The 69,835-nt window shown below is 31.6% G+C and overlaps 6 protein-coding genes across 12 annotated transcripts; 3 read left to right on the top strand and 3 right to left on the bottom strand.

Annotated features, from left to right (window-relative positions):
* Positions 1-878: 878 nt before the first annotated feature.
* On the bottom strand, positions 879-10,591 carry LOC101262895 (protein PIN-LIKES 7). The gene is given in 11 exon segments (XM_010319374.4): positions 879-1,134; positions 1,558-1,743; positions 2,228-2,280; positions 2,433-2,533; positions 2,654-2,746; positions 3,542-3,709; positions 4,093-4,214; positions 9,459-9,583; positions 10,056-10,135; positions 10,351-10,437; positions 10,439-10,591. Coding segments are annotated over 11 exon segments (1,188 nt in total). The 5' UTR covers positions 10,487-10,591; the 3' UTR covers positions 879-1,009.
* Positions 10,592-18,067: 7,476 nt separating this feature from the next.
* LOC101262595 (uncharacterized) lies at positions 18,068-21,078 on the top strand. Its single transcript, XM_004234458.5, has 2 exons — positions 18,068-18,978; positions 20,220-21,078. The coding sequence occupies exons 1-2, from the start codon at positions 18,224-18,226 to the stop codon at positions 20,872-20,874; spliced, it is 1,410 nt and encodes a 469-aa protein (XP_004234506.1). The 5' UTR covers positions 18,068-18,223; the 3' UTR covers positions 20,875-21,078.
* An 11,503-nt stretch (positions 21,079-32,581) lies between these two features.
* On the bottom strand, positions 32,582-43,664 carry LOC101261690 (uncharacterized). 5 transcript variants are annotated; one of them, XR_740308.4, is made up of 7 exons: positions 43,410-43,641; positions 37,829-37,889; positions 37,578-37,713; positions 37,132-37,456; positions 36,209-36,337; positions 35,457-36,117; positions 32,582-35,297 (listed from the first exon to the last, which is right to left on the bottom strand). XR_740308.4 is itself a non-coding variant. In XM_004234456.5 (6 exons), exons 1-6 carry the CDS (start codon positions 43,522-43,524, stop codon positions 35,666-35,668), a joined length of 1,218 nt encoding a protein of 405 aa, XP_004234504.1. In that variant the 5' UTR covers positions 43,525-43,664; the 3' UTR covers positions 35,323-35,665. The 5 variants fall into 5 exon arrangements, 2 of the variants coding, with proteins under 2 accessions (XP_004234504.1, XP_010317675.1); XR_740309.4 differs by having other exon boundaries at positions 32,582-35,288; XR_011220347.1 differs by having other exon boundaries at positions 37,816-37,889; positions 43,410-43,623.
* Positions 32,630-33,510, top strand: LOC101262287 (RING-H2 finger protein ATL8). The gene has a single exon (XM_004234457.5). It carries the CDS (start codon positions 32,630-32,632, stop codon positions 33,164-33,166), a length of 537 nt encoding a protein of 178 aa, XP_004234505.1. The 3' UTR covers positions 33,167-33,510.
* Positions 43,665-44,334: 670 nt separating the features above from the next.
* On the bottom strand, positions 44,335-50,778 carry TMT1 (monosaccharide-sensing protein 2-like). Of its 2 annotated transcripts, none has more exons than NM_001293761.2 (6): positions 50,296-50,778; positions 48,688-48,826; positions 47,926-48,492; positions 46,397-47,304; positions 45,736-45,923; positions 44,335-45,203 (listed from the first exon to the last, which is right to left on the bottom strand). In NM_001293761.2, the coding sequence occupies exons 2-6, from the start codon at positions 48,764-48,766 to the stop codon at positions 44,768-44,770; spliced, it is 2,178 nt and encodes a 725-aa protein (NP_001280690.1). In that variant the 5' UTR covers positions 48,767-48,826; positions 50,296-50,778; the 3' UTR covers positions 44,335-44,767. The 2 variants fall into 2 exon arrangements, with proteins under 2 accessions (NP_001280690.1, XP_025885576.1); XM_026029791.2 differs by lacking the exon at positions 50,296-50,778 and adding an exon at positions 49,256-49,452 and having other exon boundaries at positions 44,342-45,203.
* A 12,014-nt stretch (positions 50,779-62,792) lies between these two features.
* LOC101261098 (mitochondrial phosphate carrier protein 1, mitochondrial) lies at positions 62,793-69,058 on the top strand. Of its 2 annotated transcripts, XM_026029806.2 has the most exons (7): positions 62,827-63,127; positions 64,695-64,785; positions 64,963-65,044; positions 65,134-65,177; positions 65,996-66,210; positions 66,369-66,493; positions 68,431-69,058. In XM_026029806.2, the coding sequence occupies exons 1-7, from the start codon at positions 62,954-62,956 to the stop codon at positions 68,495-68,497; spliced, it is 798 nt and encodes a 265-aa protein (XP_025885591.1). In that variant the 5' UTR covers positions 62,827-62,953; the 3' UTR covers positions 68,498-69,058. The 2 variants fall into 2 exon arrangements, with proteins under 2 accessions (XP_004234502.1, XP_025885591.1); XM_004234454.5 differs by having other exon boundaries at positions 62,793-63,127; positions 64,695-65,044.
* Positions 69,059-69,835: the final 777 nt, after the last annotated feature.

The raw sequence follows: 69,835 nt of genomic DNA, 5'->3' as shown, positions 1-69,835 counted from the left end.
AGTATATTTGGACCAAAAGTTGGACGGCGAGGGCATGAGTGAACGAAACTTTAAACGGAGGGTATATCTAAACCTTTTTGAATAATTTAGGGGCATATTTGACCATTTTTCCTTATAACATACAACTATGATTTTTATATTTGTTATATGTGATAATAAATTACAACCATCCAAACAAAGTGTTAAGTATGGGTTGGGCTTTGTGTTGTGTTGTTTAAGCCCAGGCCTGTTGTGCTCATGGAGTGGGTTCTTACACTAATGGGACTTGGCAATTTGGACCATTTGTTAATATTTTGTCAACATTTAAAAAGGGAAAAAATACATAAATTGGACTTGTTAGACAAAGTATTTACTTAAATTAGATTCAATTCAATATATTTATCTTGATTGGATCACTTCTCAAATTATTTACTCGAGGGTATCCTTGTTCCATTCACTAGACCACTGTGTCTTCATCGTTGCTACTATCAGAGTATATATACACTCTAACGGTATCTACATATTCTGATGGTATCAAATAGCGATTGAGGAGTCTTTTTCACGGAAACATTGTCTTCTTCTTTGACATCATCAAAGTGTGTGTGTATGTATATATATCAAGGAGTTACTGAGTAGTGTTTTCACTGAAGTACTACTTCTATCTTTTTGATACTATCAGATTATATATATACTTTGATGGTACCGAACAGTAAACATGAATTAATAGTTAAAACAGGGGAATATGAAAGCAAGAAAATCGTCCGCTTAGTAGTTAAAAACAAGATTTGGGCTATTTTATTCATTCAATTTACTTCATGTTGTGATGTAATTTTGAAACTTTTAAACTTCAATGCTTGAGTTAATAATAATATCGAAAAAATAAAAAAAGAAAAAAGATGTAAAAAATTATAATTGCACATTAATATTTAATATCCAGATGTCTTATCTCGTCTTTAATACATTAATCATATATCTAATCCGTTTAGTACGATATATCGACTATCGAATAATATATCATACAATATATTTGTTAGAACAAAAGCCACATGAATATAGTGGACCAAATTGTAAGTGCAAATACTGCAGCCAAATAAGTCCACAAAAAAAGGACTGAACACTCTTCTTGTGCCACATCAAATAATTGTGTCATCGTTCCTGCAATCATTTTAATCATAATTATAATCAATCACTTTACCTTTTTCAATCGTTATGTAAAAAATAAAATTGATAAACTATAATAACATGCGAAATTATTTATTCAGAATTTAAAATGTATAAATTTTAATAATCAATAGTGGAATAAATAATCATGTCATTGTTTCTACAATTATTTTAATCATAATTATAATGAGTTCATCATTCTCAACCTACAATAACATGTTAAATTATATAGAACTAAAAATTAATTTAGAATATAAATTTTACAATTTTAACGATCAGTAGTGATATAAATAACTGTGTCATTGTTCTTACAACAATATATTATACATGACTAAGGTAAATTACTAAGGCAGGTTTATATATATATATAATATATATATATATATATATTGTCAGTGTATATAAGTTGAAACGTACCGATATTCATGGCAGGTGGCAATGTATATTGAATCATGAGCACAAATTTGTAAAGGGGATCTGATGTAAGGAATCCAAATTTGGAAGCAGATTTAAGAAGAAGAATTCCTATGAGAGGACTAAAAATATATCTCACACACACCACTGCTATAATAATCATTGGTTTCACTTTTGCCTTCCTCAATCCTGTCAAGTTAATTGGCAAAAAATATAATTATTAGGTTACGTAGGACGGAAGTTGTTATATCGAACTTTAAAACAAAGGTAAATATTTATTTGTTTAATTTTATACAAATTTTAGTGTCTGTTTATATACCTTCAAAGTTAAAAGCCATAAATGTCAGCTGAAGTCAAGTTAAAGGACATGCACATTTATTTATTATGCCTTTACAATAGGTAAAATGTTATGCATGTGTGTCCTTAACTTATCCTAAGCTGACATTTATATGTCCTTCAATTATTGGTAAGCACAAGACATACGTGACATAATACATGTAGTAGGACGTCACTTAGGATATCACGATGTGAATTGCCTCGTAGAATTCGTGTGTCTATTTTCAACTTCATACAAGTTTGATTGGCGTAGTTGAGTAAGCCCACAATTGAAGGACATATACGCTAAGTAAATCTAAGTTAAAAGACGCATGTATATATATTGTGTTTTTATTACCTTGGGTGAGGTTACCCCCTAATATAAGAGTGATACATGGAATTGTCCCATCCCTGCATTGAGAGGAAGGTAAAAAGGACTATTAATTTGGAACAATCACATTATTGCCAAAAAAATTAAAAAATAAATTTATTTTTTCTTTGATTTTATCAATTTAAATAAAAGGAAGAAGATATTTATCATATAAATATATTATAATACATACCCAAGTAATTTGACAGTGTCTTGAATAACTCTAAGGGGAGCATTGTTACCAATAATAAGGTTTTTCAACCATGTTATTGAACCAAATATAAGTCCTAAAATCTGAATTTATCAATCAAGGTCATAAATTAAAAAGGGTAAATTTCTTTGTTAAAAAAATTAAAAAATAAAAATGTAGTAATAATATATCAATTTTTTTTTATTTTTTTTAAAAAAACTTACTGCTGCAATTGTTGGAGGTGCTAATAATTCCTCCACAATTTTGTTCAAAGTCCTTGCTATTTTGCTCCATGATGATACTTCACATACTTTTATCTAACAAGTTAAAAATATGATGGGATAAATCAGAAAATTGTGAATTTATTTATTAACGATTTCTCTAACGAAAATGAAATATATCATAACAAAATTAACATGCTATATATAATAGCGTTTATTTACCCGCTCACTTCCTATTTTTTCTTTCTAATATTTTGATTATGATTATTTTTTAGAATTATATTTTTACTTGCGCTAAAGTTACTAAACTTTACCTAGTATGAATTATGATAATAAATTAATAATGATATAAAATTATCCCGTGTAACAGTAAAATTATAATTAATAAAATAGTGAGTAAAGTTCAAATACTTTACTATGACATAAAAATATTACTCTATTTTATTCCCAAAAAAATTCTCATAAGTATTTAGAAGTAAAAAAACATTATATTTTTCATTGTACTCCGTGATTTATGATCGCACAAATATTTACTATTTATTTTATGTTAGAAATTTTAAAAGCCTTTTTTAAACCTATGTTATCGAATTAAACATCACAACATAAATCAAAACGATGGTAAAATTTAATAATGAGTGAAACTCAATTATTTTTAATAAAATAATACTAGTTTTGTCAGTTTAATTATTGTTATATTGCAAATATATAAAGTTGGATGATATTAAGTGGAATTAGTATAATATGATGGTTGGATCATTCAAGCTATTAAAAATGTAAAAAAGAAAAAAAATTCATAAATAAGTCATGTAATGTGTAAATTTGAACTTAATCAGACTTTAATACTGACATTAGACATCGAACGAAAAAGTAAAAAAATAACCACCAACTTACCATTTGATTTTCAGTATCATTATGTTGAAGAAGGTGAGACTTCTCATTTGCATCTAACAAATCCATATTTGGTTTCTTCAATGCATTTTCTGCTTTTATTGCTTTAAATTTCACAGAGGAACTTCTTATTAAGTGGTATGTGTATGTCCATATGTAGAATCCACCTACCTGTTAATTAAATCAATAAAATTAGTACTAGTAAATCACAAAATTAAATAATTTATGATATATCATGACTAGTTAGATCGATTCGAGCTGAGAGTCCTTCAAATATAATATTTTTATATTTATAAGATGTCAACGTCTGTATACACTTTATCTTTCTTAGATCCTATTTATAAAATTCCAGTAGCTAGACGGGAAAGGTGAATATATTTTGTGATTTTTTTTTAATATCAAAATCTATAAATGTTATTTTTTTTAGCGTACACAGAATAAATGTTGCTTCAGTATAGTGATTTATAAGTTACATCGAAAAAATAAATTGCACTAGACAAATCCTTACAATGATGAAAAAGTTAATTAATTAAGCTTTTATTATAAGAACTTACTGCCATAGAGAAAGAGACATAAGAAAGACCAAGAGAAGCACAATTTTTTTGATCTCCAAATGGGCTGCCATCCTCTTTGCAAATTGCTGGAATTACTATCAATGGAAGGTTTCCCAAATTACCTGTTTTAATTTAACATAATTAGAGGTGATTTAACATAATTAGAGGTCACGTGTTTCGGGATACGAGAGTTAAAATGACTAATATTTCGTGTGAATTTGAATTTTAAACATGTCGTCTCTGAGATCTTTTAAAAATTATTTGAAATGAAATATTTTTTCTGTTTTAATTTGTTTGATTTAATTGGACTATATATGAGGGTCACATGCACTTATTGTTCATCTTGTGTTTCTAAGATATTTAGAACAAAAACTTTGAAGAACGTGATAAGAAACAAAAGAATTTATTGAGCATTTTCAAAATCAGAAAATTAAAACCAATAAAGAAAATAGAATAAAAAACAGATTAAAAACAATATATACAAAATATTTTTCTTAAAGAAGAAAATGGAATCCAATAAATATACTATTAGGTAGTGGAGCCTGATTAATTTTAGGTTTTCCTATTTATTCTCTATTTTAGATTTTTATATTTATTCTCTATTTTAGGTTTTCCTATTTATTCTCTGTAACAAAAAATATTCTGATTTATTAATATAAATTTACCTTACCGGCGTGGAAGTTTACTCACGGGGTTTTACCACGAAATATTGGATTTTCTCTCTCTCTCTCTCTCTAGATTTCTCATCTCTTTCTCTTGAAAGTTCTTGTGTTCTTCATTAATCTAGTGTGTGCGCGTGAAATCGATCCTAACAACTGGTATCAGAGCTAAGGAGATTCAACACGATCATAGAAGATGGATAGTTCGAAGCTTGGAATCGAGAAGTTTGATGGATCCGATTTCAGTTTCTGGAAGATGCAGTTCGAAGATTATCTGTACCAGAAAGATCTTTACGAACCGTTGACCGGGGTGAAGCCGGAATCCATGACGGAGGAGAAGTGGAAACTCAAGGATCGTCAGGCTCTAAGGTTAATCCGGTTGACTTTGTCAAGAAACGTGGCGTTCAACATCGTGAAGGAGAAGACTACGTCCGGTCTATTGAAGGCACTGTCAAACATATATGAAAAATCATCGGCTATGAACAAGGTATATTTAATGCGTAGATTGTTCAATTTACAGATGTCTGAGAATGTATCCGTTTCTGATCATATAAACGAGTCCAATATGATTGTGAGTCAACTCAATTCTGTGGATATTAATTCCGAAGATGAAATTAAGGCGTTGATTTTGATGTCATCTCTGCCCGAGTCTTGGGATACTGTTGTTGCTGCGATTAGCAGTTCCCGTGGATCTGAGAAACTGAAGTTTGATGAAATCCGTGATGTTGTTCTTAGAGAAAGTATTCGCAAAAGAGAAGTGGGAGATTCATCGGGCAGTGCTCTCAGCGTTGATCGAAGGGGGAGAAGTAAGATGAAAGGCCAAAATCAACATGGTCGATCAAAATCAATGAATCGAGAAAAATCACCGAACAGATCAAACGTGACTTGTTGGAACTGTGGAGAAAAAAGGATACTTTCGGACGAACTGTACAAAGCCAAAGAAGAAACAGAATCAGAAATTTGGAGATGACAATGATTCTGTAAATTCAGCAGAGGACATTGGGGATGCTCTAATCCTTAGCGTGAACAGCCCGGTTGGATCATGGATCTTGGATTCTGGTGCATCTTTCCATTCGTCTCCAAGCAAGGAGTTGTTCCAAAATTTTAAATTTGGAAATTTTGGAAAAGTATATCTTGCTGACAATAAAGCCTTAGAGATTGAAGGAAAGGGGAATGTTTGCATAAAGATCACCTCGGGAAACCAGTGGACATTGGAGGATGTCAGATATATTTCTGGGATCAAGAAAAATCTTATCTCTGTTGGTCAGTTGGATAGCATGGGATATGCAACAGAGTTTGAGAAAGGTTCATGGAAGATCGTGAAAGGTGCTATGGTAGTAGCTCGTGGCTCCAAATCTGGAACCTTGTACACCACTGCGGGTGTATAAACATGGCCGCTGTTGCTGAAGGTGCTTCCGATTCATGTCTGTGGCATAACAGACTTGGACACAAGAGTTACTAAAGGAATGAAGATGCTGGTTGCAAAAGGAGCATTAGAGGGTCTGAAGTCTGTTGATATGGGTCTTTGCGAGAGCTGTGTTATGGGCAAACAGAAAAGAGTAAGCTTCACAAAGACTCCTAGAGATCCAAAGAAAGTGCGGTTGGAAATGGTCCATACAGATGTTTGGGGACCATCTCCAGTATCATCACTTGGAGGATCCAGATTCTATGTTACCTTTATTGATGATTTCAGCAGGAAGGTATGGGTTTACTTCTTGAAGCATAAGTCAGATGTGTTTGAAACTTTCAAGAAGTGGAAAGCTGAAGTTGAGAATCAGACCGGTTTGAAAGTCAAATGCCTAAGGTTTGACAATGGAGGAGAGTATGACAAATCAGAGTTCAAGGCATTCTGTGCAGCTGAGGGAATCAGATTGATGAGAACAGTTCCTGGTAAGGCAAGGCAGAATGGAATTGCTGAGAGGATAAACAGAACATTGAATGAGCGTGCAAGGAGTATGAGGATACACTGTGGGCTGCCCAAAACACTTTGGATGGATGCTGTGAGCACAGCTGCATACTTGATCAACAGGGGACCATCAGTTTCTTTAGGGTTCAAGATTCCAGAAGAGGTGTGGACAGGAAAAGAACTCAAGTACTCACACTTGAGGACTTTTGGTTGCACTGCTTATGTTCATGTTGATCCAGAAAAGAGAGACAAGCTTGATGCCAAGGCTGTGAAGTGTTACTTCATAGGATATGGTTCTGATTTGTTTGGCTACAGGTTTTGGGATGACAAGAACAGAAAGATCCTGAGACATTGTGACGTGAAATTTGATGAGTCTGTCCTGTACAAGGACAGAGAGCAGAATGTTTTAGAGATTACAAAGCAAGTGGGAGTTGAGGTTGAGTTGGAGAAGAGTAACCCCAGAGATGTCGAAGCAGATACTCAACCAACTCCTACTGAAGAATCTGAAGTGGAGCAAGTTACACCTGAGCAGGTGTTAAGGAGATCATCCAGATCCATCAGGGCACCAGATAGATATTCACCTTCATTACACTATCTATTGCTGACTGATGAGGGGGAACCAGAGTCTTTTGATGAGGCCCTACAGGTGGAGGATTCAATCAAGTGGGAGCAAGCCATGGATGATGAGATGAGGTCACTTGAGAAGAATGACACATGGGTGTTGACTGAGTTACCTGCAGGGAAGAGAGCTTTGCTGAACAAGTGGGTGTTCAGAATCAAGACTGAACCAGATGACAAAAGAAGGTTCAAGGCTCGTTTAGTTGTTAAAGGATATTCACAAAGGAAAGGTATTGATTATGCTGAAATATTGTCTCCTGTTGTGAAGTTAACCTCTATTCGAATTCTGTTGAGTATTGCTGCATCGGAAAATTTACTTCTAGAGCAAATGGATGTAAAAACAGCGTTTTTACATGGAGATCTGGACAAAGAGATCTATATGCAGCAACCGGAAGGATTTGTGGTTCCAGGAAAGGAACACATGGTGTGCAAGCTCACCAGGAGCTTGTATGGACTAAAGCAAGCACCAAGGCAGTGGTACAAGAAGTTTTGACTCCTTCATGACCAAGAGTGGATTCTGCAAAGCTGAAAAGGATCCTTGTTGTTACTTCAAGAAATACACTGATTTATATGTCTTTCTACTCTTGTATGTGGATGATATGTTGATTGCAGGATTTAGTATGAGGGAAATTAACAATCTGAAGACAAGGTTATCTGCAGCATTTGAGATGAAAGATTTGGGTCCAGCAAAGCAGATTTTGGGGATAAAGATTTCTCGGGATAGATCTGCTGGCACTTTAAGTCTATCTCAAGAGTTGTATATTGAGAAGGTGCTGAGCAGATTCAGGGTTAATGATGCTAAACCCAGGACTACTCCATTGGCAAATCACTTTAAATTGTCAAAGGAGCAGTCACCCAAGACTGCCGAGGAGCGTGATCACATGACACTTGTTCCATATGCTTCAGCAGTTGGTAGTTTGATGTATGCTATGGTCTGCACTAGACCTGATATAGCACATGCAGTGGGAGTTGTTAGCAGGTACATGGCGAACCCTGGGAAAGAGCATTGGGAAGCTGTGAAGTGGCTTCTGAGATATCTGAGAGGTACATCTAGTACTTCACTTTGTTTTGGCAAAGGCAAGGTGACTCTACAGGGTTTTGTGGATGCTGATCTTGGTGGGGATGTTGACTCGAGCAAGAGTACATTCGGGTACATTTACACCATAGGTGGAACAGCAGTGAGTTGGATGTCCAGGCTTCAGAAGTGTGTTTCTCTTTCATCTACTGGAGCTGAGTATGTGGAAATTGCTGAAGTTGGGAAAGAGATGATATGGCTGGCAGATTATCTTGAGGAATTGGGCAAGAAGCAGAGCGAGAAGATTCTCTACTCAGATAGCCAAAGTGCCATACAGTTGGTGAAAAATCCAGTCTATCATTCGAAGACAAAGCACATCAGAAGGCAATACCATTTCACTCGCAGGGCAGTGGAGGATGGTGATATGTGCTTGGAGAAGATAGAGGGTGCAAAGAACCCGGCAGACATGTTGACGAAATGTGTTGATGTTGGGAAACTGAGGTTATGTAAAACCTCGGTTGGTCTTCTGTAGTTGTTGCTACAGATGTTGCGGTGCGGTAAAGATGTTGATGATGAAGAAATTTTTTTTTTGAGAATGTATTTTTTGGATGACTGAGTCAGTCTCCAAGTGGGAGAATTGTTAGGTAGTGGAGTCTGATTAATTTTAGGTTTTCCTATTTATTCTCTATTTTAGTTTTTCCTATTTATTCTCTATTTTAGATTTTCCTATTTATTCTCTGTAACCAAAAATACTCTGATTTATTAATATAAATATACCTCACCGCCGTGGAAGTTTACTCACAGGGTTTTACCACGAAATATTGGGTTTTCTCTCTCTCTCTAGATTTCTCATCTCTTTCTCTTGAAAGTTCTTGTGTTCTTCATTCATCTAGTGTGTGTGCGTGAATTTGATCCTAACATATACAGTGTCCCCTTAAGAAAATATTCTTCGATCATTTTGCAATAGAACTTGCATCTAAAAATTAATTACATAAAGAATAAAGAATAAAGTAAAATACTCTAAATTAGTATTATATAACTAACAATTCAAAATATAACAATGTACTCAAAAAATGAACATAATCTCAAAGAAAATTTTATTTGATTATTTGAATAATCGCAATAGTACCACGTAAAATGAAACGGAAGATCGTAGGAAGATATATACCTGTTGAGCATGTAGCAATAATAAGTCCCTCTAAATGTAGCTCTGGCTTAAGTATTTTTACAACTAGCCATCCAAGAATTCCTCCAATTAAAAAAGTTATCCCTATATTAATGGGCATAAACCACCTGATAGATCATAATTAACAAGTTTAGATATAGCCTAAATCGATTGGAGTCGACTATATAAATTTTTATTGTTTATGATATATATTTCAACTTATTTAAGTAAAATCACCTGATAGATCATAATCACGTATTCCTCATATTAAACGAGCTAAAAGGGTTGGTATTCCCTCGATTTCAATATTATGTATCAGAGTTTGATCAAACTCAAAGTTTTTTTAAAAAAAAAAATGAGGCTTTTTTAATCCTATAACTTTAAATGAATATATATATATATATATATATATATATATATATATATATATATATATATATATATAATATTATAATATTTTTAAATTTTGTAATCATAAATATAATATGAATTAATCATGATATTTAAGTTAAACGAGTTAATTAATAAATATAAAAAGTATCATGATTTTTTTTTTAAAAAAAAAGATTATATTACATGATTAGAAGTATTTGATAGTACCATGAGATGATGTCGTTCAAGGTGACTGTCCTAGTCAAACTTGCAAACGTTATGGAGGGTGTAAATACCACAAACACAATCTACATAAACAAAAATTATTGAAAAATTTAATTAGCTAAAAATATTTTAGCGATAAATTAATTAGCTGAGGATTACTAATAAATTTCATAACTAATTATATAGATTCTAGTGGTGCATGAACTATTTTACAAGTAATATTAACATATATTTTATAATATACTTGGAAAAAAATTTATAGTATACTTGGAAAAATAATGAAAAAAATATATCTTACTTTGTTAAGGGACTTTCGAGTATCAGAGTGAAGAATATTGAAATAATTAGTTGCCATTAAAGCACCTAAAACACTTATAAGAAGCATTTTGTAATATTGGCATAGATGCCACCTCAAATAATGTCCAAAACTCCATCTTTCTTCTTAATTTGTTAGAAAATTCTAACAATATAATTATGTTTATAGAAAGATAAAAGTGTGATATCCTGAAAACATAAATAAAAATTAATTAATTAAACTAATAAAAAGAAAATTAATAGAATGGACAAGTTCCTAAACTAAGGCTATACAAAAGAATAAGTGTGAGTTCAGAATTTAGAATAAATTAATTCAGAATAATTAAGTATAATTTTATTGAAAGGGACAAAAGATAATGTAGCATTTATGCTCTTTCTTTTCTTTTTAACTATATGCTTTTATATATATATATATATATATAAATGGAAATAGATCAATTATAAAATAATATGCTTCTCTCCACTAACAAACTCCATATAAGGTGTAAAGTAATATAAATTAAAGTTAGAAAATATAATTTCAATAAAAAGTATCATATAATTAGTTAAGAGTTGAAATGATTTTTTTTTTAGTAAAAGTATAACAATTAGTGAAATAAATCAACTTCGAACAAAAATAATGAATTTAATTAAAATCGCAAGATACATTCTTCATTTATGATTCAATTAGAAATTATAATCACTAGCTCACGTGAAATCTATAGTTTTTTTTTAAATATATATGAAAAAAATGTTTGGCTAAGAGTTTAATTATCATTAATATAATAATTACTTGATATTAGTATTGTAGGAACTCATAATATAGTTCAAATCTTACATATGCTATCCTAAAATCTAGAAAAATAAAAACTTAAAATCTTGAATCCATTAAAGAAATTCAAAATCAAGAAAATAGTCGAACGCAACAAAATTTTCCTAAATTCTAAATTTTATTTTTAATTATTTATAGTATTAACTATTAACCAATCAAAAAAGAAAGAAAGAAGAAGAAGATGGAGAAGAAATAAACCTGGAACATAAATGAGAATAATAATGAATAGAGTCCTTTTATAGAAGAAAAGAAACTCTTAGAAGAAATAAATAATGTAAAAACTCTTTAAGTCAGTTGTAGCGCTTAATAATATTAATGTACTTTCAATTTATTTTAAAAAAAATATGTTTAAATACATAATTTTAATTTTGAAATGTTATTTTTTTAACTTGATTTTAAATATTATTTATTATTTTTAATAGCATCATATTTTTTAAATGCTCAAACCCTCTAATATTTACAATGTGAACGTGTTCTTTTAAAAAAATAAATAAATTTATACCTCTTAATATTTAGAAGTCGCCAAAATCACTCAACTTAATTAACTTATCTGAAATATTCAATCAGTTTTTCTCTTAAAAGTAATATTTCAAAATTAATAACTACGTAATGTATTTAATTTTTTTTAACTTTGAGCAAATTAAAGATGAAGATAAACCATATTTAATTGTTTAAATGTATTTTTAAAAAAATAAATGTGTGATTTAAATATGAAATCAAATATAAGTGGGATTATTTTTGTATAAAAAATGAAAAATAAAGATTTTTTTTAAGAATATTTATATAGTAAAAGTGAAAATAGAATTTCCGATATTTTTCAAATTATATTTAAAAATTTACATATTCAAACACTTGATTTTCAAATAAAATGATCAAAATTTTTGAAAGAAAATAAATATAAATATCATGGCCTATGGATTCCATGTGAAATGACTTGTCTCATGAACACCACGAATAATGATGAAATATGAATCATAGAATTCCATAGCTAATGCATTTTTTTTTATTCATCACTGATTATTGTAAGTTTTAAAACTTTAATGTCCTATGAATTTATACTTTTCAATTATATTTTAAAACATTTTTTTATATACCTCACTCTGAAGCTCATCCCAAAAAATCTTTTTATTTTTATAATGCATAAATTTTATATTTGTTAGTACTACAACTATTCTGAAAAGTTACTGTAAATATCTTGAATTAATTAAGAAAAGAAAAGCTTGTGCACCATACTGGAGTCTAGAATAAAAAGTTACTTTTTATTTAAAAATTGGACCAAAAATTAATTATTAAAGCAAAAGTTAAATCATACTACTTAAAAAAATAATTTATTATATTAATGTTAGATCACTTATAATGTGTTTGGAGAATTAAGCACTACAAATTCTTTATTCATACGAAAAGTTACTTTTCACTTTTCTTTTCAAAAGTTAGATCCATCGATTCAGATTTCTCGATTGTTAATATTTATATAACTTATACGATATTTGATAGATATATATAGTATTTGATTGATAATTTAAAATTTTTTGTATAATATATATATATGTATAAGTGATGAAGGAATCTATGTCTTATAATATACATGATATAAGATAGAAATAAATACGTAAATAATAATTTCTACGTAACTAATACTTGTATAAAACAATATAGAAGAGTTTAGATCCATCGATTGATCAAATCTCAAGACCTTTTGGTAGCTGTTATTCATATTTATATAACTTATACAACGTTTGGTAGGCATATATAATAGAAAATTAACATTATGTTTGATTGAAAACTTAGAAATCTACATAATTAATATATGTATAAGTTATGAAGGAATCTATGCATTATATTATACATGATATAAGATGAAATAACAAATACGTGAATAGCTGAATCTTACGTAATTAATACTTGTATAATATAATATAGACATTCACGCATTTGTGATTAGCTACCAAACAACCTTTTACAAATGACTTTTTTTTTAAAGGTGACTAGCTTATTTCCATTAACCACCCGTGAAACAATACATAGCGGTCAACATCTGTAACGACCTGTTTAGTCGTTTTGAGCAACAGATTTTATTTCTGGAAAAACTGGCTGAGACGACGGATCCCACGACGGACCGTTATGGGCACGACGGACCGTCAAGGGGGTCTCGTTCCAAAACACTTAGAATTCTGAAATTTGGGTACTGAAATCGATTCTCTGAACTTCGTGACGGAATGGCAGGACGGACCGTCACAGATCCTTTAGTGAAATTTAGTCTCTGAACTTTGTGACGGAAGCAGCAGGACGGACCGTCGCAGGCACAACTGGCCGTCACAGACTGCGTAATCCCAGGCTGGGTCGGATTTCTGTTAAATGTTTTAAGGGGCATTTTGGACTATCCCTGCTATAATAATAAATTTAGTGGGTTAATGTTAATAATTTAATTACTTGGGGGTTAAAGGAGATAACCTTGAATTAATTAATGGGTTAATTCATCATCTTTTATACTTAATTATAATTAGGGTAAAAGAAAGAGGGTTTGAATAAGAAAAATAGAAAGAACAGAGAGAGGGAGAAGAACGATCAAGAGAGAGGAGAAACGAAGAGGAAAACAAAGCTTGGAGAATTTGCTTGCTTGATTACTAATCTTCAGTGAAGGTAGGTTATGGTTTTTATGCTATTCGTAGTAAACTCTTAATAGCGAATGATATGTATTGGATAGTGTTGTAAACCCTTCTATATGCTTAATTGTGTGTTTGCATGATGTGATGATATAATTGTGATGAAATAAGCATGATGAAGCTATTGAATCCTAAATCTTGAAAACCTCTTGTTAATGATGATGCCTTGGTATAAGAGAAGACTTGATGAACTAAAAGAATGAGGTTAGGGGATCGGGTGTCACGAACCGACACGTAGTAATAGGGGGATAAGGTGTCACGAACCGACACGTAGAAATAGGGGGATCGGGTGTCACGAACCGACACGTAGTATTAGGGGAATCGGGTGTCACGAACCGACACGTAGTATTAGGGGGATCGGGTGTCACGAACCGACACGTAGTATTGGGGGATCGGAGTGTCACGTTCCGACACAAGAGGAATAAAGAGAGTGAATCTTGAACTATGGTAATATACTCAGATTTAATGAACCTATTTTCCCAAATGAGTATGATGGGGAGGCGTGAGTCCTCATTGATGTGCTTGGTGTTGTGACCAAGGGTTATGGTAATTGTAAATGCCGCATGTTGAGTATTGTAGTTGATTTTATGATATTATCTGATATATACTGTTTTCTATTTTGAGTTGGCCGATGATATCTACTCAGTACTCGTGTTTTGTACTGACCCCTACTTGTATGTTTTCTTTTTGTTCATTGTGGAGTACAGCAAACGTACCGTCGTCTCAACCCAACCGCAACTCTAGCCAATCTTCATCACACCAGATTTCAGGGTGAGCTAAAGCTTCTAGCTTGGACTGGATCTTCTTCTTCATGTCTTGATGCCTTGAAGTTCTGGCATAGACTAGTTATTATTTATGTTTAGTTTCTTAGATACTCTTAGCTTTAGTAATTTGAGGACAGATGTTCTTGTGATGATGACTTCCAGATTTTGGGGATAATGATGAGTTTTGAGTTTTAGAAGTTATTATTGAGTTTTAAGTCTTCCGCATTGTTTATTCTGTTTACTATGTTTGAAAATGTTGGGGTTTAGATTGGTTGGTTCGCTCACATAGGAGGATAAATGTGGGTGCCACTCACGACTCGATTTGGATCGTGATAGTTAGCTAGATCCTGAATAGACACTACTCTCACTCTCCTCTACACGCTATACATATAAAACCTCGCCTTCACTCTTATACCAATCAAGACTGGACTAAAGGCCTAGTCATGGAAGAAGCTCTAACATTACAAATAAAAGTAATAGTTCTAATAATTTTATCTACTTCATTTGTCTTATGTTCGAACATTCTTTGATTCCTTTATATATAGAACAATCAATTAAAATAAATAAATACATAATTATTCTGCTCGTGTGAACGCTCAGTATAATTATTTATTTTTTAAAATTTTATACACATTTTAACTTATATGGCACGCACACCCTGTAACTCCACATAGCTGCTCTTTTCTAAAAAAAATAATTGTAATTATATATATATATATATATATATATATATATATATATATATATGAACCCCTAGGTAGCTATTACATTAAAAATTTGAGTTGTATACTCAAACTCTTTCATGTGATATCACAATCAAATATAATATTTTAAATCACTATAAAAAGTTAATTAGTTATGAATTTTATCATTAATCCACACTTTACAAATATATACTACTCGCCTTGATATATAACTTCATTATTGTCTCCACAAATTGATGTTAAAGTCAAGTACAATATCCATTAGAGGGAACTCCTCTACTATTGTTCTTCTTTCTTTAATCGAATTTCTCTGATTCGAGATTTTAATATAAAAAACAATATTGTTAGACAGGAGCATTTCTCCCTTAAATTGAACTTACATGACACAATTCAGGATTATTTGTGAAGCAATTTCCCCTTAAATTGATCCTATATATGGTTACCCTAATGCAAAAAATTGATAGAAAATTAAAAAAACGTTGTGTAATCTCATGATATTTCGATAGAGGCAAATTTAAATTTTAAATTTTAAATTTGACGAATGCAACCTTTAAAATTTATAATAATGAACTTATCAATAGTTCATATCAAAATTCATATTATTTAGAGCTAGAAGCTTTGCCACAAACAAAAGAGTAAAACAAAAATTAAGATGAAGGAGGATATTGGGCCACATGAGCTTGGGCTTAGAGATGGAGCTGGATATTGGGCCTTATCTTTTGAAGCCCAGCTCATAGATTTTGAATTTGATATCAAAAATGAAATCAATTTTTTTTGATATTGTGGTTTCAACATATTAGTATTTGTTATGTATTTTAAAATATATTGATAATTCAATAATTTTAATTAATATCGAAATCAATTTTTCGTATAACACAATTTCACTATTAATGATATTTAATATGCATTTAAAAATATTAAATATAGTAGCAGATCATAAAATCATATGTTTTATTGTTATATTAACAAATTTATTTTACTTGCATCGTCCCCATACAAAATTTTAAAAGGTTTACTATGCATGATTTTAAGAGAGATAGAAATAAAATAAAAAAATATTAGAGCAAATGATTAGACAGAACATGATAAAAATTCAGTTTATTCTAAACCTTAGATAGGAGGTTTTGAAAGACACGAAATAGGGAGAATGTTAGCTAGATATTTAAGTGTATTCTCGCGATCATTATTTTGTATCATTAGTCAAACTATTTATTCTTGTAGTTTCTCATCCTTTAAATTCAGTTATTATTATTAGATATAATTATAATGATAGAAGTGATACGTGTGATAATGACTAACTATAGAGATTGATAGTGATAATGGACATTGTTAATGACAGTAAAAATGATTGTTAGGAACGTTCATAATTTAGGTAAAAACTAATTCAAACCATAAAAACTAAATACTTTGGTTTTTATTTGGGTTGATTTTTTACATTTTTAGAATTAGACAATTTTTATTTTGATTTTGATTTTGTTTGATATGATGCATTCTTTTTTATTTGTGGCGCAAAATCGATAGCTTATGCATTATTCGGTAAGTTTATATTATTCGGTACATTGAATTGCCTAACAATATAATTAGAAAGTTAAAATATAATTTACAGTACATATATAAAAAGAAATTATAAAATCCAAAATAGTACGAGGATAATACATATCCTTTTGAATTAATTTTCGTCTTTTTTCTTTCTTTTTGAATGAATTATTTTTTTAAATTTTTATGTATCACTAATAACTGAATGAAACAAATCAAAATCAATAACAAAAACATTGATAAATATGATAAACTATTTAACAGAGAAAACTCGACAAAAAGGATATTTAATATTCAAATTCTAATGAATATTAAAATTCAACTAAAGAAAATGATTAGTTGGAAAATGAAGAAAAACAATAAAAGATGGGCAACTTTTACATATAGCAAATAAAAAATTTATATTTGTATGCTATAACAAAGTTTGCATAATTGCGCTCTATAGCAAACATAGAAACTGTATAATTCGCTATACAATATAAAGTTGAAGCAAATTGTATAAAACGAAGTGTATAAAACAAGAAAGAAAAAGACACTTGGGCAGAGAACTGTATAAAAATGAAGTGTATAAAACAAATTATATTATTTTACGTGTATAGAATGATTATATACAATTTTAATTTGTATAAAATGAGAAAGAGAGAAAGACAAAGAGACTTGACAAGGAATATATAATTGAATCGAATTGTATAAAACGAGAAAGAGAGAAATTAGATAGAATTTGAAAATTGTATAAAACGAGAAAGAGAGAAAGACAAAAGAAACTGGGCAGGGGAGTATTTTTATTGTATAATTATAAGTGTATAGGACGAAAATATATGTACTTGCATGTGTATATACAATTTTCTCACGCTTTACACAAACAGAAACACAATTTATACATTACGCTTCTATTTGTATAAGCGAGAAAGGCGAGGGTGGCGAGCGAGATTTGGGAGAGTGGCGAGCGAGATCTGGAAGAGCGGAACAAAAATATATGTATTTATACAATTTTCTTTGCTTTATACAATTAGAAACAATTTTTATACACTTGTGTTTGTATCAAAAGTGAGGAAGCGAGCGAGAGATTGGAAGAGAGTGACGAACGAGATATTTGGAAGAGAGGCACCTGACAATTTTTTGCAAACGTTTGCTATGGAGCACAATTAAATCAAACCCTAGCTAGTCCATTTATTTTAGGTTATTAGTTTGCTATTATATACAATTTTTCCTATTTCATTTGGTTTGTTTGAATTTTGATGGATAACCGACCCGACCTGAATACCCTACTCGCATGATTTTCATGTTACATTATTGTTATAGGATCGATCCTCCGTAAACCCTAAACCCTAATTTCTTTTGCTACCTTCTCTGTCTCTCTTTCTCCTCTGCTTCATCAATGGCAATGGGGGAGTTGAAAATCTCAGAGATGCGTGACCTAACCCGTATAGAACGCATAGGGGCACACTCTCATATCAGAGGTCTTGGCCTTGATTCTTCACTCGAACCTCGATTAAGCTCTGAAGGTATGGTAGGTCAAATTCCAGCTCGAAAAGCTGCCGGAATCATTGTTAAAATGGTTCAACAAGGTAAAATTGCGGGTCGTGCACTGCTCCTTGCGGGTCAACCCGGAACTGGGAAGACAGCTATAGCTATGGGTATGGCTAAATCGTTAGGGCAAGAAACCCCTTTTGCTATGCTTGCTGGTAGCGAACTTTATTCACTTGATATGTCGAAAACTGAAGCGTTAATGCAGGCTTTTCGTAAAGCAATTGGTGTGAGAATTAAAGAAGAAGCTGAAGTTATTGAAGGTGAAGTTGTGGAAGTACATATTGATAGGCCGGCGGTAGCTGGAGCTGCGTCAAAAACAGGAAAACTGACGTTGAAGACTACTGATATGGAGACGGTTTATGATTTGGGGGCGAAGATGATTGAGGCTTTGGGGAAGGAGAAAGTACAGAGTGGGGATGTTATTGCTATTGACAAGGCTTCTGGGAAGATTACGAAGTTGGGGAGGTCGTTTTCAAGGTCGAGGGATTATGATGCTATGGGACCTCAGACTAAGTTTGTACAATGTCCTGAAGGGGAGCTGCAGAAGCGCAAGGAGATTGTTCATTGCGTTACCCTTCACGAAATCGATGTCATAAATAGCAGGTATTAATTTGCTGCTAATGTTATGTGTTTATGGAAAGAAATGATTTTTTTGATTCCTTGTAGCTCGATTATCATATTGTTTTGTTGCAGCTTCTGTTTGTTGTTTTGTTATTATCTGTTGATACTTGTTCTCCCCTTACTTCTTTTTCTGGACTGCTTTGGACTGTTTTTCCTTGAGCTGACAGGACTACACTTGTTGTGTTGTTGGAAAGGAATGATTTTGATTTATCTATGATTGCTTACTTAATTGTTCCTTTCTGCATTACCCTAGGTAATTGTTCTTTAATAGGAATAAGAGTAAGTGTCAACGGCTACTCTGTGCTGTTTTGTTATTATCGGTTGATTCTTGTAATTCTGTTGCTTTTATTTCTGAACTGCTTTGGAGTGCTTTTCCTTGAGGCGATTGTCTATGGAAACAACCTCCTTACCTTTGAGGTAGGTGTGAGGTCTATGTACACTTTACCTCCCCAAACCCCACATTGTGGGAGTACACTAGGTATGTTGTCGTTGGAATAGTAAGTGTTCTGTCAAAAGGTTTTAGAAGTCAAGCGCAGTACTATATCCCATATAGTCTTACTTCATTCATCTCCTATAAGATACTTTTGCTAAGTTAGCTTTTATATTATCATAAATATTTTGCTAGTAATGCACGGGGATACAATGAATATTCATTTAGTAGCTTTTCTTGGTGATCATTTGACAGGTTTGGCTTCAAAAACAGCATTCATGTATGTAGTAAAATGTTGCCAAAAGAATGAATGAGGTGTGTTTTGACTAGGAACTGACATGACTACTTCTTTCTTGCTAATCCCTTCACTCTTGGTGAACTGTATTTTAACCTCTCTTTTCTGCATTATGTTTGGTTGGTTTTTGCATTTTATGGTAGTTTTTTTTTGGCCTCATAGGGGGGATGGACTATAACATTTGAATGGGAGACTGATCTTCCTAAGTGCTGAGATTGATAGACTACTTTTAACAAATATTTATGTTTGTTACTAGTCTTAGATTTTGTATCTTCCTCTTTCCTTGGCCTTTTCTCCGCTTCAATTCAGATTACTAATTAGTGATGCTACTTGCCATCCGCAGTTTCATGTCTTTCCTATTTAGTGTATTTGCAGAACTTTTAAGTTTCATGCTTTGAGTTTTGGAGTTGCCTCTGAAAACATCTGACATCTTAAAAGTATCTCCTTGTTTCCTACTTCACTAGATTAAATATGTTAATCAGCTCATCTCAATTTCAGAACACAGGGATTTTTAGCACTATTTACGGGTGATACTGGTGAGATTCGTGCTGAAGTGAGAGAACAAATAGATACCAAGGTTGCTGAGTGGAGGGAGGAAGGGAAGGCAGAGATTGTGCCCGGTGTCCTCTTCATTGACGAAGTACATATGCTTGACATTGAGTGTTTCTCTTTCCTAAACCGAGCTCTGGAGAATGACATGGCACCTATATTGGTTGTTGCTACAAATAGAGGCATTACTACAATCCGGGGAACAAACTACAGATCCCCACACGGGATTCCAATTGACTTTCTTGATCGCCTGCTCATCATCTCTACACAACCTTACAAAGAGGAAGAAATTCGCAAAATCCTGGACATCAGATGCCAAGAGGAGGATGTAGAAATGTCTGAGGATGCAAAAGTTTTATTGACCAAGATCGGGGTTAATACTTCTTTGAGATACGCCATCCATCTTATCACTTCTGCAGCATTGGCCTGCCAAAAGCGCAAAGGGAAGGCTGTTGAAGTGGAAGATATTACTCGAGTCTATAATCTGTTTTATGATGTGAAGAGATCCACACAGTACTTGATGGAGTATCAGAGCCAGTATATGTTTAACGAAGTGCCAGCCGGAGAGGCCGAAGAAGATGAAACTGCTGCAATGGTGTCCTAAAACCTTCTCGACATGGGATTCAGGAGATTGCAACTTAGCTTTGGCCAAGTATTTAGTTACCTGGTTCTTGTTTGATGATTTCTTCTCTTTCATTTATGTTTTCTGACCTTTGTGTTACTTGAATATAGTTCCCTCCCCCGGTTTCTTTTTTCTCGTTTACTTATCAGTAAAAAAAGGAAGTGCATCAGCTTCTATTTTTCTGTATATCTTTACCTGAAGGCATATGCTAATTATGTGTGCTAGAACATTAGACACATAGATGATACACAATTAGGCGAGCTTTGGATTTGTGGAGAAATTTGGAGATTGATTTTCTATTTGAATACGAGATGAGGTATGCAAGAGAGAGAGAGAGAGAGTGAGAGGATTAGGATGCAGAGAAAGAGTCCTGATGAAGGGGAAGGATATGGGATAATGAGGTAGCTTATCAAAAGATTTTATTTGTTCACCTGGGTCTCCTAATGTTTTCAGATGGGAAAGGGTTGGAGGGAGAAAGGCAAACAAGATAGAATAATTTTTCAAGTACTCAGTAAGTCCAGGTGTGGGTGAGGTATTCTTGGGGAATGGATGAGAAGTGAGTGCATTTCAAATGCAAGTCAAGAGGGACTGGGTTTTGTCTTTATATTGACAAACAAGAGACACAGAAGTGTATGCTTATCATCAATCCTCGTGGGGATGGTTTGGTGATAGTAAAGTGGCGACGGAGAGAGAGCAAGAGAGAAGAGGTTCAGATCCGGAGACTGTAGAGTGGGGTGAATAAAGTTATAAAGAGAAATACTTTTCCCTTCTTTAAGCTTTGTGTATTCATCTCGTTTCCACTTAACCTTCTGAAAGGTTGAATGCTTCTTACTTTCTAGATATTGGGAAGACTAGATTTCAGTCATGAAAGAAGAATTAAAAGATGTTATTCTGTTTTGTTTTCAAAGGACATCCTAAAACTTGTGTACCAGACACACGTTTGCTATTTCGTGATGAAACATGGTCCATGAGGTTCTTGTGGAACAGAGTTATAATGTGTGTTGGATTCAATTTGGCTTAGCATCTTGTACATGGGTTCATAATTCTGACATTAGTTCCTACAATTAACATTGGCTCATGATCTGAACTATACGTTAGGGAGAAAATTGTATACCATCTTGTTATTCAACTTGAAGCTCTATTGCTGAGCAGTGAATCTTGCATACCCACGGGTTACACTTTTCGTCCTTTATCTCCATTGATGATGTTATACTACTAGCTGCTGAATTTGTGATAGTATTTGTTGTTTCATCTTATGAACACTTACATGATATCTGTTGTATAAGTGTAGCTTTTCATTGGTGACTTGATGAAAGAAAACGAACACAAGTGTGAGACTATATCTAATTTCAAACTGATTGTTGTGTCAAATCCTTCATACTTTTATGCTGAAAAGTTACTTGACAACATGAGGCATGTCTTTATGTCTAAACTCTAAAATCCATCGAAACACTTCTTTCCTTTTTATAGAGCTTTTTGGAAGTAATAAATGGAAATGTTGTCAAATAATGCATATAGTTCAAAAGAAAATGGATACCGCACACCCAAGGGTGTGGCGTAGTGGTCAACAAAGTGGGTTGAGAACCATGGGGTTTCAGGTTAAAATCCTAGCAGAGACAAAACACTATGTTATTTCTTTCCCATAGAGTTAGCTTGTGTCTATTGCTATTGTTGATGGGAGGTAGCAGGTATCCTCTGGAGTTAGTCGAGTTGTGTGCAAGCTGGCTCAGACACCACGATTATCAAAAAAAAAAGAAAAAGAGTACTTGTCTTGTTTTGGCTCTGTTGTGCCAGATTTTTGTCTGGATTATTCTTTTCAATTAGCTATTATACTAAAGAACTGGATCTTTGTACATCATGTAGAACTATGCTGTAAACATTTCCTTTTAGAACAATATCTTCTCCATCCATTTGTGGCATCTGGTTAATTGCAGTGCATTTTTGTCATCTTAATCTTGGTGAATGTTCTCTTTTCCCTTTTGTTTGTTAATTGAGTTTGCTGATTTTGTTGCTTGGACTCTCTAAAAATGTTGTCCTACTTGTATCAGATTGGGAAAAATCTGAATGATTTAGGACATATATAGTCCAATTTTAAAGGTGACATCGTTTATAAAAATTCTCAAGGCACAAATTATGTGTTATAAAGCATCAAGTTTAGTGTATGAATTTTTTATGGTACAATGTTCTGAAATTGAACTTATGTCCGCGTTTATTTTTAGTATTTCAAAATCCTGGTGGACAAATATCTCAAAAATAATTGCATTCTTGCAAAAGGCAAATTTGGGGGTGGGGTGGGGGAGAGGGGGGGGGAGGGTTTGTAAATTTGAGCAAATATAATCACTATATAATTAGTGTATATTTTGTGTATATATTAGTAATACACTTATTATATAGTGAATATGCATATACTATGACATATGAACGATGACGTATAGGCTGCTAAAATCTCTAAAGATATTGTCACATGCTGAATGTATGGTTTTAGTAGTCCAATTAAAAGCAATGAAAACAATTGGATGTGTCATTTCCCATGCTTTAGAAAAAAGAAAAATCTTAGCTTTATTTTGCTCTATCATATGATATATGATATATCAACTTTTTAAAATATAGGCAAAGATATGATATAATGATAAGAGGTAAAAGATAAAATATAATGATTATATTTCCATATAACCTATTCAAGAGGTAGAGGGTAAGGATTATCTACTTATATGCATTTGAGACGCACATGCTTTTCTGTTATATCACGTTTTGATTTTTGAGAATTAAATTATATGAAAATAAAATAATCTATGAAAGTTTTTATGCAACATGTATTTTCATTTTAATTTTAATCACTGAATTATCTATATCATCTGATATCATGATGTATCAACTTTTTTATTTTAATTTTTATTTAGGCAAAGATAAAAGGAAAATGCTAAAGATTGTGGTTCCAAAATAGGCTCAGCCTAATGTCACCACTCATATATACACGCACATATAGTATCACTATATAATCTTTTTTTATGGTCTAATCTAACTATTAAATTATGAGAGATTTTATTGATGCGCCCTCGACAACGAAGGTAGAAGTTTAATATGAGGATTCAATATCGAAAATAAGAATTGAGTTAATCATGCTCTGATACCGTGTAAAGAAATGAATCTTGGGCTTAATTCAACCTCAAAAGTTAGCTTAACTCAACGTCAAATGCATCTTGGAAGGAGGATTATTGAAGACCATATAGTTTTAGAAATATTATAATCATTTCAAAAGATTTAGTTACTTTGAGCCAAAATAAAACATTTAAAATGTGATCTTTTTACTACTTTGACATCCAATTTGGTGACCAAGTATTGCTCTACTTTGGTGCCAAAAGTAATCACTTACTTGGTGCCAAAGTATTGATTTACTTGGTGACCAAGTATTCTTGGTACCAAAGTAATCCCCTTTATCTTCTCTATAAAAAGACTCAATATGACGTTATCAAAGGATGAACTAAGTGAGAACAAATTACCAAAGAATAATACAAAACTTTATTCTTTTTCTAATTTTATTTTTATGTATTCTATCATTCTCTCTTCCTCTCGTCTATTTCTTCTCTCTTTCACTTTTCTAATCTTACATCTCTCTTATTCAAAGCTTAATAATTTACTTGTTTTATTAATAATTTCAATTTTTAAAAAAATATACTTTTTTTAAAAATTTAAAGAAAAATATATCACAACAGTCCAATTCATTTTCGCAAATCAAGTCTTCATAGTTTTAAATTTGATAATATCATTCTAATTTCTAATATTACTTTTTTTTTGTGTCTTATGTTTATTATATTTTTTATTTGATATAGTAAATAGTGTTTAAAATATTTTTTAGATTTTAATATGTCAAGTAGGAAATATGAATTCAAACATTTAAAACTTAAGAGAAAGAAAAAGTCGATAACTTTATAAAATCATATAAGTAGAAGACAACAGCCTAATTGAGATATTCAATCAAATAAAAAGACTTGACTATTTTTCAAATGCTTACATTACTTATAGAATAATGTTAACAATTGTTGTAATAGTCGCCTTTGCAGAAATAAATTATTCAAAATTAAAATAATAAAATTTTATTTAGATCAACAATGTCTCAAGAAAGATTAAGTGGTCTGACTTTATTATCGATTGAAAAAGAATTATTAGAAGAGATTGACTACACAAAAATTATTAACAACTTTGCATCTCAAAAAGTTAGAAAAAATAGATTTGAAATAAAAAAACATATATAATTTTTTGTTTTTTTAAGGCCTTTGGTGTGATTTTGGCCTTAGGTCACCAACAGGTTTGAACCGCACATGTATACTAAGGCCATTGAAGGAAGAAAAACATATACAAATCATCTGAATCATCTCACCTTTTCTTCTCTACTTTTATTAAGCATTATATTACTTAGCAGTTTTATCATGTACTCAAAGAAGCGAGAAGAGAAAAACAAAATATAGCTGATAAGACATTGTATCAAAAGAGAAAGAAGAGAGAAAAATAGAGTGCAGACATAGGAGCTATACTCATCATCTGTCTACAAATCAAGATACTCAAGTCTAGAAGAGAACAACCTTGCAACCCAAAGGGTCTGGATTAAGATCCATTTCGAATCTCAACCAATATAAAAACATTTGGTGTTTCTTTCATTCTATGCACTTGCATAGCTAGTCCACTAAAGAAAAGAAAAGAAAAATGAATCAATTCACCCCTACCTTGCGTTTTTAAGTATACTATCTCTAACTATTTTGTCCAACTGGAGAAGTCTTTCCATTTCACTTTCTGCATCTTCTATAACCACATTGATTGAAGTATCATCATTTTCACTCGATTCAGCTGTCTGCTTTCGATAACTTTTTCTGCTTTTGCGACCCATATTTGTCGTTGCAGCAACCTGTTGAGATCTTGTTTGGGTAGGGTGAAACCCAGCGCTGGCCCCAGTCATCTCGAGGTTCCTTGCTTAGGAAGCTCTGTCTGCTCTAAAGGCTCGTTGAGCTTAGATTCAAAGGGCTTATCCTGGCTTCCAGGCTGACTTTGTTTCGGAATACAATTAGCACCCCGAGTATCTAAATCAAAGGTAGTAAATTTCCTGTAACATAAGTACCTAGTGTCGCAAGTGTCACACTTTTTCCAAAACGTTTCCTGGCTTCCAAATAAAGTTAGTTGTTTATGTGGATGGTAATTCCGATAGAGAAATAGAGCATTGAGATCATTTTGAATTTTTTTTGCTCGAAAAATGGTTCTTGATTACCCTAATGATGTGATAGCTTTCCTACAACAGTTTCAGATAGAACTCTACAGTTATTACTATTCATATCAGCACCTACCGGAGTAGTATCTGGTTGTTTATCAAAAGCAATAGTATGTTCAATGTTTTTTTGTGCCACCTGATAGAGGCCTAGAATCAGGCTCCTTCTCCACACTTGATGCATAAATGTGAGCATAACTATCATTAAACTGCAGCATAGTATCAATACCTTCTTGGTCCCTCAGTCGTATCAATTCTGACCTATCAAACTTCACCATAAAAAGCAATATCTTATCTGAAGCATCAATACCTAAACGGTAAAAAACCGCAGTCACAAAATCATTACACTTTACACCTGTCTTCACAATAACCTGATCAGTAATACCTCCCCCATACAAAATGGATTCATCGGTAGAACCTTACTCCTTTCGCCCCAGTGACAGAAATAAAGCAGTGTTTTATCTTCAATTCCCATCATAAACTAGTGTATATGACCACAAAGAAAGGTAACAATCTTGAAAACTAAAAACCTGATCAACAAATAAAATAAAATAAAATAGAATCACTTATCAAAGATGAATGTACTAAAATACAATCCATACAAAAGGACTCAGAAGAATGAGGATTAACCAAACATCTTAATTATGAAAATATCAGATATTGCTAACAAATCTAAAAAAGTTGAGAAGTTTAATTAAGAATCAGAAATTTTCAAACTGAGTTCAAAGAAACCCTAATACTAAAAAATTTCATGAAAATTATTAACTATTTTATCTTTGAAGCATTATATTAGCAAAGAAGGAAACTTTCATCAAATGCAAAAAGGTCAAGATATTATTATGCCCACAAAGCAAAAGTTTCAAACTATCACCAATCAGAAAATTTCAAAATGAACTCAAACAATAAGTTTATGTCATGACGTTTTCACTTCTTTTATGGACTTATTATACTTCAAAACGTATCATTCTACTAGTAAAAGTTGGATCAATCTTATGCATATATTTGTAAGTAGAGAAAGGGGTGAATATGACTGGTTCCTTTCATGTATTATTGGTTGATTTATGATTTTCGTTCCTTAACAATTTGATTTTCAATTTAATCAGTAAAAATGTTCGTAAAACTTAATCCTATTCGAGGTGTTTGATTCAGGTCGATTATACTATTTATCGACGAATTCAGATTTTATAAGAAATTGAGTACGGAGAAGAGGAGAAATAAGAAAAGGGTATAGATCATAGAAGAAGAGAATTTTTTTTAACAAAAGAGGTAACAAATTGCTCAATTTGTGCAAGATTTCTATTTATTGCAATAAAAGGATATGAAATACTCACAATTCACGACTTTCGTCACTGACACTGCCGCTGTCTCCGTGGTCGTCATCCCACTTATATAAGTTTACTAGTTTATCATAGAGAAATGATAAGAAATAGGGTTTTTATGTTAGATTTTGACATTTCGTATAGGGATGACTATGGGGTGGGCAGGTTTTGGCTTGTGCGGCTTGCGGGGCGGGTTGATTTTCTGAAAGAGATTCTATGCGGGTTTGCGTAGGGATGTTCAAAATTGAACTATAACCAATAAATCAATCGCAAACTTGACTTATTAGTATTGAATTATCGAATAAATGATTGGAAATGGATTAAAATTTTATAATTGACTATTCATTTTCCTTATTGGGTATATCATTAACTCGTTAAGAGTTACCATACTTCAATTTCTATTCTAGTCATCTTAGCCTTATTCAATATTTTACCATGGTAATAGTAATTATATATTTTTCTTTTGTAAGTACTAATTCTTAAAGACTAAAGACGTAAAGTCATGAAAATCTATTTACTTTTTTATATTTATCAATTCTGCTATAAAAAATAGAGAACAAGTCAACAAACTTAGAAAAGGACTTAAGATATGTACATGCAAAGTCTGCATCTATTTATCGAGTCATTGACAAAGATGCTTTCATTGGGCGATGAAAATGGAAAAACTAGTTGAAAAATCTAGATCAATTTATTCATTTGATGTTGTTACTGCTAGCTTAAATGTCATCTTCTTTTGTAAGGTGTGTTCATAAAAAAGGTATCATAGAGATTAGAGATAAGCCTATACACAGAAGCGGCGCGATATAGTTGAAAAAAAGTCCTTGGTCTTAGGCCCATTTTTTTTTGAATTTTTAAGTTAATTAGATAAGATTAAACTTTTTTAAATATGATTATTACTTGTTATCTTTCCCATCAAAATTATGTGTATTTTTATTCTTTTTCTAATTTTATTTTTATATATTATATCCTCCTCTCTTCAATTTCTTTTCACTTTCTCTTTTCTAATCTTACATCTTTCTCTTATTTACAGTTTAAGAATAACTTATTCTCTTAATAATTTTTATTTTTTAAAATATATTTTATATCTTAAATATGGAAAAAAAATATCGCAGTAGCTCAATTCATTTTCAAAAGTCAAGTCTTCATAGTTCTTGAATTCGGTAATATCATTCTAATTTTTAATATTAATTTTTATTTGTGTCTTATGCTTATAATATTTTATTTGATATTGTAAATAATGTTTAAAATATTTGTTGGATTTTAGTATGTTAACTGAAAAATATGAATCCGGTCATTCAAAACTTTAATAAAGAAGAAAAGTTGATAACTTGATGAAATCACAAAAAGATGCTCGTGATAATTTTTTGAAAAACAATGTTAAAATTAAATAAAAAAGGTAGCGGAATGCTCTTTCGAAGAATAAGTCACTAACTTAATTGAAGTTGAGTTAGATAATGATATAAACCAAAAAGAAAAAGTAGAGGAAATTAGTGAACAATCGGGTGTAGATTTTCAAGAAAATCAAGAACGATTAGTGGTTTGACTAAATTATCAATTGAAAAAAATTATTAAAAGAGATTGGCTACACAAATTATTAACAATTTTACATCTCAAAAATTAGAAACATAGATATAAAATAAAAACATATATAATTTTTAAATATTTTTTAAGATCTCTAGTTTGATTTTGACCTTAGACTATCAACGAGTTTGAGTCGACCCTCATATATATATATATATATAAAAAAACTCTTTTCATAAACCATCGATGTGAAACATCTTTCATACCTCACCTCATGTCATGCTAGGTTGAAGGTCCAGCATCGAATAACAAGAATCGAGAGGCACGCATTTTCCTTCAATACCATAAAGAAATGAATTATGACCTTAACTCAATATCCCAATCATATTAAAGAGTTATTTGGTGAATAACTCTTTGTTACTATTTGATAGACTAGTGGATCCATTTGGTCCTACTTGCTTACTTTAATACAAAATCAAAAATTGCAAGTCTCAAGTCCTGACTCTTGATTTAAGATATTTAATAAAAGATTTTCCTTTTTTAAAAGCTAAAGAAAAAAAGAGAGTGAAAAGATGGTATAATTTAATAATATATATGAGCAAATTCTAACTTCTCTCTTAGTAGATTTTTCACATGTTCTTTTTCTATTTATTTTTTTAATTATCCTAATTAGGAAACAAATAAACTTGAAAGATATATATATATATATTTTAATCTAATGTTTTGAAGCAAGCAAGGAGGACCCATAAATCTACTTGTTAAGTAACAAGTGAACCCCACTGAGTTGTGTTGGTTATTTTTGGTAGGGAGTTCGTTATTTATTTCGATTGAATTTAATAATTTTAGATAAAATATTAAAAATTATTTAATTGAAATCAATTCATCATTCTTTAAAAAAACAAAAATTCATATATATATATATATTTATTCAGATAAAAGGTCATGGAGAATTTAGAATAGAAGCTTAGTAGATAATATCATGCTACCTGGTTTGTCCTTTCACATTCGTAGTTATAGTATTTCTTTTTGTAATTTATATCCTTCGATTTTTGTGAAATCTGTTGTTTTTTGTTCTTTTTATGGAATGTTTTATCGTTTTGCTTTCTATAATATCTTATTATGATATCTTTACTTTCATTATTTTTTTTTCTTACCTACTTTGATAAGTTTTTTTTTTTCGCTGAATGATCTATGTAACTACGATATTACACTATATATGTTGTTATTGTTGTTACTTTGAGGTGGAACATAATATTGAATTGTTTCATATTGGAGGTTTTGAGTTCGGACTTTGAATATAATTTTATCTTTTTATGTTAGTTAATGATCTACGCTCTATGATAAATATTTCACCACAAATTTAAATGAAATTAAATTTCAAAAGGGATACCAAATACTGAATGCAAAACAAAAAATATATACAATTGAATTGATACAAAGTCAAAAATACAAACTCCTATTGTTTTTCCAATCAATATTTAGATCTAACTAAATTTAAATTTATATAAAAAGTTATCACAATAAAAATAAAATATTATCTAACATAGACAACTTCAATATCTCTTATTTTATCTAACTCAAGAGGTTCTTTCGTATAAATAATAAATTAATTATTTCATATAAATGATGGAATAAAATAGTAGGATAACTAATCCCACAAAATATTAGAATGGTTTTGTTGGTGATAAGCACCTGCCTCCATATTGGACAATAGATGTAAGAATCAATTTGATAGGCTCGTTTGGTATGAAATATAAAAAATAACTAATTTAAAAATTAATTTTAAAATGAATTTATCTCATAATTGATTTGAATAAAATTATGAAATAAATTATTTCAAACTTTATACTACCAAAAGGTAGTGGGAAACAATGGAAATTCATTATTTTTAATTACGTCGAGTTCAAGTCTTAAAAATGAGCTTATTATTAATAGCAAGTGCAAATTTTTTAAATTAACTTTTTACGACACGAATAGATTAACGAAAACATTGAACGAAATTCTTTTTACAGTTTTTTCTAAGATCATAATGATTAATTGCTCTTTACTATAAAATAAAAGGTTTTAATATGTATTAAAACAAAAAAAAATGAATCAAACTAAAAGCTTTTAATTACTGAACAAACTTGATTGACGAAAACATTTTATATGAATTAACCAGACTGATATTTCCAAATGCAGAATATTTAAACAGAAAAAGACTTCAAATTTAAATTATTTCAGATTATAAATGTTGGCACAAGATTATTTTGTTTTTATCAAATTAAAACTTTTGGTATACAACAAAATTTTACGGTAATAATAAAACTTCGAAGTGTTAGAATGTCTCATATTTTAAAATATTATTTTGCCTCCTACCATTACATTGAACAATACTCAACCATGAACTAATTTTTAGCATTAAATTTGACATTAATTATTCACTTTCTTCGTATGATAACAAAATCAGACTCAATTCATATTTTTTTATTAACTTCAACTTTAATTTATTTTCTCTGTTTAAAAAGAAATAACATTTTTTTTTCTTAATCTGTTTTAAAAAAATATTTTTTTTTTTGTAATAACTGTTCATATGACATGTTTAAGACTACAAACTGATATAACTTTAATTTAGGATCAAATGATCAAAAATCTTCTTTATTTTCTTAAACTTCATATCTTATCAAATTAGACATTCTTTATCAAAAGTCTTCTTTATTTTCTTAAATTTCATATCTAATCAAATTAGACATTCTTAAATCTGGCATAATATTCACTTTCTTTATATGATAACAAAATCAGACTCATTCATTTTTTTTTATTAACTTCAACTTTAACTTATTTTCTCCATTAAAAAAAGAATAACACTTTTTCCTCTTTAATCTATTTTAAAAAAATAACTTCTTTCATTTTTTTATTTTTTTGTAACAACTGTTCTTATGACATGTTTAAAACCACAAAATTAAAAGATAATTTTGTATGTTTGATATAACTTTAATTTAAAATCACATGATCAAATTTTTTTTTTATTTTCTTAAACTTCATATCTAATCAAATTAAACATTCTTTATGAAAGGAAAAAAATATACCTTACCTTACTCATAACAATAAGACGCTCAACATCGTCTCACGAAGAAAGAAAAATAAAATATGCTTATATGATATTCAGCTTTAAACGTGCATCCACTCGAGCACCCTACTTATATTAGTCCCTTCATTTAAAAAATAATGACCTAGTTTAACTTAAAACGGAATTTAAGAAAAGAAAGAAGATTTTTTAATCTTGTAGTTCTAAATTAAAATTATGTTAAACGTATCAAAATGCCCTTTAATTTTGTGGCCTTAAATATGTCACGTAAAAAATTAAAATTAAAGTGTTACCAAAAAAGAAAAAGATTCGTTCTTTTTTAAACAGGCTAAAAAAAATTAGAAATATTCTTTTTTAAACGAAGATAGTAGCATTTTAAATGCTTTTAACGAAATTCGTAACAAACTATCATTTAACTATTTAATTCTTATATGATTTTGGACAATATTCACCCTATCTAACTAACTTTTAGTTTCAAAACAGTCCAAATACTCAACATATATATACAGACATTTCAACCTTTTTTATGAAATTGAAAACCCTAACACCTCAATTATTACTATCTCTTTCTAAACTATGACTCGCCGGTTTAGATTTCTGCTAACTTCGAACGCCTCCTCCACTTCGCCGGCGGCGGAAGAAGCGGAGCCACCGTCAGCCACGGCAGCGGAGTCCGACTTCATTGTTATACTTGCTGCTTTACTCTGTGCAGTAATCTGTGTTTCTGGACTCATCGTAGTAGCTCGTTGTACTTGGCTCCGGAGGGACCCGCCGGAAAATCCACCGCCGGTGAAGAATAAAGGATTGAAGAAGAAAGTTCTCAAGTATTTGCCGAAATTCAAGTATGATCCGTCGAGCGGTGAGCTGCCGTTTGCGGCGGAGTGCGCGATTTGTCTGGTGGAGTATGTAGAGGGAGATGAAATTCGAGTGTTGCCGAATTGTGGCCATCGGTTTCACCTCCAGTGTGTGGACACGTGGCTTTTGACGAACTCGTCGTGCCCTTCCTGCCGGCAGATTCTCGTAGTTGCTCGTGCTCGGTGCCGGAAGTGCGGGGAAGTTCCTGCAATTTCCGGCGAAGCCTCCGACGGAGGTCAAATTTTAACGGCGGTTTAGTCTACAACTTACGGTAAACGAGGTTAATATGAAAAAGTGGCCGGCCGGAGCATCGTGGTAAGTGTAAATTGGTAACGGTGTTGTTATTTTCCGGTGATGGAAATGGGCCCCGCATGAGGTCGAGGGATAAGGCATACTTTCCTTGTGATTATGATGGGAGTGTTAGAAAGTGACAAAAATGAAATTATGGCTGTTGGAGGGGAACGAAGAATATTGAGTTTTTTTTTTTTTTCTAAAAAAAAAATCATTTTCATTTTTGTTTTATGTATCTATTTTTATTTTATTTTCATTCTAGCATAAATGAAAATGACTAAAAGAAATATTTTTTAGTCTAATGTTGCGAATATTGATTCGATAAATATTTGCGATCTGCAATAATAGTTATTAGAGGATGATGTTGTATATAGGTAGTTTATTTCTATTCTAGTGGAATGACTTATAATACGCGATATAAAATTTACTAAATAATAAGCTTATTATTCCTTTATCTTCTTCGCTTAAATATAGGTAGTTTGCTCTCGCTTTTAGAGTGTCAAAAATTAAAATTTACGATTTTGAAAGGGATATGTATAGATAGAGAAGAAACCCATTTAACACAAATACTATCATTTATGTTATAAAAAATCACAAATTGGGTAAAAGGCAACTAAATATGGATACTCTATATTTGTTAATGTCAATAGTTAATTCTTTATTAAACTTGGGTTAGGTGAGTTGTAAGAAATCAACAAGCATAGTTCTCAATAACAAAATTAGTCCTTGAAAACATAATTTCCGTTATTAATCAAATACAGAATTAATTCAGTTCATTTTAACTGGTCCAATCTAAACATATGATTTATATCTAGCTCAAATAGACTCATAAAAATCTTATTAAAAAAATGTAACATTTTTTTTTATTTGATATAATATGTTATATATGGTCGTAACAAAGACGAGATAGTTTTACCCAAAGATATGACCTAATGCTCAATGAAGTAAGTTGAAAATCATTAAATCTCAAGTTCATATTTGTTGCGTTGGAGGTGGCAAATACCCAGTGGAATTAGGGCCTGTTTGGATTGGCTTTTGGCTTATGAAGCGTTAAGTTAGAATTTCTAACTTATTACTGTTTAGATTATTTTTATTATTTTGGCTTTAACATAAGTGCTTATGAGTACTTTTTAACTTTACCCAAAAACTTCATAACTGCTTAAAAACTATTTAAGCTTAAAAGCACCTAAAATAAGTCAAACCAAACAGGCACTAAGTCGAGGTGCACAAAGTGGCCATTTTACTTGAACAAATTAATTAAAATTCAGTAAGAGTTGAATGGGGTTGAGCCATTGAGTTATAATCCATTGTTTAGCTCATTTCAGTCGAAGTAACTTTTGGGTAGGTCATTAACTCGATCTATTTTGACCCGCCCAAATTCGGCTCTACCGGGTAGTTTGACAATCCTAATATTGCAAAGTAATCACTAGAACAAGTAGAAGACATTCCATGTGTAAAAAGGGATAGGAGATAAGATGGAAAAAGTGAAGAAGATATATCAGTTCCACCCTATTATCAGGGTGAATAAGACCTGCACTAAAGCTTCTTTTCATGGCTTCCTCATCACTTTTAAACCTTCATCAACTAATGGCAGTTTCACAGCTTCCAAAACAGAAAACTGTTGCAGAAAGTACGTATCTATAGCAACGTGCAAGATAGAAATGAGTGACGCATACCCTATTCATAATCATGGTTCTTGTTTTGAACTCCACACAACACCAGAGACCATTGGAAAAACTTACCTACACTCGATGTTTAACACAAAACTACACTAGTTTACCTGACTAGTCTGATAATTCGAATGTGTTCTATCTAACAATTGTTAAGTGATAACAATGCATGTAAAGTACTCATGAGTTTGTATAAAAGCAGGCATGGAAAACTTAAGTTGAGGCAAGAAGCAGCGTAGTACCTGTTTCTTGCATCAGAATATCGTGTCCCTCAAGGCCAAACCTCTCTGCGAGGACCATTCTTGAAATGTCCAAGCCATCTACATGATGTGAAAGCAATAGTGGACTTGAAAGTACCACCAGCCTCAGAAGTCAGAACCGCTGTGTTTGTTCTTGGGTGTGTCAACAAGAGAAGACACCTGATTCTCCTAACATAATCAGAAGTTCAAAATATAACGATAACTGATTCTCATAACATTATATATTACTCTAGCTAGCATTACACAAAACTGCTACTGCCAGGGAAATCTAAAGAACTTCTGTAGAAGCCTGAACAAGCTAAAATCATTTATATCATCACCAATCACCTGTTAGGACTTGTAAATACTGCTGCGTTTGCATCATAAACACAATTAGATCCGTAAATTTTAAAGCAGATATCTTTGATAAAATATCTTGTCGATATCACTTGACATGAATGCACAATGTGCTTATGAGATTCCTTTAGTCTATGATCAGCTCTACAAGAAGTGAAACTGAGGCATTCGTGATCATCGACTTTAAAGGGCTTCTCCTATCATTCCAATCCTCCTTCATCTCCACTGCTATCACCAAACATGGCAGCCATTTTCATTGCCAAATTTGCAGCCATTTCCCTCCTTTGGAAGTCTGGCATTAACCTTAAGCTGTCTCGGACATTCCCAATCTCGGACATTAACTGTTCCAAATTCTCAAAATCATATGTTGTTCCTTTATCATCCTCTGAATCACCATCATCTGCATCCGCTCTGGGCAGTTCTTTTCTGTCACTTTCTCCTTCCAATTGAGATGTAGAAGATGAGGGTTGCATTTCTCCTCTAATTAACCTGATTTCGGTTTTTCCATTAGGAACTGATCCCTCGGTTCCAGTGGTTACAACAGTAGCATCTGCAGATACCCATCCTACATCTGTGTCATCCCAGGGATCAGCCGAGCCAGCAGATAAGATTTCATATTCAAGTTCATAATCAGATTCTTCATCTGACAACTCTGAAAAGTGGAAATAAAAACGTTATGTCAACTGAATAGACCCTCAAAAAAGAAAAAGATATATTTCATCATTGACCAGATATTGTAAAACCTTGATGTTCAGGTAATGAAGGTTCAGTAATCTTATCACCAGACTTCAAGATCATTCCAGGCCACATATAAGCTGAAAGTGCCCCAAAGAGCCGTTCAGCGCCCTGAGAATCACCATCCATAGAAAGACCTGCCATAAAAAGATTCTTAATTTCATTACTGTAATCCAAAAGGTAAAAGTTAAAAAAGGGGTAAGAACTCTCCCATTTCGGCTTAAGCATCATTGAAAAGACAAACTAGAACCAGCTCATGCATACAATAAAAAGCAGACACAAAAGTTATGAACCATAATTGGCTGCAAAATGGAGCAGGCATGCCATAATGGGGCATCAGATCCCAAAGCTCTGCAGTAACTGATATCACAACATGTGGTGTATCATGAATCATACTAATGTCGGCATTTAGGGTCAGTGAGTGAACTATTGGGCATAATTCAGCTACATTTCAGATTTACTCCCATTTGCAATTACCATAGATTGCCAATATACAGATTATTACAAAGGCATATCCAGGGACATGTGAGTAAGTATCTTTCTGCATATAGATAATACCAACCGACAACCTTGGAGTGACAAAAGACTCCATTGGGAACTACACTATGACAACCTACAGTGTATAGACAATGATTAGAGCTGCCACAAATCTCATCAATGGTGGCACAGTAAAATAACTGGGACTAAAAGAAATAAAATTCTCTACTGGGAACCTTCAGACACTCCCCTTAGACTTATATGAATCAAGAAGCGAAATAGATAACCTTAACCATCTCAGTTCTCTTCCTTTCACTCTTTTGCTTCTGTATATAAGTGATGCAGCAAAAGAATTTTATCTTCTAATTAAAAAAAAGAGGATATTGAAAAACCGGGAATAAGGAAAGTTGTGACAAAGAAGGACAGAAATATCATAACAAAAACTAAGACATACATTTGTCAAATTCAGCATTTGATGCACAGGCTTCTACATATTCTATGCTGTGTTCGAGGCACCATTCCAAGTAGGACCTTTTAGCATCAAATGATGAGTCATCATCTCCTAGTAGACTGCTTCCTTCTGTTTCAGAAATTCCAGAATCCATTTCTGAATAAGGGCTACCAGAGGAGTCTGCACTTTTCAACAGGAGCTGCCTGTATTCAACATGAGCCGAATGACCAGGAAGAAGGTCCACTTTGTTGCCAATGCATAACAAAATCTCAAACTTGAGGATGTCAGTGCGGGAGACAAAATCTTTAAGCGCAACAAAAGATGAGAGCTGCAGATGGTAGCAGAAGAGAAGTCATCAGATTTCTGAAGTACAGTCTATAGTCTCGTAGATAACAGAAGCTTTTGTAGAGTAGGAAATGAAACAAATAGGGAAAAAGGGTCTGGCTTACATCAGTAACGTCAAAGACCATCACCAATGCAACAAGCTGATCATATGCTGGCAGGGCTCCAATGGAGAAGTCCTCATGAAGATGGGCCATCCAAACAGAAACATCAGCATTATAATACTTGGTGTTGATTGCCCACCTGATCAACAACGATGATGCATAATGATAACATAGAAAGGAAGTTCTAGATATAAGAGAATTTTTTGCAACAATATAACTAATTAAAGGGGAGGGGATATACTTTGTCAACTTACGGATATGATAGGATGTTAGAAGATGATTCAAATGCATCTTCAGAATCTACTGAAAGTAGTCCTGCACGCCAAAAAGTTGAAGTTTATCAGGCTATGTAAAATAGATTAAATTCACATCCACAAATAAGGTCATTAACCCATGTTAAATTAGGTTTTAGGTTTAACTCACACCCCAAAAGCTAGCTCAAAGGGAGGAGAATTGTCCAAGCCTTATAAGGAGTTCACCCATCTCATTAACCACCGATATGGGACCCTGATTTTTGGGGGACCCAACATCGGGTGAGACAGGCCCTGCTCTGATACCATGTGAAATTAGGTTTTAGGCCTAACTCACACCCCAAAAGCTAGCTCGAAAGGGAGGAGATTGCCCAAGCCTTATAAGGAGTCCACCCATCTCATTAACCACCGATGTGGGACTTTTTGTCATTCTAGTCAAAATCTGCTCCACCGTTGAGTTGGCAGATTTGATTATAATCTGATCCACAAATAAAGCTGGCAGATTTGTGTAAATATAGGATTAGAATATATTATTCTAGGAAAATAGTTTAAAGGAAAACCCTTGATTCAAGGATTTCCCAAGAATTAGGGATTGATTAGTTTAATTGGTCTTTACTTGTTCTCCTATAAATATTGTACAAGTACTATGAATAAAATATACTTTTGCAGTATCTTAACTTTCAACCCATTATTTTTATTCTAAATATGGCACAGATACAGCAGACTTGGTCAGAGTACCCGAGCCAAATAACAGCATTGTTAACACATTAAAAAATGAACGCCGAAATTCTTCCTGACTCACAACCAAGAAAGGAATGGGACATTAAAAGAGGATTTACACGTGATCCTTTTTAATTCTCCTGGTGTTGAGATAAATCAAAAGAACTAAAGCAAGATAATTCCAGGAAAACCCAAAGGGACTTGACCAAAACAAAATAAAGTATACTATACTTACAGGACAAATTATAAAAACAAATGTAACATGTTTCTCTGATGAAGTTAGAGGCGCCTGGTATCTGTTACAGATCACGAATACATTTCAAGTAGAACATGGATAACTTATTAGAGAAGCACACTACTAGATCTAAAGGTAAGTTCCACATATGCATCAATCAAAATGAGAACTTGGGAAGAAGCTTTACAAGGAACAAATTTGGACGCACATCAAACTTGTCTTGTATGATAAAAACTTGCAAAGTCGGAAATGTTTCATTTCTTTTTTCCTTTCTGTTGGTTGACTCAGGCCAAGGTGGTTGGAAACTTACAATTGATTGTGATAATTTTTTCATTAGATGTCAGGATTTTTTTGAGAATGATAAAAAAAATGAAAAAATCATGACATCTAATGAAATTATTATCTAAATATCTTAAAATATTCTTGTAAAACAGGTCTGTTCTACTGCAGCTGCTAACTTTAAAATGTTTTATTTCATCCTCTTAATTCATATATATATATATATATATATATATATATATATATTACATGAACTCCAGTTTGCGTTTTATATATAGTATATATCTGACACTAGTATTATAAATTATTGGCAGGACTTAGTATTTTTAAGGATTTAAACTAAGAGGGTGTTTAGCTAAAGCTTATAAGTTGGTCCAAGTAGCTTATAAGCACTTTTTACCTTACCTATGTGTTTGATAAACATCAGAAGTTCTTATAAGCCTAAAGCCATAAATTGGTCACACCCTAACCAATGGTTTTCCAGCTTACAAGCACTTTTGGTTTGACCAAATCTTTTATGACTTTATCCCTAAAAATTTTTGCAATCTTCAACATACTCTTATCAAACATAACTTACAACTATCGCTCTATTTTGTTTCTTTCATTCATCCATGTTATGTAAAGATAATTTTAGACTATTTTTTTAAATAGCTTTAAGGATATCTCAGTACACAAAACTGCTTATTAACAACTATTTTACAAAACACACTAACGGCTTATGATCAGCTTCAACATATCTATACAAACACATCAGTTTCAGCAATCAAAATGAATTCAGCACTTGATGCACATCAGCTAACCCAAACAGGCTTTAAATCTTCCTTGGCAATCGGTGATTTCACCTTTTGATTAATGTCTCTCAAATATTTTCAAGAGAAAAGTAGTAGAAGTACTTGCAGTCTCAAAGAAATATAAGCATTATGCATAAGATAAGTAATTATTGAAAGACTTCAATTAATTAGTACTCAGTAATGAATAACTTCATGAATTTAGTATGTCAAGATGTATTTGCAAAAAAAAAAAGAACATATTTAGTAAATAAAACTTACAGATCTTTTCAGATTCTTTCAATATAGAAAGAGTCTTTTATCAAATACGTTGTTTCGAATTTATTGAAACACTTATTCCAACAATCCTCTAGTTGTTTCTAGAAATTTTGAAATTCTCTGGACATTAATTTAGCAACTTGCATCAATAATGGTGTCTTTTGGACTTGAACAATTAATTAATGAAGACTTTCTAAATCATTAACTACTTAGTGGATGCATTTTGAACCAAGTAATTTATTGAATGAAGTAGAAAATACACCTAAGCACACTACTATGTTTCGGTGAAAATCGACCCAAATTTCCAATTTCCAACTCGGCCCAAATTCCATTTCAATATTTCAGTTCAAACTGTTGGGAGATATTATTATCCTAGTTCCAGTATTTGTCCCATACAAAATAAGGGCTCACAAACTCACTTGTGAGGGAAAATGTGTTATGAGTCTTAGGAGGGCAAGTATGGAATCTTTACATTGTAACAAAAATCTCCTAGAAAAGTTAGCAAAAGACCCCATTTGGCATGGACGCTGCCGAAATGAACAGGTCAAAAATAAGGGCCTAAATTCAACATGCAATCTTAGGCAGTGCAAATGTGGTATGAGTCCTATTAAGGCAAAAGGGGAATCTTATTTTATCCTAAAATCTCAAAGAAAAATTTAATAGTATGACCTCTTTTCTTTTTTATGACAGTAGTGTCTGAGTCAACTAACATAGAACACGACTATTCCAAGTACCGGTAACTCTGTGCACTAAGACTTGAAACATACATCAGAGTTGTTAAAGAGCTGGGTAAGGAGAGGAGGCAGCAAGAGCCAAAGGAGATGGTGGAGGTTAATACCATCATGTATATGGTGGTCAGTTTGGAAGAAAAGGAACGGTAAATGTTTTGAAAATAGATCCAATTCCGTTCACAAGGTCAAATGGAATTGTATAGTATCCTTACTTTTTTGGTGTAAAAAGTTGTGTATAGTAGACACAGACCAGATTGTAGATTCGATAGGAAGCTTGTACCTACAATTTTTGGTGGTGACCAGCATGCCCTTAATGCTGAAGAATACAATCTTACCAGTTTCAAAAAAAACTAAAACTTGAAACCTTATATTTTCCTCCTACTTCATTTACCACTAGAGCATACCCTTGGATGCTCTACGATTTGGCCCTCTTGACTCTTCAGGGCAACTTTTAGTTGGCATTATGAACACGAATTGAGAATTAGCTCCATCTTAAGTGACTTACTTCACTAACTTTAGACAGTTCCATTTTACATCAGAAATAAGATTCATACTAGATAATTCAACAGAAGGGTGTGGAGTGAGTTATTCTCAATGAATCAATTCATAACCAAACATTCTCTACCTAGCACGGTAACCACCCACCACCAATGAATTTTCACAACTTGGTCCAGCTCATCATCTCATTTTCTGTTTGACTAGCATTCCTTTAGTAGCTTCTTTTAAAATTTAAAAGGAAAAGACCAAGGGTACAGTTGAAGTATTCGATTCGCCTTACATTTTCCCTCTGTTACCTTCAAATTGGTGCGTCCTCAGTTCCTATTTAGCACTTCCTACCCCCCCCCCCCCAACCTTATGGACAGACAGAAAGGGTCAAAAGATGCATTCAGACTTACTTGATGACATGCATGACTTATAATAGGCCTACTCAGTGGAAACAGTAGCTCAGTTAGGCTCATTTAGGACGAAGGGTGGTACAATACCAACTACCTTGCAGCCTCACGACAAGAGTACTCCATTCGAAGCTCTGTCTGGTTACCCCCCTCCTCAGTTATCTGTTACTCCTGATCTTGATTCCACAGTCCAACCAGCTGAAGATTGGGTGATGAAAAAACAGATGCAACAGTTACTTAGGCTCGGGATAGAATGAAATCCTATGCTGATAATAACAAATTAGAGATAATTCCAAGTTGGAGACCTAGTTTTCATCAAACTACAACTATACAAACAGATGTCAGCGGCGTTCAGAACTCAGTAACAAATTTTGTGGTCCCTACAAGATGTTGGAAAGAATAGGGAAGATGGCCTACAAGCTGGAACTACTGGCTAATTCCAAGACGCATCCAACATTTCATGTATCCTTATTGAAGAAGGTTGTCAATCGAGTTAGAGAAGATGCCAGTTCTTAGTTTAAGCCACTAATTATATTAAGGAGGCAGCTAGCTAAGAGGTGCAATGCTGCTGCTGTTAAGATCGTGGTACAATGGTCTAACTTGCCTGCGGAGGATGCTACATGGTAAGATTTTGATTATACCAGAGCTACATTTCCAGAAATACATATGATCCAGATTAAGAGCTGATTGAGGGCTAAGATCCAAATTTGGTTAGAATATAATCAATGGATTCTAAGAAAAGACTAATGAAGTTGGTAATTTCCTTCTTTATATGTTCCTTCCTTCTACTCCTCTCTTCTATTCTCTCAATCATCAATCCTCCTTTCTTCTATTTCTGCAGATTAAGAGGTCGACGACAATGGTGATTTCTATTCTGCAGTTAGTTAATTAGTTTGTCATTTTCTCCACTCAGTTTTAATTTTGATTTGATAAATTAATAGAAAATCCAGAAAAATTATCCCAGTTTTCCATATCCTTGGACTGTTACAACAAAGTTGAACTCAGCCCAAGTTGGAACTACCCCAATTTAACATATATACAACAGGACTCATATAAAATATTCAGAATTTCCATTTCCTTAGACTGTTAAATAAAGTCGAACTAGACCCAAATTTGGATTACCCCAATTAAACACAAATTCACACAAAAGATTACAAATTTATGCATCAATCAACATCTCAATGTCAAATTAGTTAGGTCACCCACATGAATCATCAGTATACATTCCACTTATACTGAGTTGCATTTCATTCTATTCAACTAACTACTAATAGCAGCAAAGGAAACATGGGGTTGTTATTCTCTCCTCTCAATTCGCAATTCCGAGTTTCCATTATGTTACACAAGAACGTTTAACTCGATCCAAATTGGAACTACCACAATTAAACACAAATACAACAGTATTCCTATAAAATTGTCCCACTTTCCATTTCCTTAAAGAAATTTTAACAAATCTGAACTCGATCCAAATTGGATCTACCCCAATTAAACACAAATATAACAGGGTTTTACATAAAACTGTCCCAATTTCCATTTCCTTAGACTGTTAAACAAAGTTGAACTCGACCCAAATTGGGATTACCCCAATTAAACACAAATACACACCCGGAGAAAAAGAGATGTATATGAATCATCATCTGTGTCTAATCTGTCCAAATAAATAGAGCATCGAGAACTTACGAGAGATAAGGGCGCGTTTGCCGACATTGGGAGATCCAATAAAGAGAATTCCTGGCTTCTTCTCAAGTGATTTACTGTTGAATGTTGGAGGATCCTGCTCCTGTTGATGATCCATTACCTTCCTTCCTTCACTACAGTTGATGTAATGCAATGCTTTGGAGAAGAGAGGAATCTGTTGAGCTTTTTTTTTACTCTCAAAATATTTTACCAAATCAATATTTATATATAAGAAAAACTACTTATACTTCTTTCCCTACTATTACTTTATAATGTATCTATGTTATATTATATTATTTTTTATCGTTACGAAATGTCATATATTCATAATTAAAATGATAAATTTACTAGAAAAGAAAGATACGAGGTAGAGATATAATGAAAAAGTAGGATAAATGATAAATATGATTATGAAATAATAAATATAAAAAAAAATTATTAAGGAAATGATGCAATCACGCCAAATTGATCGTTATATAAATAGGTTTGTTCATCGTTACCTAGCGATGAATTTAAGGTACCACAGAAGTTAAATAACAATCAAACCAAACATTGTATTTAAACCAACAATGTAATACAACACAAAATGAGTAACAACCATCCAAACAAAGTGTTAATTATGGTCAAATTAAAATATAAATTATAATTTCAATAAATCACTTACATATATAGAAGGGAGTGTTGGAGCAACAGTAAAGTTAGTCTCTATCGTGTTCGCCGTGAAAACGCTCGAGTTGTCCTTTTTAGTATAATATATGTGGTTTTACATCTTTATGTATTTATTTTTTTTTCACCATATTGATATGTGCAAAATTATAACTTTTAGTACTTTTCGCAGTTTTTGACATTGGGACTGAGAAAATAGTTAAAGAAGGTGACATATTTTAAGTGATTAAAGGAAGTAATGAACGACACCTACAAAAACTTCTCCAAAATTTGAGCTAACAATATGTTCACATACTTAATTAAAACATGTCATAGTTCAAGTATCTACGTAAAATATACTAATAAGTTCCAATTACTTTTTCCAACTTCAAATATTGCGAAAAACCGCCTACATAGATTATAAAGAACGGGGAATAAGCAAGTATATCAATAAAATGTTCAAAACTTAAACATTAGATGGTGCTATTACAAACTGACATCAAAATCTTGAAACTATGAAAGAGATGAGTCCATTGCTACAATCTTGTTAACTGATTACTTTACTTCCTTCTGGGAAATCACCAACATTTTTCTGTAGGTCTTACATGATTTGCTTCGCGTCACGAAAAAAAATACAGTTGGATGCATTGTGTGGACCAGACCTCATATTCAGGGAAAGAAAACAGTAAGTTTATCAAATCTGTAGTTTAGGTAACTTATTCTGTGGCAGCTTTCTTAGCTCCAACGGCGAAGAACTCTGTAATGACTTCAAGGGGCATGCCCTTTGTTTCAGGAACTTTCAAGAAAACGAATACCCAAGCCACAGCACACACGACAGCATAGATGGCGAAGACACCTCCAAGTCCAATGGAGTTGAGCATGACAGGGAGCGAGTAGGTGACAATGATGTCTCCGATCCAAAAAGTAAGAGCACATATAGCAATACAGATTCCACGAACGCTGGTGGGAAATATCTCAGAGCAGAGGATATTTGGGATTGGACCAAAGCCCATAACAAAGGTGCAGAAGTATACCACAACACTAGCGGTGGAGATCACAGCATGCATGACCTCACCCATGTTAATAACATTGCCAAGGACTAGTACAATAAGTGACGATAACAAGACGGGCAATGTAGCCAGCAAAAGCCACCTGGAGAATAAACAGACAGTAAAACTTCTCTTAGACGGAAAGTCAGAAGAGTTAAAAATGCATGCTTCTAAAAGATTTAGATACTCTCATATATACAGTTCACTCAACTTCAACATGGTCAAAGTCCAAGTATTAATTGAACAAAAGTCGTGATCAATAAGTTTATCATGAAGTGTCCCGTAGTAGTTGAGAGGATTGATAGTTGATTATTATCATTATGAAGCTCCGAACAATCCTGATCTCGTGAACTAACTTACTCCCCTGATGATTTATCTTAACTAAATGGGAAGTAATTTGCTTTTCCTATTTGTAAGGGTAGAATTGTTTGAAATTCAAAGATTTAGTCATGAAAAGAACGGATCTTAGGCCTAACTCAACCTCAAACGCTAGATCCTCCAGATTGATTTAGTAACAAAAGCTGATCTGCTCAGGAGATAACTATGGTGTACGATGAGTAGACGGTTGAGCAAGGGTTGATATGTTATCATTTTCATAGTTTCATAAACTATACAATTAATAGAATCATGAATACCTTCTGCCAGCCAAGTCCATTAATCTCATTGCAACACCAATGGTGGGAAGCATTAACAAAGTTGTAACAGCACTTATGAGGAAAGACGCAGAGTCTGAACCAATGCCCATATTCGATAGGAGAACTCCAACGCCTGCTTGTTCAAGAATTTGAGGAGTGTAATAAAGAACCCCGTTGATTCCGGAAAACTGTACAAGGACCACCAAAGCAAATCAGTAGCTGGATTGAAAGTAAATAGTCTAGTTCATATGCAAGATAAGGTGACAAAAGGGAGTTAATATTAAACACAACATATGAAGGTAAGAAAACTAATGAAGTTATTTTGTCGAGTAGAATAACTAATGAACTATAACTGTTTTGTTTGACATAGTCATGCAGGAGAACCTGCTCATGATCTTAGTTTTCTATGTACTTACAACTGGCTGATGATTTATCTTAACCAAATGGGAAGTAAGTTGCTTTTCCGATTTGTAAGGTAGGATTGCTTTAACTTCAAAGATTTCTAGTCTTCAAAAGAATGACAATTTAGATGTTGTAAAGAAATGGATCGGGGAGGACTGCCCAAGTCCACATAAGTAGACCACCATCTAACAGATGTCACTAAGCCGGAACCTCATTAAATTATCAAGGCCAAACAGCAAGTTCATAGAACAACTTTTACCTGCTGAAGTATTTGGAGTCCAACTCCAACAATCAGTGCATGCTTGACTCCTGGCTCAAGAAGTGCTTTCCAGACTGACTTCTTTGTAACAGTTTCAGATTGTGTCTCGATTGCTTCTTCTATAGACTGTTGACCCAAGACGCTCTCAGCACGAAGAACAGACTGACTCACTAAAGCAGCAGCATGAATGAACTCAGCTTGATCTGCATGAGCATCTCCTGGAAGAGAAATAATGGACCCCCGTCGTGATCCACTGCCTCCTTCTTCATGTAAATAGATCCTTTTGAGTGCTCCCTCCTTTTTCTCATCTTTTCTGTATGCTAGCTGCCAACCACCACCAATACCCATGCTGGCTTGCTCACCGACACCATTTGCCTGCATGAAATTGCTGCCTTGCCTCATGCTTAACGATGTTGGAGGTCCCATATTTCCTTCTGCATTTGTACCTTGACGTGAGAGCAGCGGGCTTCTCAGATTATCATCAGATTCTGCCCCAGAACCATCAGACATATGATTTTCCTCATCCTTTTGGCTTTCTTCATCCCAATTATCAGTTTTTCCTTGATTCTCTGTGATATTGAACATGCTGCCAACATTAGAAAAGAGCATGCTTCGCATGCTTCCCATCTCCGGCATCTTCTCATGAACACTGCCAAACAGAGTAACCAACGGATCCATAAGAGGCATGCTTTGGTTTGCCATACTCCCATGACGGGAGACCAGGCCTAGAGTACTTTGTCCAGTGACAGGTTTTGCTATCCATGAAAGACCCTCTTCAGCTCCATATAACTTGATCTGATCTTTCTCATCATGGTTGTCAGCAAGTTCATTGTCCGGACCAATTATATACTCTTCTATAGATACTTCACCTCCAACACCTAAACCTTCCATCAACAATGCCATTTCACCTGTAGGTTGAAAAAATTCCATTAGACATAAGAATCCTGGTCTAGAGTGTTAATACCAAATGATAGATAATTAACTTCAAGTATGAAAAGGTGTAACCTGAACTTAAGAACAAACTTAAAAGAAAAATGTTGCAATAATTCAATGGAAATAATGTACACAATTTTTTTTTACAACCGAGAGATCCCGAGTGTTGTTGGTGTATGTGTATGAAACTTGATGAATAATAAACTTCTCCACTTAAAATACCAGTCTTTTGTCTGCCGTGAAGTTTGAAATCATGACATCCACCTAACCCTTACATCACACTTGCCTCTTACCACTAGACCAAAGCTCGGGGAGCAGTGGAAATATGTATATTTGTCAACAAATAGATGCTAATGAACAAAAAAAGATTTGACAACCAACATATAATCTGATAAGTAAGGCTTCAAAACAACTTATGCATAGTTGGTTCTAGTGAAATAGGCCATTCAAAGAAACATTGCTGTTTACACAAAAACCAAGGTGATCACAGAGTTAGCTCATTTGGCTGTTAAAACTATTCTGAGGAGCAAATATATTTTCTCATACAACAAAGAGATGAGCTAATTGTGAACAAAGAAAGGAACCACGAGACAAACCTGAGACATCTTCCCTGCCACGTAGTCTCTGTAAAACTTGTTTAGCCTCCTTCATTCGACCTTTACTGACCAGCCACCTTGGAGATTCAGGCAAGTAAAACAATGCAAGAAAGAAGTAAGCAAGAGAAGGAATTGATAGAACCCCAAGCATTAACCTCCAACTTGGTGCTTGTGTCAGTGACATTCCAAAAACCATGCAGTATGACAAAAACATTCCAAGGGAACCGGTGAACTGTGGAAATGTATTCAATTGCCCTCTTATTTCTGGTGGGGCAGTCTCGGATATATAGACAGGAACAAGTGTCACCGCAAGACCAATTCCAAATCCATCTAAGAGCCTTGCTAAAAGCAACACATAAACATTTGGAGCCCATAACATCACTAATCCACTGAGGAAATAAAGTACTGATGAAATTATAAGCATTGGACGTCTCCCAAGCATGTCCGATACAGGTCCCGAGAATGTCGTGATCACTGTCGCTCCAATTAGAGACATCGCAACAATTAGCCCTTCCATGGTTGGCTGTGTTTGTAAATTAAATTCCTTCTTGATGTAAAGAACAGATCCTGAAACATATTAGATACATTTTCTTTCAATAAGATACTGTTTAAGTTGTGCTTCAACAAGAAATTCATTTGAAAAGAACAAGTTGAAGATTTGTGAGTAAAAACTATGCCAAGCTTTTTAATATTTCCAGCATTTCAAAAGAGCTGAAGTTCTGTATGTGCAAATCAAAGAACAAGAATGGACTGAGGTAAAACCTGCTATCGTCGCATTGTCCCATCCTTGCAACATGTTGCCAATGGCAGCAGCAAGTGCAATTAGCACAGCTCCTCTCATCGTTAATAAATCAGATTCTTGATTTTATGTTGAATTTTCAACTTCTCCTAATTGGAACACCTGTCATCAGGACATGATAGTAGATTAGACTGAATCTTGAGAAACACCGCTATGCCCTGTGTATATATAGAAGCATAATCGCAGCATATCAACATGATTAATATAAACAGTCAATGCAAAACACACGGTCATGTTCCTGAATAAGAACAAGAACAAACAGAAAGATCCAAACTTAAGACTACCATAAGTTTCCTGTGCTACATTTGCAACCATAAAACCGAACTGATAAACTTTTGAAACCCCCTTCCATAAAGATTCAAGAAATTATATACTTCGATCGAGAAAAAACCTAAAAGCATATGTACAGCGCGTAGTCATGAATCTGCAAATAGACCCTTAAGAGTAAGATTAACAGATCTAACTACATTACTCTAACAGCATATGGAAGAAAGGAAATGTCACAGCCTCATTGCAATATGATTCTCTTACATTAGCAAAAGACAACTAATCCAAGAACAGATTAGGGAACTTCGAAAAAAGAATGGCAAAAGCAGAATTCAAGATACAGATACAGAAACAATTAAAGGGTATCAGAACTGGAAATTCTTAATTAATTCCACATGTATTAGCTTAAAATGTAATGAAAGACAGAAACTTTATAAAGAGACAATTGGTCTGGAACATTCAAAGAAAAGAACTTTTAAGGGGACCCGAATTGTGTAAAGAAAACAGAGGTATGCCTTTAAAAGACCCAACAAACCCTTAAGAGTAGATCTAATTACATCACTCGAAATCCAGCCCTGAGGGGTACAAAGTTACTTTTATAAGGGAGGGCTTTACTCCCAATGTGAGACTTCCCGCGCAAATCCGGATTTTGTAGGGCCCCAATGTAGGTACCGGACATCGGATTAGAAACCAAACAATAAACTACATTACTCAACTGGATATGAATGAACGAAACGTCACAGCCTCATACCAAAATGATACTTTTAAACTAACAAAGACAACTAATCCAATAACAGATTTAAGAAATGATGAAACAGAAAAGAATGGCAAAAGCAGAATCAAGATACCAAGCAAAAACACAGAAATAAACAGAACTGGAAAATCTGGCTAAATTCCACATGTAAAGCTTAAAACTTCAAGAAAGACTGCAACTTTATATAGAAACAATGGGTATGGAAACATTCAAAGAAAGAAACTTTAAGAAAACCCCATTTGCTATTGCAATTCTCAAAGGACAAGAAAATGGGGTTTGTTAACACTGAGCAAATACTAATGTAGCAAGCACAAAAAGGGAAGAATGGCAAAAGCAGAATTCAAGATACGAATAGCAAAAGCAGAATCAAGATACCTGGGAGAAACAGAGAAACAGTTAAAATACTACCACAACTAGAAAAATCTTGCTAAATTCCACATGAAAGACTCAAACTTTATATATAAACCCCACATGACAAACCCCAAAAGTGAGTAAACATTAATGTAGCAGGCATAAAAGACAAGAATGGCAAAAGCAGAATTCAAGATACCTGAGAGAAACAGAGAGAACAAGAATCAGTTAATGGCTACAAGAACTGGCCAATCTTGCAAAATCCACATGAAAGATTGAAACTTTATATAGAGACAATGAGTATAGAAACATTCAAAGAAAGTATCTTTAAGAAAACCCCAATTGCTCTATTGAAAGGGCAAGTAAATGGGGTTTTATTAAAACTGAGTAAAATGACAGACTTTTGAATAAGACACCATATGATAAAAGAGATGGGATCTTAAAACCAGTTCAAAAGGGGCTGATAATGTGTGATGTGACCAAGGAACGTGCTTAGCTGATCTGTTTCCATAGCCATAATTCATTATTATATCATACTATCTTTTGGAAAGATTCAGAATTTTGGTGAGTAGACATGACAGTGAGGATCTGTAATATTTCTTTTCTATTCTTAGCACACATCACTTCCCATATTACCTATATTTTACTTCAAATCTTGATTTGGAGCCATTTAGACAATATTAGGGGGAAAAAAGTTTACTCTATTTGATGTTTTTAAAAGTACACTAAGAAAAGATTCAAATTTGCTAGTGTACATTGAATTTTTAGGATATCCTTTCGTATTTGTCTTTGTTACACAAGGATCTTTCGTCTTAAAAGGAGTTTGGACATCTAGACTTTAGTATTTAAATTTTTCGAGGAAAAAAAAATTATCTTCTTTAATTTTTATTATGGTTTAAACAATAATGTTATTAATATATTTAGTCTAATTTACACGGAAAGATTCAAATTTGCTAATTTACATGGAAATTTTTTTGGGAGATCCTTTCATATTTGTCTTTGTTATACAAGGATTTTCGATTTTAAATGAGCTGGGCATCTGAACTTCACGTATTCAAATTCTATGAGAAAAAGAATTAAAATTTATCTTCTCAAATTTTCGTTATTGTTTAAACAATAACATTATCAACATATTCAGTGTAATTTTATACAGAAAAAAATTAAATTTGCTAATTTACATGGAATCTTTAAGGATATACTTTCATATTTTTCTTTGTTATAAAAGGATTTTTTGTCTTGAATGAGTGGGACATCTAGACTTCACCTATTCAAATTCTTCGGAATAAAGAATCAGAATTTATCCTCTCAAATTTTCGTTATTGTTTAAAAACAGTAACATAATCAACATATTTAGTGTAATCTTATGTGGAAATATTTAAATTCGTTAATGTACAAGGAATTTTTAGGATATTCTTTCGTATTTGTCTTTGTTATATAAGGATCTTCGGTCTTAAATGAGTTGGACATTTGAACTTTATGTATTCAAATTCTTTCAGACACAAAAAAAAATTAACCTCTCAAAATTTCATTATAGTTTAAACAATAACATTATCAAATATTTAGTGTAATCTTACACGAAAAAAAAATAAATTTGCTAATTTACATGAGATTTTTTGGATATCTTTTCGTATTTATCTTTGTTATAAAAAGATCTTTAGTCTTTGGACGAGTTGGACATCTAGAGTTCACGTATTCAAATTCTTCAAGAAAAAGAATCAAAATTTATCCTCTTAAATTTTCATTATTGTTTAAACAGTAACATTATCAACATATTTGGTGTAATTTTACGTGGAAAAGATTTAAATTTTCTAATGTACATGAAATTCTTAGAATATCCTTTCGTGTTTGTTCTTTGTTATCTAAGGATCTTCTGTCTTAAATGGGTTGGACATTTAAATTTTATGTATCAAATTCTCCAAGGCAAAAATAAAAATTTATCCTCTCAATTTTTCATTACTGTTTAAACAATAATTTATCAACATATTCGGTGTAATCTTACACGGAAAAAATTTAAATTTGCTAATTTACATAAAAATTTTAGGATATTATTTTGTATTTCTCTTTGTTATAAAAGGATCTTCAGTCCTTAAATGAGTTGGACATCTGGACTTCATGTATTCAAATTCTTCAAAGAAAAAATTAAAATATATCCTCTCAAATTATCATTATTATTTAAACAAATAATATTATCAATATACTCACTGTAATCTTACGCGAAAAAAAATAAAATTTGCTAATGCACATAGATTTTTTAGCATATATATTCATATTTGTCTTTGTTATATATTAAAAAAATCAATCGTCATAAATGAGTTAAACTTTATGTATGTATTATTTTTGAAAAAATAAATAAATTAGAATTTACCTTTACAAATTTTGACTAAGCAATAAAAATATTGATATATTTAACATAATTTCATTTCAAAAATTTGAGAATAATAGAATTTATATCGTTCGCAGAATCACAAACCTTCATGGTTTTGTGTTTTAGTACTAAATAGTCACATGGTAAAGATTCAAATTTGCTCATGTGCATTGAATTATTAGCATATTCTTTTATATTTATCTTTGTTTAAAGAGGATTTTCGAGGACCTTCACATATTCAAATTATTCAAGAACAAAATCAAAATTTACCTCTTTCAAATTTTGAGTATAATTTAAAATTATTCTAAAATTGGTGCTTTGCAAAGGGTCATGGACAAAAAGAAACTTTTTCTATTCGCGGAAAAAAGATTAGGTCAAAATTATAATAGACGATAAAATGAAGCAATTTCAAATAGAATAAAAATAAATTTAATTTTTTTCACTATTATATTTTCTTAAGGAGGTTTGAGAGTGTCATTCACAATTTTTACCTGATAATATCTGTGACGAAATTGTAATGAAGTCATGCACTAGCAACATATGTTTCCTCAATTCGAGACTTCCGATTAACGAAGAAGCAACCTTATAATTTTTGAAATATATATTTTCAAAATAAACCTCTACTCCCTGTCCATTTTATCAGGGTTGTTCATCATTTCCTAAATATGTGTTTATTAACTACTAATACTAGTATATACATTCACTCCGTCCAAAAATAGTTGTTCATTGTATTATTTTAGAATGTTCAACAATATTTGTCCACTTTATAAAATTAAAATGAATAATTTTATATTTACTAATTTACCCTTATCATTAATTATTGTTATTTTCTTATTACTTCCTCCGCCCAACATACTTGTCCACTATACTAAAAGTAAGTGTCCAACAATACTTGTCCACTTTATGAATTCATGAATAAATTTACACTTATTTTCTAATTTCCCCTTATCATTAATTGTAGTCCATTTTTATGACATTTGTCAAGACATTGTATTTATTATACTGAAAGAGTGATATAGTAAAATTATTCTTATATTTATAGTTTAAGGGATGTGTCAAGTCAATAGTAGATAACTGTTGTTGAAAGAAAGAGTACATTTTTCAAGACATTATATTTATTATATTTCATGGGTGATATAGTGAAAGGAAAAAAAATTGGCCGAATTTGGCCAGAATGATATTTTATTTATGTTATTTTACCTTTTTAAACATGTTTACCATTTTAACTTTAATGCCTTTTGACTCAAAAAAAGTTTATTTTTAAATTAAAAAAATATTATAATTTTAAAAATTTTATGACTAAATTTTCTGGCCACTTCCCATAATTATATTTCTATTTGTAAATATCTTAAAAAACTGTAAAAAGTGAACATTATACAAGTATTGTTGGATAAAGGAGTATATGTTACTAGCTTATCATAAGTTACTTTATATTGATTAAAGAGATAATGCACAAGTAACCCTCAACCTATGTCTAAAATCTCAGAGACATACTTATACTATATTAAGGTACTATTACTCTCCTGAACTTATTTTATTAATAATTTTCTACCTTTTTCGGTCTACGTGACACTATCTTGTGGGTCCAACGCTGGTTAACTTTTTTTTTCAAGTTAGTGTCACGTAGGTAGAAAATTAGTTATAACATAAGTTCAGGGGAGTAATAGGACTTTAGTATAATATAAGTGTGTCTCTCGGATTTCGAACATAGGCTGGGGGGTACTTGTTTATTTTCCCTTTATTAAATATAACATTACCCAATAAGTTTCTAACTTAACTAAATTGAGACTTAAACTTAATTAATGGTATTGAAATTTGAATCCAAATTTTGTACTCCTTCCATTTCATATAAATTGAATTGTTCGAGACATATTTCAGTTTTCAAATTAACTTAATTGTATAATTTTCAGCATTATTTTAAAAATATATTATCAATTTCATCCTCATTAGTTAGTGTTAAAACTATTTTTTATCATAAGTTTGACAATGATTAATAAGGATAAAAATGAAAAGTTATGTTGAATTTATATCTTAATCTTTTTTTCTTAAAAAATATGAAATACCTCAATAATTTAATTAATTTGAAATTGAGGGAATAATAATCAAATCTTTTTACTTATCTAATTACAAACATTTATCTATAAATTAATTTCAACACATAGAGTTATTTTTTAGCGCTTTATATTAAACAATTATTTTTTTTTCCTGAAAATCACCTCAAATCATTTCTTTTAATCATAAAGTATTTTTGGAAAATATTTTTGTTTGTTGGGAATTGTTTGTTGAATTATGACCAAAAAAGTTCCCTATTAATTGATGAAATCAATGCTCCCCTTGTTGTCCCATTAACCTTTTTGCCCCTCTCAAGAATCATATGAAGTCTTTAGTAGGGTGAGTGGGGGGTGGAGGTAGGGTATTATTGTATTATAAATTTGATAAAATTCAGAAAAATATATGAGTATTTTCTTAATTTATGTATGAAATATCAAAGATATATTTGTATTATATTAAAGTTTTATTACTTTCTTGAATTTATTTTATAAATAATCTTTTACCTCTTTTCGATCTACGTGACATTCTTGTGGGTCTAGCGTGTGTTGACATTTTTTTTCAAGTTAGTGCCATATAGACAGAAAAAGGGTAGAAAATTATTTATAAAATAAGTTCAGGGGTAATAAGATCTTAGTATAATATAAGTGTGTCTCTGAAATTCTGGACATAAATTGAGAGGATACTTATATATTTTCCCATAAAATTTAGTAACATAAGTTTCGCTTTTTATTTTTATCGAAAAACATAATATACAAGAATAAATAAAGCATTACATGTTTCAGAACTCATAAAAAAATTGATTTTGCTGGACATAAGACAATTGAAATATGAACTTCATATGAAAATTAAGTATTTTCTCCGTTTTAAAATTGTTATCATATATTACTTTTTGTGAATCAATTTAATTAATTTTTATAGCTTAATTAAATTAATTTGATATTCTACAAATTAAAAATTTTCATATTTAAAAAGTACATAAAAAATACAATAAATTCCTCATGTTAATATAATAAAATTTTAATTAAAAATTATATTATTTAACTCTAAAAAAATTATAACAAGTATTTTAAAACGAAAAAAATGTCTTCGAAAAGAAACAAAACTTACAGATCTTCTAAAAGGATGTTGACAAATAAAATCTACATTAACATCACATCATGTCAAGAAAATTAAAAAAAAAAGGGTACTAATTTGATAATGGTTTATTATGTCAATGGATCTGTTATTATTTTGAATTTTAAAATTAAATAATTTAGATTGTGATAAAATGAATATTTATTTTTTAATTTGTTGAATAAAATTTTAAAATATTAGATTGAGTCATTTATTTGTACAGTCAAAAATATTTTGTACCAATATATTTATATAATATCATTTCACCGTAACAAATTAACAATAAAAAAATTATTGTATTATATTTAACCTTTATATTAAGTTTTAGCTACAAGAACAATAATTATTTTTATAACATGTTTCTTCTTTATAAAATTACCTTTTTTAGAGTATCTATTTTATTTTTAGAAAAAAATTGATAATATAACGGTAATAATTAACTATCTTTTCAGAAATAGAATATCTTTGATTCAAAAATAGGGACAAAGATCAGGTTAAGTATAATTAGGTCAAGTAATGTTCAATGGTATTATAGATTCATGCCATGTGTATTGTATAACAATTTATGGTTGAGATTTATTTAAATTATATATTCATTTAAATAATAAAAACAACAAAAATGGCAATTATTTTTATTTTTTAATACTATCAAATAAAACAACTAGGTGTACCCTAATTAATATTTTCAAGAAAAAAATAAGATTGACGAAATTATGTGGACTTCCCGACTTTTTTACATGTCAAACCTCGTACTTGTATTGAAGTTTTTTTATTATACTGATTTTAAAGAATTTGATATTTTTTAAAATCTGAATAAATAATTATTTGAAAACCTCCCATTAAGTTTATTTTTAAAAAAAATATATTATCACGTTCCTTAGTTAAATTATTATTTTAAACTCAATTATATTTTTTAAATTTGATTTGTTCTTGGAGATTACTTCAGAATTTGGAGAAAACATGTATAAAAATTACTCATGAACAAGTTTGTCGTGTAAAAAGTTAGAAAATTTGCATATTTCCGTCAATTTTAATTTTTTTTCTTAAAAATATTATCTTGGGTACACATGTTTATTTTATTTGATAGTTTTAAAAAATAAAAAAGTTAACAACTTTTTTGTTTTTATTATTAATTAATGAGTGTATAATTTAGATGGTTCTCAACCATAAATTATTATACAGTACACATGGCGTGAATCTTTAAGATTATTGAACATTACTTGACTCAAGTATACTTTACCGAATCTTTATCACAAAAATAGTTCTAGAGATCAAATATTTTGATATATTAAATTATTTATGATAATTAATAAAAAAATATTTCCATCATTAAAAAGATTTTTCTCTTTATTAGCTTAGAATTTAACAATTAAATATTATTTATAATATCATTATCGATCGTTAATATAGCTATTGACCATTGTTAAGTTTTATCGTATATGACTTATATTGATAAGTTTATAACTATATATATATTACAAATCACCACAATCAATCATCAGTATTATTAAGCGTGAGTTACAATTATCATTTTCTTTTACCATTATATATAACACTAATTTATATATATAAATATATGAAACTTTTTTTATAGATTTAATTAATATTAGATATCATTTCTAAATAGAGGCTGGCCTGCATGTCTTAGATTTCATACCATCGTGCACAATAGTAGTACTAATCATCTTTTAAGATTTTTATTTTTTTAATAAATATTTACGAAAAAAAACTAATTAATAAAATAAAAAGAAACTTATATTCAACGTATCTTATATATTGTCCCCCTCATACTTATGTCAAGCACACATGGAATGATAGAATCAACGTCACAATCAAGCTAGTACCAAATAATTAGATTTGAAATTGATGACATAATAATAATAATAATAATAATAATAATAATAATAATAATAAGCTTGCAAGTTAAGTCTAATTAAGTTTTCAAGACTTAAATCTTTTGAGTTTATGAGTTATTAACTATTAATATGTTATAATGAATAAGTTATATTTATAACTTGTAGTTTAAATAATTTAAATTTGTAATTTTAAAAAATTAAATAAATAAGGATAAAACAATTATACAAATTATAATTTATAAATATATAACATTAATTAATTAATTAATATTAATTATTGGAATCGAATCGGACCCAAAATAAACCGATACCGGTGTACCTAAGTTTCGTCCCATTTCGTGTACCGGTTCGTGCCGTCCCGTAGGCAACCGAATCAGGACGAATCGGAACGGTATCGAACCGATACCAGTATATCCCGTTCTGTTGTCCAGTCTTAATCTCACCCTCATTCAGCTGGGTGAGTCTTCGCTTTTTGAATCATCTTCTGCCCAAAGCGATACTTCTCGTTTTTTTATTTTCATTAAATTTATCTTGTTCACAGATCAACTCCGTGACAACAAAAAAAGGTGATCTTGTGCGAGATATGCTTAGTCAGATAATCATAAAATTTAATCAAAATCTATTATTAATTGAAACAAAAAATGTTGCTACATATTTTAAAAAAAAATATAATATGAAGTTAACTTTGTTCTTATCTATCTACATTGTTCTGCCCCCTTCAGAATTATTATCGTATTCACATTAAATTTTCTAAGATGTATTATTTTTTAAAGTATTTAATTCATATTTATTAAAAACAGTGTCTGAAATATATTCAAATTTTGATAAAAAATTATTGTAATAATATCAAATTTTGAAAAGAATTTTTTACTCATTGCACTATTTATTGTATTCTAATGGTATATATTAGCCTACATGAACATCATAAATATTCATAATTATAAATAATAGTATATCCATGTAAGTACATATATACCTTTAAAATACACTATTAAATAGTGCAAAAAATAAAAAGTCTTATAAAATTTAATATCATAGCAATTATTTCATCGAAATATTTTTTAAACTTTTTCTTTATTTATTACTAACATTTTTAAAAAAATACGAACAACATAACGTAGAGCCAAACTTTAATATAAACATTCAAAGATGTCTATATCTATCACTTTTTCTAGAGAATATGTGTATATAATGTCCAAATACTTAAAGACAGATTAGAAAATACAAAATCTTAACATACAACAAAATGACTAACTAATTAATATTCAGTAAAAACAAAAGTGTTGTGTTCAACATTCATCACCTTTGTTGCTATATACTAACTATATATGAATTTATTTAAGTTATAACAGGTATAGTATTAACCTGAAGTAATGGCTACGAGTTAGAATGGCTACGAGTTAGATAGAATCGAAGGATTTATTTATTTTTTAATAAAAAATTATATTATTTATATATGATGAGAATTGCACAGTACATACATTAAATCTTCATAGGCTTCTTCAAATATTTACTTATTTATATTTTAAATTTTTCTTAATACTAGTTCCTGCCTAGTTATTACTTTTATATATATGGTGAAAATTATCATTCTAATTTATTTATCGTACTTTTTTTTGTCATTTTTTTTATAAAAAAAGCATGTCTTTCTCGTTATAAGAATTCTTTAAGTCTAACTTGTGACATGATATTTTTAAGATCACAATATTAATTTTAATATTTTTTACATTTGTACATATCAGTAGTTTAAGATCATAAAATTAATTTTTATTTTTTATTTTCTTAAACTTTATATCAAACTAAAATGCACAGACAAATTAAAACATACCTTTTACGCCTATATGAGTTTATCTGTAATTACTTGAAAATGATTCAATTAACGTAAATACATAATTAACTTAAATTTATAATCATAGTATTATTTATTGAATTTTACGATTATTGTGTGACCAGTAAAAATATATAAAAGTTTATATTACTATTATTATTTAAAGGATGCAGATCGATCTTGACCATTATCTTTGACTATGTCTCTGACTTGTAAACATAACTAAATTAATTAATTACTTTTCTTCGTTTTATTTAATTATATTTTTATTATAATTAATTCGATCAATAATTAGAAATAATACTTAAAATTTAAATATTTATAAATTATATTAAAATTAATAGTAATTATCTCTTTTCATATTAATCAAAATTTATATAATCTAACTTAAAATAATATAACAAATAAATGTAAACGAAAAGAGTAAAATTAGATTCTTCTTTTTAATAATAATGAAGTTGTTGTATATATAGATCGTGACAAACTACTGAAAAAGACGTGAACATGTGTCATATTCTTTAATTAATGACAAGAAAAAAAAAAGTAATTAAAGAAAAGACATCCTTAATTAAATATGGAACATCCTGTTTAATGAAAGAAGTTTTCTATGTTTTATTTATTTGTGTAATTTTGATTTGCTATATGTTTCATAAGAAAGTGAATTAAGATTTTAAAAATTATAATCATAAATTAAAGATATGAAAAAATATATAAAAAAAATGTATGTATAATACAAGGACCATGGTCATAAACATGTGAAAAATTAAAACGAAAGAATTATCAAAAAATCAGAAAAAGAAACAGAAGAAAAAAGACAAAAAAAAAATGACAAATCAAAGAGGAAAAAGTATATATAATACCATTATTATAATAAAAATATTTTTTCACGACGATAAAATTATATTTTATATATATATATCATTGTGTCTCTTCCTCACCGTGGCATTATGTATTTTGAAGAAAATCAATAAAATAAAAAAATAAAATTTCATAAATATATCTTCAAAATAATAGAAAATTTTGTAGAGAAAATTATATATAATAGCAAACTAATAACCTAAAATAAATGGAGTAGTTAGGGTTCGATTTAATTGTACTCCATAGCAAACGTTTGCAAAAGATTGCCAGACGCTTCTCTCCCAAATATCTCGCTCGCCACTCTCCTCCAATCTCTCGCTCGCTTCCTCACTTTTTATACAAACACAAGTGTATAAAAATTGTTTCTAATTGTATAAAGCAGAGAAAATTATATAAATACATATATTTTTGTTCCCCTCTCTCCCCTCTTCCAGATCTCGCTCACCACCTTCGCCTTTCTCAGTTATACAAACAGAAGCGAAGTGTATAAATTGTGTTTCTGTTTGTATAAAGTGTGAGAAAATTGTATATACACATGCAAGTACATATATTCTCGTGATATACACTTATAATTATACAATAAAAATACTCCCCTGCCCAATTTCTTTTGCCTTTCTCTCTTTCTCGTTTTATACAATTTTCAAACTGTATCTAATTTCTCTCTTTCTCGTTTTGTACAATTCGATTCAATTGTATATTCCTTGTCAAGTCTCTTTTGTCTTTCTCTCTTTCTCATTTTATACAAATTCAAATTGTATATAATCACTTTATAGACTTATAATAATACAATTCGTTTTATACATTCGTTTTTATATGGTTCTCTGCCCGACTGTCTTTCTCTTTTTTGTTTTATACACTTCGTTTTATACAATTTGCTTCAACTATATATGTATAGCGAATTATACAGTTTTTATATTTGCTATAGAGTGTAATTATGCAAACTTTGATATAACATATAAATATAAATTTTTTATTTGCTGTACGTGAAAGTTGCCCAATTTCATATTGCAAATAAGGCCACGGTTTAAAAGGTCCAATAACAATACTGATCTGACTTAATTGGGGTCATTCACAAATGATATTTACTTTTTTGTCTTTTAATATTTAAGTAATTAAAAAAAAAGTTGAGAATATCTCTAACATCGAAGTATAAATAATTTTTTGCGGGATACAAGTTTATATTTTCGTGATATAAAATTCTCTAAATTATGCTTTACTACATAACTTTATTGCTATAGTGTTTGTATCGAGCGAAATAAAATTTCATTTTAAGAATTTCTAAGTTATTTCGTAAAAGATATAACAAGTTATGGTATACTATATAGTCTAATGCCTACAAAATTTATATCGAGCGAGACAAAAAATTCAGCTTCAGAACCCACAAATTATGTCACATAAACATAGCTTATTCCTAAAGAACTTTATACGGAGCAAGACAAAGAATTTATAAACAATATGAGGAAAATTAAAGTAATTTTTGTTTTCTTATAATTTAATCTAGATTGTAAAATTTTGAATTATGTATATGCATTTAAATTTTATGGACATGCATGTGTAATTAAAATGAAATAATAACACATGAACGAAGAAGTAGCGGGAAGAGATAATTATAGTATTGTATATTGCATTTCCAAATTAGTGAGAATATGAACGTAGATAGGAGTGTACGGTTGCGAATTAGGGTAGAGCTAAGATTAGAGAAGTTTGAGGGGTTTTCAAGCAAACATAGGCTTGGTGATAGTTTGAAGCTCGATTTGATTTCTTCTTGCATACTGGTGGGATTAAATTTTTTGTTATTCTTTGATGTAAGTTATAGCTTGATATTTTAGGTGCTTCAATTATTAAATTATTTCGTTTTAAATGTTATGTACGCTTCAGTTATCACATTATTTTAATATTGATTTCTCCATACATACGGATAGTATTCACTTTTTATTCCGCTCTGATATGCAATACATGCATCAAGTCCTTTTAGAAAGCCACACATAATCATTGCTATTCTGTAAGTTATTTGTTTATCTAATTACTTGTCTCATCCAAACTAAAAAAGAGAAAATTGTATGAAATACAAAATTATTAGATGCTATAGGTATAATCTTTTTATTTGTACTTCGTAGTAAATATTTTATGATTTTTTGCCATCTTATTTATATATCAAAATATACAAATGCATGGCCATATAAAAAAATTGAAATATACAAATGCATGACCCATTTGTATATCGAAATATACAAATAGATCGATATATACAAATGCAGGAGTCATTTGTATACTAAAATATACATATAAATCGAAACATACAAATGCAGGATCCATTTGTATAACAAAATATACAAATACACCGAGTTACATATTTTTTATGTATATATACTAAAATATAGAGATTAATAGCCATCACAAGCATAAAGTTCAATTATACAACTATGACATATAAATATAATTTTTCTGCTTGCTAAACCTAAAACTCATTTTCCTTAATCCATCTAAAAGAATGTAATTTTTTAACTAGAAATAAATTGGCTTTAAAAATCTTTTTTACCTTTAATAAAATAATTTCACCACAAAAATATTAGATCACAATTTTCAAAGGTTTTTTGATTTTTTTTTTATTGCAAGACAAATAAGGAAACAGTATATTACGACATCGTTTAGCTCCTTTTCAAAAACCCTGTCCAAAACCCTCTCCAAATTCTTTGGAAGATCCATCATATTTGCAGTTGAAGCTTTGGGTGCACTTATGGATTGAAGAAGAAGAAGAAAAACGAAGTGGGGTTTCTTCGTTTTCATGGAAAACCCCAAAAAGATTGCTTCTTTAAATATGAGTCAATTAATTGGAGGAAAAGTTTGTGAAGAATTTACACCTGGTTATTATGGTGTTTGTGCCATTGGAGGGATGCTTAGTGCTGGAACTACTCATGTTGTTATTACCCCTCTTGATGTACTCAAAGTTAATATGCAGGTATATTTATCATCTCTTTTTTATAAATCTAGTGAGTTAGTTACAAGAGTTCAAAAAGGTCAAATCTTTGATGATTCCCTCATCTATGATTAGTTTTATTATTTTCTGGTTAAACAATGTCTTTTTAGTTGCTTTGGAACAATTAGAAGATTTTCTAGAAGAAAAACTGAAGTGGGGTTTAGTGATTCTTAAAAATGATTAGCAGTAGCTTAAAGGTCAAATCTTTGATGATTCCGTCATCTATGATTGGGTTTTATTATTTCTGGTTAAAGAAAATCCTTTTAGTTGCTTTGGAACAATTAGAAGATTTTCTAGAAGAAAAACTGAAGTGGGGTTTAGTGATTCTTAAACATGATTAGCAGTAGCTTAAAGGTCAAATATTTGATGATTCCGTCATCTATGATTTAGTTGTGAAAACTTTTGGATAGGTTTTCTATACCTGAACTGAATTCTTTCTGGTTAATCAATCTCATTTTAGTTGCTCTTGAACTATTAGGAGATTCTCTAAGTTTTTCTGTAGAACAAAAAAAAGAGTGATGCATTAAACATGAGTAGTAGTAGCTTAATTTGGAGGAAGATATGGGAAGAATTCATTTGACCTTTTTCAAACTTGTCTCTAACTCACCAGATTGGTATCAAGGGGTATTAGTTGTTATTAGAAGAATGGTGATAAATGTACCTACATATTAACTTTGAAACATCAAGAGGGGTGATAACAAGATGAGTAATCTCAGCACTACGCATCCCTCCATTTGCATAAACCACATAGTACTCAGGCGTGCTTTGATGATTCCGTCATCTATGATTGAGTTACGAATACTTCTGGATAGATATTCTATATCTGAACCGAATTCTTTTTGGTTAAAGAATCTATTTTTAGTTGTTATGATACTATTATGAGATTCTCTAAAGAGGAAATATGGGGTTCTTCTACTGGTGATTTTCAATGTTCAACCCAACTTTATTTGGATTTTATCAACGCTTCTTATATAAATAAAACTGATGTTACAGACGTGGGAACTTGTAGTAATGTGAGAAAGCTTGTACATGTGTGGGGTTGATCAAGACTGTAATCTTTGGGGGATAATGTTTTCCTATCAATTGATTGATTAAGATTATGCTACGTAGTTTTTAAGATTTTCTTTGGCGTCTTTATTGCTAGATTTGCATCAATAAATAATGTTTCCCTCTCCCGGGATTTGGGGTGTATTTCTTCTTAAGGCTGAGAAAATAATTTTGGGTTGTCATTTGGCCAGAATGAGTCAGAAGTAAATGTAGTGTTGCATTTCTGATTCCTTATACACAAAATGCTAAGATAAGAGTTGGCTAATGTCGCAGAATGATATATTTTTAAATTGTCTAAATATTAGAAAGTTAAATTATTCAGCATTTTGAATGATGCTTCAATAGAGTGGTATGGATGTAAAGCATTATTAAGCTGACCGAACTAATTTGGAATTTTGATGCATAGTTGATTAAATGATATATGTACACATCAATCCCCTTTTGGTTGGTATAGTTGCTCAATCATTTATGGACTTTCTGAATTACTGTTTGTAATTTGTAGGTGCATCCTATCAAGTATAGTAGCATTTCCACATGTTTTACGACTTTGTTGAGAGAACAAGGTCCCTCAGCATTTTGGCGAGGATGGGCTGGTAAGTTTTTTGGCTATGGTGTTCAGGGTGCTTGTAGATTTGGTTTGTATGAATACTTTAAGAAAGTATACTCAAATGTACTGGTGGATCAGAACAAGAGTTTGATATTTTTCGCCAGCAGCGCATCAGCTGAAGTAATTGCTAATGTCGCTCTCTGTCCATTTGAGGCCATTAAAGTTCGTGTGCAAGCTCAGCCTCATTTTGCGAAAGGCCTTTCTGATGGCTTTCCAAGAATATATGCATCAGAAGGCCTCCATGGGTATGAGTCCAACTGTTGCACTTCTTTTCTCCTTTGGTCTAACGTTTCTTCATATTGACTATCTCTACAACTCCTTTTTCTGACTTCAGGTTTTACAGGGGACTTATTCCGCTACTGGGTCGTAATATACCATGTATCTCTCAGTCTTTGACACTCTATTCAGTTGATGTAAATTTGTATATATCTTATAAAATTTTGTACATACATATATATGATACCTATGAAACATTTGTGGGCACTCTTCTCTTTTGAGGTTTAGATAAATAATTAAAATTATTATTCAGAGTTCTTCATATTAGTAGTTGTAGACTTTTAGTATTGCCCCTGTAGTCTCATGTCCTTCAATTTCTATTACTATCTGTTGTTCCTTGTACTGCGATTATCGTATTGCTTTGATGTAGTTTCTGTTCTTTTTCTTGTACTTCCGTTACATCTTGTTTGGGACTGCTTTGAGTCGTCTTTCTTTGAGCCAAGGGTTCGGAAACAACCTCTCTACTTCTGAGGTAAGGTTAAAGTTTGCGTACACTCTATCCTCCTCATATCCCACTTTGTGAGACTACACTGGGTATGCTGTAGTTATTATTCAGAATTTTGTGGCCACTTAGAACTGTTTTTGTAATGTCTGAGGCAGCATTATTGGCTTTAGTTGAAATCTAGCTGAAATGCGTTGCAATGGTAATACTAGTATCATTTGTTCTATAGATCAAATATTACTCTACCATCTGTTATTTCTAATCTTGGTCTAGTTGAATGGTGTATTTGTAGAAGCAATTGATGACTATTAGCTGATATGTTGTTCGGACTCTCCAAAATTATTGCTGCACCCGCTGAAAATTTTGAAGAGTCCCGACCAACATAGATTAGATGTGCTGCTATATTGTAATGCTTTAGGAGTTTTCAGTTGAAAGGTATCGATAAAATTAATGTTGGTAACTGTTTTTCCCGTTGCAGTCTCAATAGTTATGTTCTCAACCTTTGAGCATACAGTGAATTTTCTTTATAAAAAGTTAATCCAGAAAAGGAGGGAAGACTGTTCAAGAACTCAGCAGCTCAGTGTAACTTGTTTAGCTGGATATGCCGCTGGATCTGTTGGTAGTATTATCTCTAACCCCGCTGACAACATTGTTGCTTCTCTTAACAACAAGAAGACCAGTAGCCTAAAGCAGGTAAAATCTCTTATTGTTTTCCCACACCCTAAAATGAATAAAATAATATAAACACAAAATTGAAAAACAAAAAGTACTGACAAAAAGAACAAGAAATGTCTACTACAATGATTCTCATGTTTGCTTCATTTCTAATTTTACCCTGTTTACCTTTTCAGGCTGTGAAGAAAATTGGGTTTCTTAATTTGTTTACGAGAAGTCTTCCTATTAGGATAATGCTTGTTGGACCAGTTGTGACTTTGCAGTGGTTGTTCTACGACTCCATTAAAATATTAAGTGGATTGTAAGTTCTGTTCCATACTCATATAGCTAATTGGTACATGGTGTGATTCAATTTCAACACACTTTTCTATTGTTGCATGTTTTGCATGAATATTGGCATACGATTTCTTGTTATTTGGACATGCATCTGCCAATTGGAAGTCATGAGAGTTATTAGTTACACATAGCTATTATCAATGTGAATTGCTTTTCTTGCTTCTCATGAATTGGATAGATTATAGGATTCTTGACCAATTATAAGACATAGAAGAGCCACAGAAACTCGAGAAATGATAACAATTGCTCTCACCAGGCATATGTGCACACTCAAGCACGCATAATTGACATTCATGTTGAGCTTTATCTAAACAACTCAGTGTTCGTGCAAGTGAAATATAAGCAAAAAGAAACAGGAAAACTCAACAAAAGATTATAGTTTTCATGATCAGGAGCCCCGGATACCTTCAGCATGTGATTTTGTACTTTTTTTTTGAAGAAATAAATTTCACTAGAGAAGGGCAAAGGCTTGCCCGTATACAATAAGTATTATATGTTGGATACTTAGTGGGCTATCAACACAGCAAAAGGGGGTTTGGCTGCTTTCAGGGAGGTCGCATTGGCTGCCTAGATATTCTAAAAAAAGGGCAATAGCCAAATTTTGTCCAAGTCTGATTTTAAAGGTAGTTTCTCTATCTAAATTAATTAGTTCAAGTACATGAGAGCAGTAGCCAAATACATTGTCCAAGTACTGGTTTTAGCCTCAATTTGCTTGTGATTGAGGCGTAGTAGTAGTGTAGCCTAGTGGTGAATGAGGGGGGAACTATGAGGTCTTAGGTTTAAACCCGGCAAAAAAAGCACTTAGTGATTTCTTCCCATCTGGTATAGCCTTGGCAGAGTTATCCAATACATGGTGCTTGTGGTAGATACAGTCTAACCTCTGTATAAGCCGTCGTTTGTCCAGATATTGTTTGGTTGTTTACCAAAATATTTTTTTAGAGAACATATAATATAACATAACATGAAAAAATAGGTACAAAGGTACCCATCGAATTGGTCAAGGTGTGTACGACTTGGTCTGGACACCACAATCATAAAAAAGAGAGTTAAGGTCAGTACTCCATCACTTTGACAAGGGGCAACTGTGACTAATTACCACTACCCTCCTTCAAATTCATTACACTATTATAGTTCGAAGATCACACGTTCTGTGTTAAGCCTTTGAGTAGCTAATCACAAAAATTTTGTTTGGAAGAGTTATTATTCCGTGGAGGAATTTTTCTGTGATGGGAGATACAGAAGAATTCTGGCCTGAAAGTTCTAGTGATGGGGGACTCCATGTTTTTATTTCGCTTCAGGATGACTTGGTGACTTTTGAGTGAAGTGTTAAGGTGGATGTGCTACTCCATCCATTACTATAAGGTATTAGGTTGTATTATCAGATTCTTTCATATATATCAGAGTCCACTTTTGGTAAGCTCATTCTTACACTTGTAAATTATATGAAAGTTGCCGCATAAGCGCCAAAATCAAGTAACGTTGCAGGATGGTATTGAGTTACATGGTTGTCCTACGTGAGTTGTGTAAGTGCTTTGGGTGGGGTTTATAAAAGTTTTGAACTATTCCACCCATTACCTTAATATTTTGGGTTGGAGTCTCGCAAAGTCAAAGCACTAGAGGGAATACATTATCTAGGTTGACTCTCATAGTAAGAAAATCCACTAGGATATTTGTTTCGCTGCTTCTTCTGAATTTTCCTGTCACCTGCATTCTCTATTTCATTATAACAAGTAAGAGAATGTCCAATTCTTTGTGTAATACGTGTTAAGCTATTATCAGTGTATCATCGATTTGGATGACTGTCCGAGATTGTCCTTGAATCAATAGAACAAAATCGCATTTGCTTTGCCTTTCATATTGTTTTAAATGCTTGGCTTGATGTGTTAAATGTATATTTTGTAGGCCAACCAGTGGACATGTAATCAAAGATATAGAGGAAGATGAAAAGGCTCAAAGTCATTCAACATGAATTAAATTAGCACGAGAATACTCGTGCACCTAGTTTAGCTAATAGGGTGAATTAGCGATCCTCTTAACTGTTTCCCGGAAATGCTTGATCAGCAAATAAATCGATATACAGGCCATTTTTTATCAGCAAATAGTTCAATTTGCTTACTGGCTCTATAGTGGGACAGATTTCTTTTAAGCTGTCTGAAGAAGGTGAAATCGCGAGAAGAGAGGTTCTCTCTCTGTCATGCACTAACTTACACAACGTCGCAGGAGTTGTATCTGTGGCCCGGATAGTTACTCAACAATGGTTTTTAGAGACTCCACTAGCTAGAACCATAGTTACTCAGAATGTTTGTGTACTGTTTTTGAGTACATGTCAGCTTACGGTATCGATCTGGAAAATTTTGACTTCTCAGTTTATGGTGGCGGAGCCGGAATTTTGATAATAAGCGTGATGAACTCATCTGATTTATATGATTTCAAAGCTCTGCTCAAGTGAGCACCTTATTGTTAATTTTTGTTTTTGTTATTTGAATCCATTTTGTGAAGATATTGCATAAAAGGCATTTTTGCTCCTATAGCTTCTTTCTCCTTTGATTTCTGTTACTTATCTCTCGATTTTTGTTTTCTTTCCGTTGCTATATCTGTTGTTTCTTGTACTCTTCTGTTTTCTCGAGACTGTTTTTGAGTTGTTTTTCCACGAGGGTCTACCGAAACAACCTCTCTAGCTTTGAGGTCTCTATCTGACACCAGTTTTTCCAAGAGGTTTCAACTATATTTTCCAAAATTTGCAAATAGCCAAATTTTGAGTTAATTGAGAAATAGTTATTGTCTTGGAGTTTCAAAATTTCGCTAGTAAAATTTGAAATATTTTGGGAATTTCTTCGGCATTATTTGGAACTTTGTGATGATGACTATTGTTCAACACGGCTAAAAAGTGGCTGGTAAACGTTATTTTTTTTTTACGTCTTCCAAAATATGAGTCAAAATTGACATCATTAATAAAGGTCATAAGTATTAATGATGACGGTATTGCTGAGCACTTATGTCTACAACCCTACAATTGGGGAAAAAACAAGAAAGATTATGCCATAGGTGAAGTAGTCCAAGAAGTTGCATCGTTGGCGAACTGGTAAAGTTATTATTATGTGACTGAATGATAAAAAATTATGAGTTCGAGTTGTAAAAAAGATAGTCTGTTATAAAAATATAGAGTCGTTTTTGTGGTTTAGCTTCTACTTGAAATTTCGAGCATAGCCAAAGTTTAATGCATCAAAGTGCCCTATATGTACTTGTAGCCCAAAAAGAGACGAGATGATAAAAGAAAAATAGAACGATGACGGATGATCACGTGTTA

Source organism: Solanum lycopersicum, chromosome 3 (genome assembly GCF_036512215.1).
Source record: "Solanum lycopersicum chromosome 3, SLM_r2.1".
NCBI lineage: Eukaryota > Viridiplantae > Streptophyta > Magnoliopsida > Solanales > Solanaceae > Solanum > Solanum lycopersicum.
The sequence above is the reverse complement of the archived record's forward strand: the minus strand, read 5'-3'. Positions and strand labels throughout refer to the sequence as shown.

Coding starts and splice junctions, on each gene's coding strand:
- LOC101262595 (XM_004234458.5), top strand. CDS start 18,224: ATGGCAATGGGGGAGTTGAAAATCTCAGAGATGCGTGACCTAACCCGT. Junction 18,979..20,219: donor ATCGATGTCATAAATAGCAG/GTATTAATTTGC, acceptor TCTCAATTTCAG/AACACAGGGATTTTTAGCAC.
- LOC101261098 (XM_004234454.5), top strand. CDS start 62,954: ATGGAAAACCCCAAAAAGATTGCTTCTTTAAATATGAGTCAATTAATT. Junction 63,128..64,694: donor TACTCAAAGTTAATATGCAG/GTATATTTATCA, acceptor TGTAATTTGTAG/GTGCATCCTATCAAGTATAG. Junction 65,045..65,133: donor GCATCAGAAGGCCTCCATGG/GTATGAGTCCAA, acceptor TTCTGACTTCAG/GTTTTACAGGGGACTTATTC.
- LOC101261690 (XM_004234456.5), bottom strand. CDS start 43,524: ATGGATCATCAACAGGAGCAGGATCCTCCAACATTCAACAGTAAATCA. Junction 37,890..43,409: donor CAAACGCGCCCTTATCTCTC/GTAAGTTCTCGA, acceptor TTTGGCGTGCAG/GACTACTTTCAGTAGATTCT. Junction 37,714..37,828: donor TCTAACATCCTATCATATCC/GTAAGTTGACAA, acceptor GTTGTTGATCAG/GTGGGCAATCAACACCAAGT.
- LOC101262287 (XM_004234457.5), top strand. CDS start 32,630: ATGACTCGCCGGTTTAGATTTCTGCTAACTTCGAACGCCTCCTCCACT.
- TMT1 (NM_001293761.2), bottom strand. CDS start 48,766: ATGAGAGGAGCTGTGCTAATTGCACTTGCTGCTGCCATTGGCAACATG. Junction 45,924..46,396: donor GACTCCAAATACTTCAGCAG/GTAAAAGTTGTT, acceptor GTCCTTGTACAG/TTTTCCGGAATCAACGGGGT. Junction 45,204..45,735: donor ATGGACTTGGCTGGCAGAAG/GTATTCATGATT, acceptor TTTATTCTCCAG/GTGGCTTTTGCTGGCTACAT.